The 72,089-nt window shown below is 45.2% G+C and overlaps 1 protein-coding gene across 1 annotated transcript; it reads left to right on the top strand.

The window, feature by feature from the left end:
* The first annotated feature begins 40,994 nt into the window (after nucleotides 1-40,994).
* Nucleotides 40,995-44,514, top strand: LOC125554378 (DEAD-box ATP-dependent RNA helicase 38-like). The gene is made up of 7 exons (XM_048717948.1): nucleotides 40,995-41,227; nucleotides 41,318-41,611; nucleotides 41,706-41,933; nucleotides 42,308-42,373; nucleotides 43,223-43,624; nucleotides 43,694-43,805; nucleotides 44,363-44,514. Exons 1-7 carry the CDS (start codon nucleotides 41,045-41,047, stop codon nucleotides 44,512-44,514), a joined length of 1,437 nt encoding a protein of 478 aa, XP_048573905.1. The 5' UTR covers nucleotides 40,995-41,044.
* Nucleotides 44,515-72,089: the final 27,575 nt, after the last annotated feature.

Genomic DNA, 72,089 nt, shown 5'->3' with positions numbered 1-72,089 from the left:
TTATCAAACACACAAGAAGAAAGAATAAAAGGGCAAATAAACTAGCATGGACGATACAATGAAAAAGAATGAGCACCGACAACTAGCAATGAGTGTGTGAACGTGAATGTAATGTCGGTGAGAGATACGTACTCCCCCAAGCTTAGGCTTTTGGCCTAAGTTGGTCTATGGCCACAGCTGGCCTAGCGGATATCCAAAGTTGTAGTTGGGGTCGTACCGAGATGCAACGGCTATTGCATCTTGGGCTGCAGCGTGGAGGCGAGCTGTCTCAGTCCTCCTCTCATACTCGTTCGCCTCTTCCCTGGTTATGACATATCTCCATTTTTCCTGAAAGTCAGAAAGTAGGAGCAGGGAGAGCGACGTGATAGGTGCGTCGTCTGTCAAATATTAGTCGGTACTGGAGGAACTGATCGTTCCTCTCAACAAACTGATGATGAACCATAGCCTCATAATCTAAATACACAGGAGGCAACTCAATATCATACCCATGTATGGGTATATCAACAAAATTAGCTAGACGGGTTGCATAAATTCTACCAAAGAAATCTCCATTAAATCTATTATTATGCAACCTACGTGCAACAATAGCTCCGAAATTATAATGTTTATCTCCTAATACAGCACTCCTGAGAACACTGAGGTCAGGGACACACATGTGACATGCTTCATCCTTACCATTTATGCACCTACCTATGAAGAGAGCAAAATAATGTATAGCAGGAAAATGAATGCTCCCTATGGTAGCTTGTGTTATATCTCTAGATTCCCCCACAGTTATACTAGCAAGAAAATCTCTAAACTCAGATTTGCGAGGCTCACTAGTGCTGCCCCATTGTGGAAGTTTGCAAGCAGTATTAAAATCCTCTAAGTCCATAGTATAAGAATTTTCATAAAGATCAAATAGGACAGTTTGAGAATTGTGTGATGATGAAAATTTAAACCTTCTCACAAAGGAATCGGTGAGATAGTGGTATTGGCGGCACTTATCTGCCTCGAAGCTCTCAAGATCGGCATTACGCACATACACGCTAAATTCTTCCTTGATTCCTGCTCGATCCATAAAGTCCTCTGACGGCCATTCACTAGCCCGCACCTGAGCTTCCCTAGGTGGTTCATCGTCAGCATCGCGTATTGCGAGCCTGGGTCCTTGCTTCCTTGAAGGACCACCTTGGTACATTTTCCTAAACATATTTCTTCCTCTGAAAAATTTCTGAAATTTTTAGTAACTTCAAAATAAAAGTGAACCAAACTCAACAAAATTGATAGTAACTACTCCTACAAGTGCCTAGGGACAATATCATGCATCAAAACTACTTTTGACCACATAAATTTGACATGCAAGCTCAAGAACAGGGTCACCTAATTAGCAAAAACATGCAATGAATAAAGCACAAGAACAAAAACTAATTGGACCATTGGAGGAGTCACATACCAAAGAACAATCCCCCAAAGCAGTTTTGTGAATGGAGCTTTGCGCAAGGAGATCGAAAATGGCAGCAAGATGAGCTTGGGCTAGGGTTTGAGCTGGCTAGTGATGTTTTTGGGAGGAAGAAGGAGTGTGTGGTAGCTGGAATAAGTGGAGGGGAGCCACCGTGGGCCAGTCTTGATAACCCACAAGTGTAGGGGAGCCACCATGGGCCCACGAGGCAGGGGGCACGCCCAGGGGGGTGGGCGCGCCCTAGACCCTCGTGGCCAGGTGCTTGCTCCCCTAATGTGTTCTCAGTGCCAGATATTCACAAATATTCCAGAAAAAATCATATTTAAATTTCAGGGCATTTGGAGAACTTTTATTTTCAGGCTATTTTTTATTGCATGGATAATTCAGGAAACAGACAAAGATTACTATTTTTGCTTTATTTAATATAAATAACAGAAAGTAAAAAGAGGGTATAGACAATTGTGTTTTCTAAATTCATCCATCTCATGCTCATCAAAAGGAATCCACTAACAAGGTTGATCAGGTCTTGTTAACAAACTCATTCCGAATAACATGGAACCGGAGAATTTTTGAACAACACTAGGTTACCTCAACGGGGATATGCATGTCCCCAACAATAAGAATATCATATTTCTTCTTGATAGTAGGAAGAGGAAATTCAAAACCTCCAATAGTAATAGTTGAAAATTTTCCAATAGAATTGATACTATGGACTTGAGGTTGTTTCCTCGGAAAGTGTACCGTATGCTCATTACCATTAACATGAAAAGTGACATTGCCTTTGGTGCAATCAATAACAGCCCCTGCAGTATTCAAAAAGGGTCTTCCAAGAATAATAGACATACTATCATCCTCGGGAATATCAAGAATAACAAAGTCCATTAAAATAGTAACATTTGCAACCACAACAGGCACATCCCCACAAATACCGACAGGTATAGCAGTTGATTTATCAGCCATTTGCAAAGATATTTCACTAGGTGTCAACTTATTCAAATCAAGTCTACAATATAAAGAGAGAGGCATAATGATACGTATCCATCGTATCTACTTTTCCAAACACTTTTGCCCTTGTTTTGGACTCTAACTTGCATGATTTGAATGGAACTAACCCGGACTGACGCTGTTTTCAGCAGAATTACCATGGTGTTATTTATGTGCAGAAACAAACATTCTCGGAATGACCTGAAACTTCACGGAGCAACTTTTTGGAAAATATAAAAAATACCTGCAAAAGATGAAGGCCGGGGAGCCCACCACCTGTCCACGAGGGTGGGGGCGCGCCTGCCACCCTAGGGCGTGCCACCCTACCTCGTGGGCCCCCTGGTGCCTCCCAGACTCCAACTCCAACTCTATATATTGTGTTTCGGGGAGAAAAAAAATCAGAGAGAAGAATTCATTGCGTTTTACGATACGGAGCCACCGCCAAGCCCTAAAACCTCTCGGGAGGGCTGATCTGGAGTCCGTTCGGGGCTCCGGAGAGGGGAATCTGTCGCCGTCGTCATCATCAACCATCCTCCATCACCAATTTCATGATGCTCATCGCCGTGCGTGAGTAATTCCATCATAGGCTTGCTGGATGATGATGGGTTGGATGGGATCTATCATGTAATCGAGTTAGTTTTTTTAGGGTTTGATCCCTAGTATCCACTATGTTTTGAGATTGATGTTGCTATGACTTTGCTATGCTTAATGCTTGTCACTAGGGCCCGAGTGCCATGATTTCAGATCTGAACCTATTATGTTTTCATCAATATATGAGTGTTCTTGATCCTATCTTGCAAGTCTATAGTCACCTATTATGTGTTATGATCCGTTAACCCCGAAGTGACAATAATCGGGATACTTACCGGTGATGACCGTAGTTTGATAAGTTCATGTATTCACTATGTGTTAATGCTTTGTCCGGTACTCTATTAAAAGGAGGCCTTAATATCCATTAGTTTTCGTAAGGACCCCGCTGCCACGGGAGGATAGGACAAAAGATGCCATGCGAGTTCTTTTCCATAAGCACGTATGACTATGTTCGGAATACATGCCTACATTATATCAATGAACTGGAGCTAGTTCTGTGTCACCCTAGGTTATGACTGTTACATGATGAACCGCATCCGGCATAATTCTCCATCACTGATCCATTGCCTACGAGCTTTCCATACATTGTTCTTCGCTTATTTACTTTCCCGTTGCTATTGCTATCATCACTACAAAATACCAAAAACATCACTTTTACTACTGTTACCTTTTGTTACCGTTACCACTACTATCATATTACTTTGCTACTAAATACTTTGATGCAGGTACTAAGTTTCCAGGTGTGGTTGAATTGACAACTCAGCTGCTAATACTTGAGAGTATTCTTTGGCTCCCCTTGTGTTGAATCAATAAATTTGGGTTGAATACTTTACACTCAAAAACTGTTGCGATCCCCTATACTTGTGGGTTATCAAGACTATTTTCTGGCGCCGTTGTCGGGGAGCATAGCTCTATTCTTTGAGTCACATGGGATTTATATCGTCTTATCATTATGAAGAACTTGAAAGATCCAAGAACCAAGATTTATCCATCAACTACGAGGGGAGGTAAGGAACTGCCATCTAGCTCTGCACTTGATTCACCTTCTGTTTTGAGTAAGCTTGCGACACCTACTGAAATATCTTTGCAAATGGCTGATAAATCAACTGCTATACCTGTCGGTATTTGTGGGGATGTGCCTGTTGTGGTTGCAAATGTTACTATTTTAACGGACTTTGTTATTCTTGATATTCCCGAGGATGATAGTATGTCTATTATTCTTGGAAGACCCCTTTTGAATACTGTAGGGGCTGTTATTGATTGCACCAAAGGCAATGTCACTTTTCATGTTAATGGTAATGAGCATACAGTACACTTTCCGAGGAAACAACCTCAAGTCCATAGTATCAATTCTATTGGAAAATTTTCAACTATTACTATTGGAGGTTTTGAATTTCCTCTTCCTACTGTCAAGAAGAAATATGATATTCTTATTGTTGGGGACATGCATATCCCCGTTGAGGTAACATAGTGTTATTCAAAATTTCGCCAGTTCCATGTTATTCGAAATGAGTTCTTTAACAAGACTTGATCAACCTTGTTAGTGGATTCCTTTTGATGAGCATGAGACGGATGAAACTAGAAAGCACAACCTTCTGTACCCCACTTTTACTTTCTGTTATTTATATTAAATAAAATAAAAATAAATATTTTTCTGTCTGTTATCTGATTATCCGTGCAATATAAAAATACCCCGATAATAAAAGTTCTCCAAATGACCTGAAATTTAAATATGATTTTTTTAGAATATTTGAGAATATTTGTGTGACACCCCGAGACCGTTGTGCCAGGTGTCTTCCAGTTATTCGCTGCGTTGCCATGTCATTTCGCTTGCATGTTGTATCTTGTCATGTCATCATGTGCATTGCATCATCATGTTTTCAAAACTTGCATCCGTTCCGGCCTCCTTGTTCTCTCCGTTGTCCGTTCTGAGCCCAGACACACTTGCACGCGCCCGCAGCATGTCCGAAATATTATTTTATAAGTGGCCGGAAAATGTTCTCGGAATGGGATGAAAGTTGGTATGCGGTGTTTTCATGTTGTAGGTAGGCCGCCTGCCAAGTTTCATCGCATTCGGAGTTCGTTTGACGTCCCAACGGATAAATATAGCGGCAATAGTAGCCGGTCTAACGCCGGACGTTTTCGGTCTCCGGAAACCGTGCTGGGCTGCATCTCTCCCCTCTTCTCTCAGACCAACCCGCTCTTCACAATCCGCCAGACCTAGCCTAACCCTCTCTGCACAGTGCATCGAACCCCTCACGTGCGCGTCCGAAAACTGTCCCGGACCGGTCCCGGGCAGTCGTCACCGTTGTATCCGGATCATCTCCAAACATCTACAAAACGTCTCCGTTTTGTTTATTGAGCTTCCTAACCTAGTTTTTCTTGAACCGCCCGATTTTGATCGGAGGGTCCAAATCTACCCTAAGCTCCCCTCTTTTCCTTATATATATATACTCCCTAGTCTAAATCTAGACCAAACCCTAGAAACTAGGTCTTTTGTCCCTGTCGCCGCCGCCACCCGGTCTCAATCCCCCTCGGGATCCACCCATCCCCTACCATCGCTCGCCACCTATCGCCTCCAGATCCCCTCGCCCTCCGCTTTGCTCGATCCGTGCGCCTCTACTCTGCCATCACCGGCCTCCCCCGCGCCGGAGTCGCGCCACCGTCGACCACCTGCTGCATCGCTAGGCCATCCTCCTATCTCCTCCTTCCCCTTCCGTTCCCTCCTTCATCCTTATATGCCGTAACTCCCTCCACCTCTCTGTTTTCTCTCACAGGGAGAACATGATGCGCCGGCCTCCATGGATTTCGCACCGGAGTCCCCGACCGCGCCTCGTTCCTGGATGCAGGAGCACGAGCTCCCTCCTCCTCGTTGCACGCATCGCCCGCCGAGACGCCGAGCCGCCCGAGTACCTCCTACAGTTCGTCGCCCCGGTCGCCGCCTCGCCAAGCTCCGTCGCCACGAACGAGTCGTCGCCCCGCCATGTCCCTTGCCGGAGTGAACTCATCACCAAGTCCCGCAGCCGCTGATGCCATCGCGTCTTCTTCCCCTGTGTTGCTCGTGCGAGAGCCATGCCCAGCGCTCAAGCCCGTACTGCACCTCTGCTCGGGAACGAGCTCGGCGCCGCCCACTACTTCGCCCGCACGATCCCGCTGCTGCCTGCGCCCTCTGCTTCTTCCAGGACCCTGCCTCGTCTCCGCCCGATCTACTGCGATCTACCTCCGAATGGAGCTCCATCTTCTCCCTAGCCCGGATCCGGCGATCGCCTCCCGTTCAAGCCGCTCCGCCGTGCGCCAAGACCCTGGAGCCGCCGCCCTGCTTCATGCCTTGGCCCGCCATGGAGGGACGGCTCTGCCAAGCTCCGCCGCCGTCGTCTGGAACAACCTCCTGCCTGGATTCGTCCAGCGCCATCTCGCATCGCCTCCTGCAAGCTACAGCTGCTCTGCTTCCTCCATGCCGTGGCCTCTGCTTCCTCTACAACGAGCAGGCCGCTCGTCCCGCGCCCTGCGCATTGACTAGCCGCTGCTGCGCCCCGATCGAGTGCCTGGGCCGGCCTCGCCTTGTGCTTCATCGCGGCCCAGCAAGGCGTTGAGGCCCAGTCTCTCCACCAGTATGTCTCCTCTCCGAACAGGCCGAGGCCCAATGTGAGGAGCTTCCCCAGCCCAGCTCGGTTCCGTTTCAGCCCATGTCTTTTTTTCCCTCTCTGCGAATTTAGTATTTATCCAGGATTTTCCAGTTTTGCAGAAAACCCCTCAAACTCCATGCATTTTAAAACTCAACAACCGTGCATCGGATTAAAACAAACTTAATATGGAAGTTGCTTAGAATTTTGTCTAGTTTAATAATATGCAACTTTCATCCATGTTTAAGTGTTTAAAATGCTGTTTGTTTAAATAACTTGCTAAAATGTTTTAATTCATAACTAAATAACCGTAACTCGGAATTTAATAATCTTTATATGTAAATGGGGTAGAAAAATGTCTAGTTTAACATGGTGGCATCACTTTGCATGTTTAACAACGCTAAAATTGTGTTTAGGGCAGAACAGTACCAAACCTTAAAATATGCATATGGGGTTTTACCGGAATTGTTGTTGTTGTTTCCGGCCTCATTTAACCTTGACTAGATAGGTCGTTTTCATTTGCTTCACCCTCTTGCCATGTTTAACAACATTTAGTATTGGTGGGTACATAAACGAGATCGAACTAAATAACTTGAACGTGGTGTTTCGTCAATATGCAACTCGTTGCATATTGAGCTCCACTTAATTTGTAGGATTGCTTGTGCACTTTGCCATGCCATGCCCTCTTTAAACCGGACATGCATCATACTTGTTTGCGCATCATGCCATGTCTATGTGGTGGTTGTTTACTAGGTTGTTTGCTCTTTTCCGGTGTTGCTTCTTCGGGTTGGTTCCGATAACGTCGCGTATGTGAGGAACTGTTCGACTACGTCCGTTTGTCTTCTTCGTGGACTCGTTCTTCTTCCTTGCAGGATTTCAGGCAAGATGACCATACCCTCGAAATCACTTCTATCTTTGCTTGCTAGATGCTCGCTCTTTTGCTATGCCTATGCTGCGATACCTACCACTTGTTTATCATGCCTCCCATATTGTTGAACCAAGCCTCTAACCCACCTTGTCCTAGCAAACCGTTGTTTGGCTATGTTACCACTTTGCTCAGCCCCTCTTATAGCGTTGTTAATTGCAGGTGAAGATTGAAGTTTGTTCCTTGTTGGAACATGGAGATGTTGTTCCTTGTTGGAACATGTTTACTTGTTGGGATATCACAATATATCTTATTTAATTAATGCATCTATATACTTGGTAAAGGGTGGAAGGCTCGGCCTTATGCCTGGTGCTTTGTTCCACTCTTGCCGCCCTAGTTTCCATCATATCGGTGTTATGTTCCCGGATTTTGCGTTCCTTACGCGGTTGGGTAATAATGGGAACCCCTTGACAGTTCGCCTTGAATAAAACTCCTCCAGCAAGGCCCAACATTGGTTTTACCATTTGCACTAACAACCTATAACCTTCCCTTGGGTTTTCACGAGGCCGAGGGTCATCTTTATTTTAAACCCCCCCGGGCCAGTGCTCCTCTGAGTGTTGGTCCGAAACGGGCAGCCTGCGGGGCCACCTCGGGGCAACTCGAGGGTTGGTTTTACTCGTAGCTTGACCTATCCGGTGTGCCCTGAGAACGAGATATGTGCAGCTCCTATCGGGATTTGTCGGCGCATCGGGCGGCTTTGCTGGTCTTGTAACCGGGATTCCGAGTCTGATCGGGTCTTCCCGCTAGAAGGAATATCCTTCATTGACCGTGAGAGTTTGTGATGGGCTAAGTTGGGACACCCTGCAGGGTTATGAACTTTCGAAAGCCGTGCCTGCGGTTATGGGAAGATGGGAATTTGTTAATGTCCGGTTGTAGAAAACATGAAGTTGGCCTTAATTAAAATACATCAACCACGTGTGTAACCGTGATGGTCTCTTCTCGGCAGAGTCCGGGAAGTGAACACGGTGTTGGAGTTATGCTTGACGTAGGTTGTTATAGAATCACTTCTTGATCATACTTTTATCGACCGTGCTTTGCCTTCTCTTCTCGCTCTCATTTGCGTATGTTTAGCCACCATATATGCTAGTCGCTTGCTGCAGCTCCACCTCATACCTTTACCTTACCCATAAGCTTAAATAGTCTTGATCGCGAGGGTGCGAGATTGCTGAGTCCCCGTGGCTCACAGATACTTCCAAAACCAGCTTGTAGGTGCCGATGAGTCCATGCAGATGACGCAACCAAGATCAAGGAGGAGCTCGTTGAAAACCTTGTCCTTTGTGTTGTTCCGTTTCCAGTTGATCAGTAGTGGAGCCCAGTCAGGACGATCGGGGATCTGTGTCGCATTTGGGGTTCTTCTTTTATTTTGGTTCCGTAGTCGGACCTTGATTGTATCGGGTTGATGTAATGCTTTATTCATGTATTTGTGTGAAGTGACGATTGTAAGCCAACTATGTATCTTTTCCCTTATGTATTACATGGGTTGTGTGAAGATTACCTCACTTGCGACATTGCTTTCAATGCGGTTATGCCTCTAAGTCGTGCTTCGACACGTGGGAGATATAGCCGCATCGAGGGCGTAACAATTTGGCACTGAGAACACAATAGGGGGGGGGGTCAACCATCTGCCCACGAGGGTGGAGGGCCCGCCCCCCTGCCTCGTGGGCCCACGCTGGCCCTCCTCCAATTATCCTTTCACCCACACACACCTTCTTCCTCCCCCAAACACGAATATCCAGTTCATACCCGAGTCCAAGCTTGTTTTGCTGGCATTTTTGATCTCCTTGCTCAAAGCACCTCTCACAAAACTGCTTGGGGAGATTGTTCCTTGGTATGTGACTCCTCCATTGGTACAATTAGTTTTTGTTCTAGTGCTTTATTCATTGCAAAATTTTGCTGCTTAGGTGACCCTGTTCTTGAGCTTGCATGCCAAATTTATATGGTCAAAAGTAGTTTTGATGCATGATATAGGCCCTAGGCACTTGTAGGAGTAGTTGCTATCAATATTATTGAGTTTGGTTTACTTTTAGTTTGAAGTTACTAAAAATTTTAGAATTTTTCAGAAAATGGTGTAGAGATTTTTGAGGGGCTCATCGAGACGAATCTCGAAGGAAAAGGCACCGAAGCCTAAGTATAATCTGCCTCGCACCATGGAGGTTCGGGCGTGTGAATGGCCTTCCGATGATTTCTTGAGAGCAGCCCGGATTTATGAAGATTTTCATGAATTGGCTAGGAATGCAGGCCTCACCGCTTTCCTCCACGACCAATGCGATCAGTATCTCTTACTCACAAATATCTTTGTGCAAAACTTTCATTTCCATTCTAGAAGCTCACCACCTACGGTGGAGTTTCATTTATATGATGAGCATAAGGAGATGTCACTTTATGATTTTTGTCTGGGTTGTTTAGTCCATTTCGTGGGAAAGACAGAGGAACCACATCGCGAGGATGTGGATGGGTTTATTGATACTATCACTGTAGGGGAAACAAGGAAGGTTTCCGATGCACGAATCACTAGCATACATTTTCCTGTTTTACGCTATTTTTCATTATTTGTTAGTCGTTGTTTAATTGGTCACAGAAACTATGGAAACCTTAGTATCCCTGATAATATTATTTTGCTCCACGGTTTATATGGTGATAACTCTGTTAGTATGGGCGGCATTATTGCTAAACGGTTAAGTCTGAACCGTACTAAGGGCCCCATCTTTGGAGGCATCTATGCTTCATGCCTAGCTGCACATTTTAACATACCTATTAGGCATTATGAAAAGGAAGAAAAGGTGCTGCCTCGTGTTTATCTAGATAATAAAAGTATGGTGGCACATGATTTTGTTGTTAAGAATAGGGAAGGAGAGCTTAAATACAAATTGTTATTTGATAAACATCATCCTGAGACTATTACCCTGCCTGCTCCTTCTTTGTTTGATTTATCTACAGGCCAGTACCTTGTTCCGTTGAAGGCTATTCATGCCTACTGGAACCCTGCACCAGCCATGGAGCCAGAGCTGGAACCACAATTTGATCCTTCACGACAGTCTAATTACCAGTGGGATCCGGAGATGATCGCCATCCAGTGGCAATCGGAGTCCTCTTCTTCTTCTTCTTCTCAGTACGACCCCAACTATTATTATGGATACCCGCCTGGCCAGCCGTGGCCATAGACCAACTTAGGCCAAAATCCTAAGCTTGGGGGAGTACGCATTTCTCACCGACATTACATTTATGTTCACACACTCATTGCTAGATGTCGGTGCTCATACTTTTCCATTGTATCATCCATAGTAGTTTATTTTCCTTTTTATGCTTTCTTCTTGTGTGTTTAATAAACCTTAAGAAAAACAAAAAAATAGTTGTATCTTTTAGCTAGTTTTATTTTCCATGCTTGTAGTAGTAATTAAAAAGGAAACCCAAAAATATTTCTTGTTCTTCTTTTACTTGTTGGGAGCTCTCCCGCGTAAATAGTTTTATTTCTTTTCTTTTCTTTAGGGGTCGATAGGAGAAGACCATGATTAATTTGTTGAAGTGGCTCTTATATACATTATTGTTGATCTGACAAAAGAGCCCATATTGCCTTGTCTTCTCCTGTTTATTGATTGCTTGCAGATTCCAGCTTAGTCCAATGCACACGCACTATTATTATTATTCACATCGTTCGGTCATGCAAGTGAAAGGCAATTATGACGATATATGATGGACTCACAGAGACGAGAAAGGCTGGTATGAACTTGACCGCTTTTGTTTTTGTAAATATGATTAGTTCATCGTTCTTGATTTGGCTTATTATGAATAAACATGTTTGCAATGACAACTAGAGATCATAGTTCTTGTGCCATGCTTGATTAGCTATGAGTTATAATGGTTTACGTTGAGTGCCAACATGCTATTGAAATGGTTATGATGTGGTATGATAGGGTGGTATCCTCCTCTGAATTATTTAAGTGACTTGACTTGGCGCATGTTCACGCATGTAGTTGAAACAAAATCAACATAGCCTTCATGATATTTATGTTCATGGTGGATTATATCCTACTCATGCTTGCATTCGGTGTTGATTAATTTTAATGCATGTTCATGACTGTAGTCGCTCTCTAGCTGGTCGCTTCCCAGTCTTTTGCTAGCCTTCACCTGTACTAAGCGGGAATACTGCTTGTGCATCCAATCCCTTAAACCCCAAAGTTATTCCACAAGAGTCCACTATACCTACCTATATATGGTATCTACCTGCCGTTCCAAGTAAATTTGTATGTGCCAAACTCTAAACCTTCAAATAAATATCCTATTTTGTATGCTCGAATAGCTCATGTATCAACTAGGGTTGTCTGTTTCTTCCATGTTAGGCATGTTATTCTCAAGAGGAGTGGACTCCGCTCCTCACTCACGAGATAAATGGCTGGGCACCGGGATGCCCAGTCCCATGCTTTATGCAAACTAAATCAAAATAATTGCAAACAAAACTCCCCCTGGGACTCTTGTTAGTTGGAGGCACTCGTTGTTTCGAGCAAGCCATGGATTGATGCTTGTTGGTGGAAGGGGGAGTATAAACTTTACCATTCTGTTTGGGAACCGCCTATAATGTGTGTAGCATGGAAGATATTGCCATCTCTTGGTTGTTATGTTGACAATGAAAGTATACCGCTCAAAATATTATTCACCTCTATTTCAAAACCGAGCTCTGGCACCTCTACAAATCCCTGCTTCCCTCTGCGAAGGGGCTATCTATTTACTTTTATGTTGAGTCGCCATCCTCTTATTAAAAAGCACCAGTTGGAGAGCACCACTGTCATTTGCATTCATTACTGTTAGTTTACATTGAGTATGACTTGACTGGATCTCTTTTACCATGAATTACAATGTCTAGTCAGTCCTTGGTCTTGAAAGGTGCTCTGCATTTATGTTTTGCAGTCTCAGAAAGGGCTAGCGAGATACCACCTTGTTATATCATATTATGATTGTTTTGAGAAAGTGTTGTCATCTGAGATTTATTATTATGGCTCGCTAGTTGATTATGCCATTGATATGAATAAAATTGAGACCTAAGCGTTATTGCAAATGTGGTTAGTTATAATCTTTGCTGAAAACTTGAATGCTGGCTTTACATATTTACAACAACAAGAGCAAACCGAGTTTGTAAAAGTTTTTCTTTATCACTTTCAGTTTGTCAACTGAATTGCTTGAGGACAAGCAAAGTTTTAAGCTTGGGGGAGTTGATACGTCTCCGTCGTATTTACTTTTCCAAACACTTTTTCCCTTGTTTTGGACTCTAACTTGCATGAGTTGAATGGAACTAACCCGGACTGAAGCTGTTTTCAGCAGAATTACCATGGTGTTATTTATGTGCAGAAACAAACGTTCTCGGAATGACCTGAAACTTCACGGAGCAAATTTTTGGAAAATATAAAAAATACCTGCAGAAGATGAAGGCCAGGGGGCCCACCACCCGTCCACGAGGGTGGGGGGCGCGCCCCTACCTTGTGGGCCCACTGGTGCCTCTCCGACTCCAACTCCAACTCTATATATTGTGTTTCGGGGAGAAAAAAATGAGCGAGAAGAATTCATCGCGTTTTACGATACGGAGCCGCCGCCAGGACCTAAAACCTCTCGGGAGGGCTGATCTGGAGTCCGTTCGGGGCTCCGGAGAGGGGAATCCGTCGCCATCGTCATCATCAACCATCCTCCATCACCAATTTCATGATGCTCACTACCATGCACGAGTAATTCCATCGTAGGCTTGCTGGACGGTGATGGGTTGGATGGGATCTATCATGTAATCTAGTTAGTTTTGTTAGGGTTTGATCCCTAGTATCCACTATGTTCTGAGATTGATGTTGCTATGACTTTGCTATGCTTAATGCTTGTTACTAGGGCCCGAGTGCCATGATTTCAGATCTGAACCTATTATGTTTTCATCAATATATGAATGTTCTTGATCCTATCTTGCAAGTCTATAGTAACCTATTATGTGTTATGATCCGTTAACCCCGAAGTGACAATAATCGGGATACTTACCAGTGATGACCGTAGTTTGAGGTGTTCATGTATTCACTATGTGTTAATGCTTTGTTCCGATACTCTATTAAAAGGAGGCCTTAATATCCCTTAGTTTCCGTAAGGACCCCGCTACCACGGGAGGGTAGGAAAAAAGATGTCATGCAAGTTCTTTTCCATAAGCACGTATGACTATGTTAGGAATACATGCCTACATTATATCAATGAACTGGAGCTAGTTCCGTGTCACCCTAGGTTATGACTGTTACATGATGAACCGCATCCGGCATAATTCTCCATCAATGATCCATTGCCTACGAGCTTTCCATTCATTGTTCTTCGCTTATTTACTTTCCCGTTGATATTTCTATCATCACTACAAAATACCAAAAACATCACTTTTACTACTGTTACCTTTTGTTACCGTTACCACAACTATCATATTACTTTGCTACTAAATACTTTGCTGCAGATACTAAGTTTCCAAGTGTGGTTGAATTGACAACTCAGCTGCTAATACTTGAGAGTATTCTTTGGCTCCCCTTGTGTCGAATCAATAAATTTGGGTTGCATACTTTACCCTCGAAAACTGTTGTGATCCCCTATACTTGTGGGTTATCACATAACACTAACACTGGCTCCAAGACCACATAAAGTAGTTTTAACATAGTTTCTTTTAATGGAGCATGGTATAGTTGGTACTCTGAGATCTCCTAGTTTCTTAGGTATTCCACCCTTAAAAGTATAATTAGCAAGCATGGTGGAAATTTCAGCTTCCGGCATCTTTCTCTTATTAGGAACAATATCTTTCATGTACTTAGCATAATGATTCATTTTAAGCATATCAGTCAAACGCATACGCAAAAAGATAGGTCTAATCATTTCAGTAAAGCGCTCAAAATCCTCATCATCCTTTTTCTTGGATGGTTTAGGAGGAAAAGGCATGGGTTTCTGAACCCATGGTTCTCTTTCTTTACCGTGCTTCCTAGCAACAAAGTCTCTCTTATCATAACGTTGATTCTTTGATTGTGGGTTATCAAGATCAACAACAGGTTCAATATCTACATCATTATCATTGCTAGGTTGAGCATCAACATGAACATCATTATTAACATTATCACTAGGTTCATGTTCATTACCAGATTGTGTTTCAGCATCAGAAATAGAAATATCATTGGGATTCTCAGGTGTGTCTACAATAGGTTCACTAGAAGCATGCAAAGTCCTATCATTTTTCTTTTTCTTCCTCTTAGAAGGACTAGGTGCATCAATATTATTTCTCTGAGAATCTTGCTCAATTCTCTTAGGATGGCCCTCATGATACAAAGGTTCCTGAGTCATTTTACCACCTCTAGTCATAACTCTAACGGCATTATCATTTTCCTTACTATTTAATTCATTGAGCAAATCATTCTGAGCTTGAAGTACTTGTTCTACTTGAGTGGTAACCATAGAAGCATGTTTACTAATAAGTTTTAGTTCACCTTTAACATTACCCATATAATCACTCAAGTGTTCAATCATATAAGCCTTATGTTTCAATTGTCTACCAACATAAGCATTAAAATCTTCTTGCTTAACCATAAAGTTATCAAATTCATTAAAACATTGGCTAGCAAACTGAGCAGGAGGAATTTCAGCTTTATCATATATATAGAGAGAATTTACCTTTACTACCTGTGTCGGGTTATCAAGACCATGTATTTCTTCAACATGTGGTAAATTAAGACCATGTATTTCTTCAATAGGAGGTAAATTCTTAACATCTTCAACTTTAATACCTGTTTCTTTCATAGATTTCTTTGCCTCTTGCATATCTTCAGGACTGAGAAATAGAATACCCCTTTTCTTAGGAGTTGGCTCAGGAGTTGGTTCATGAATTGGATCAGGGATTGGATCAAGAAGTGTCCAATTATTTTCATTAGTCAACATATTATTCAGTAGAACTTTAGCTTCATCAACGGTTCTTCCCCGGAAAACACAACCAGCACAACTATCCAGGTGGTCTCTAGAAGCATCGGTTAGTCCATTATAAAAGATATCAAGTATCTCATTTTTCTTAAGAGGATGATCAGGCAAAGCATTAAGTAATTGGAGAAGCTTCCCCCAAGCTTGTGGGAGACTCTCTTCTTCAATTTGCACAAAATTATATATTTCCCTTAAAGCAACTTGTTTCTTATGAGCGGGGAAATATTTAGCAGAGAAGTAATAAATCATATCCTGTGGACTACGCACACAACCAGGATCAAGAGAATTAAACCATATCTTAGCATCACCCTTTAATGAGAACGCAAATAATTTAAGGATATAATAATAGCGAGTTTTATCATCATTAGGGAAGAGGGTGGCTATATCATTTAATTTAGTAAGATGTGCCACAACAGTTTCAGATTCATAGCCATAGAAAGGATCAGATTCAACTAATGTAATTATCTCAGGATCAACAGATAAATCATAATCCTTATCAGTAACAAAGATAGGTGAAAGCTTCTTATGGTCACTCCTATCATTGCAAGCAAGAAAGTCTCTAGCAGTTTCTTCATCCATAACATAACCCTCAGGAACAACAGGCAATTCATATCTAGGGGGAGAATCTTCATCATCACTTTCATCAATATTATCAGTTTCAATAATTTCATTCTCTCTAGCCCTAGGAAGTTGTTCATCAAGAAATTCACCAAGTGGCACAGTAGTATCAAGCATAGAAGTAGTTTCATCATAAGTATCATGCATAGCAGAAGTGGCATCATCAATAACATGCGGCATATCAGAATTAATAGCAGAAGCAGGTGTAGGTGTCACAAGTTTAGTCAAAACAGAAGGTGAATCAAGTGCAGAGCTACATGGCAGTTCCTTACCTCCCCTCGTAGTTGAGGGATAAATCTTGGTTCTTGGATCTTTCAAGTTCTTCATAATGATAAGCAGATATAAATCCCAAGTGACTCAAATAATAGAGCTATGCTCCTCGGCAACGGCGCCAGAAAATAGTCTTGATAACCCACAAGTGTAGGGGATCGCAACAGTTTTCAAGGTTAGAGTATTCAACCCAAATTTATTGATTCGACACAAGGGGAGCCAAAGAATATTCTCAAGTATTAGCAGCTGAGTTGTCAATTAAACCACACCTGGTAACTTAATATCTGCAGCAAGGTATTTAGTAGCAAAGTAATATGATAGTAGTGGTAACGGTGGTAAAAGGTAACGGTAGCAAAAGTAATATTTTTGGTGTTTTATAGTGGTGATAACACTAGCAACGGAAAAGTAAATAAGCGAAGAACAATATATGGAAACCTCGTAGGCAATGGATCGGTGATGGAGAATTATGCCGGATGTGATCGATCATGTAACAGTCATAACCTAGGGTGACACAGAACTAGCTCCAGTTCATCAATGTAATGTAGGCATGTATTCCGAATATAGTCATATGTGCTTATGGAAAAGAACTTGCATGACATCTTTTGTCCTACCCTCCCGTGGCAGCGGGGTCCTATTGGAAACTAAGGGATATTAAGGCCTCCTTTTAATAGAGTACCGGACCAAAGCATTAACACATAGTGAATACATGAACTCCTCAAACTACGGTCATCACCGGGAGTGGTCCCGACTATTGTCACTTCGGGGTTGCCGGATCATAACACATAGTAGGTGACTATAGACTTGCAAGATAGGATCAAGAACTCTCATATATTGATGAAAACATAATAGGTTCAGATCTGAAATCATGGCACTCGAGCCCTAGTGACAAGCATTAAGCATAGCAAAGTCATAGCAACATCAATCTCAGAACATAATGGATACTAGGGATCAAACCCTAACAAAACTAACTCGATTACATGATAAATCTCATCCAACCCATCACCGTCCGGCAAGCCTACGATGGAATTACTCACGCACGGTGATACGTCTCCAACGTATCTATAATTTTTGATTGCTCCATGCTATATTATCTAGTGTTTTGGACATTATTGAGCTTTATTATCCACTTTTATATAATTTTTGGGACTAACCTATTAACCGGAGGCCCAGCCCAGAATTGCTGTTTTTTTTGCCTATTTTAGGGTTTTGAGAAAAGGAATATCAAACAGAGTCCAAACGGAATGAAACCTTCGGGAACGTGATTTTCTCAACGAACAAGACCCGGGAGACTTGGACCCTACGTCAAGAAAGAAAAGAGGAGGCCACGAGGTAGGAGGCGCGCCTACCACCCCAGACGCGCCCTCCACCCTCGTGGGCCCCCTGTTGCTCCACCAACGTACTCCTTCCTCCTATATATACCTATGTACCCCCAAATGATCAGATACGGAGCAAAAATCCTAATTCCACTGCCGCAACTTTCTGTATCCACGAGATCTCATCTTGGGCCTGTTCCGGAGCTCCGCCGGAGGGGGCATCGATCACGGAGGGCTTCTACATCAACACCATAGCCCCTCCGATGAAGTGTGAGTAGTTTACCTCAGACCTACGGGTCCATAGTTAGTAGCTAGATGGCTTCTTCTATCTTTTTGGATCTCAATACAATGTTCTCCCCCTCTCTTGTGGAGATCTATTCGATGTAATCTTCTTTTTGCGGTGTGTTTGTTGAGACCGATGAATTGTGGGTTTATGATCAAGTCTATCTATGAATAATATTTGAATCTTCTCTGAATTCTTTTATGTATGATTGGTTATCTTTGCAAGTCTCTTCGAATTATCAGTTTGGTTTGGCCTACTAGATTGATCTTTCTTGCAATGGGAGAAGTGCTTAGCTTTGGGTTCAATCTTGCGGTGTCCTTTCCCAGTGATAGTAGGGGCAGCAAGGCACGTATTGTATTGTTGCCATCGAGGATAACAAGATGGGGTTTTCTTCATATTGCATGAGTCTATCCCTCTACATCATGTCATCTTGCTTAAGGCGTTACTCTGTTTTTAACTTAATACTCTAGATGCATGCTGGATAGCGGTCGATGAGTGGAGTAATAGTAGTAGATGCAGGCAGGAGTCGGTCTACTTGTTTCGGACGTGATGCCTATATACATGATTATTCCCATAACTATGCTCAATTCTGTCAATTGCTCAATAGTAATTTGTTCACCCACGTAGAATACTTATGCTCTCGAGAGAAGCCACTAGTGAAACCTATGGCCCCGGGTTTATCTTTATCATATTAATCTCCTACTACTTAGTTATTTCCTTTTGCTTTTACTTTTCCTTTATTTTACTTTGCATCTTTATCACAGAAATACCGAAAATATTATCTTATCATATCTATCAGATCTCACTCTCGTAAGTGGCCTTATTGGGATTGACAACCCCTATTTGCGTTGGTTGCGAGGATTTATTTGTTTTGTGCAGGTATGAGGGACTCGCGCATAGCCTCCTACTGGATTGATACCTTGGTTCTCAAAAACTGAGGGAAATACTTACGCTACTTTGCTGCATCATCCCTTCCTCTTCGGGGAAAACCAACGTAGTGCTCAAGAGGTAGCAAGAAGGATTTCTGGCGCCGTTGCCGGGGAGGTCTATGCAAAAGTCAACATACCAAGTACCCATCACATACCCTTATCTCCCACATTACATTATTTTCCATTTGCCTCTCGTTTTCCTCTCCCCCACTTCACCCTTGCCATTTTATTTGCCCTCTTTCTCTCTATCCTCCATCTCTTTCACAATTTGCCTCTTTTTGCCTGCTTGCTTTTTGTTTGCTTGTGTGTTAGTATGCTTGCTTGTCACGATGGCTCAAGATAATACTAAATTGTGTGACTTCACCAATACCAACAACAATGATTTTATTAGCACTCCGATTGCTCCTCTTACCGATGCTGAATCTTGTGAAATTAATGCTGCTTTGCTAAATCTTGTCATGAAAGATCCATTTTCCGGCCTTCCTAGTGAAGATGCCGCTACCCATCGAAATAGCTTCGTTGATTTGTGTTACATGCAAAAGAAGAAAGATGTGGATAATGATATTATTAAATTGAAGCTATTTCCTTTTTCGCTTAGAGATCGTGCTAAAGCTTGGTTTTCGTCTTTGCCTAAAAATAATATTGATTCATGGAATAAGTGCAAAGATGCTTTTATCTCTAAGTATTTTCCTCCCGCTAAGATCATCTCTGTTAGAAACGATATTATGAATTTTAAGCAACTTGATCATGAACATGTTGCACAAGCTTGGGAGAGAATGAAATTAATGATACATAATTGCCCTACTCATGGTTTAAATTTGTGGATGATTGTTCAGAAATTTTATGCCGGATTGAATTTTGCTTCTAGAATCTTTTAGATTCGGTCGCGGGAGGCACTTTTATGGAAATACTTTAGGAGAAGCTGCTAAACTCCTAGATAATATTATGGTTAATTATTCTCAATGGCATACTGAAAGATCTACTAATAAAAAGGTGCATGCGATAGAAGAAATTAATGTTTTGAGTGGAAAGATGGATGAACTTATGAAATTATTTGCTAATAAGAGTGTTTCTTCTGATCCTAATGATATGCCCTTGTCTACTTTGATTGAGAATAATAATGAATCTATGGATGTGAATTTTGTTGGTAGGAACAATTTTGGTAACAACGCGTATAGAGGAAATTTTAATCCTATGCCCTGTCCTAGTAATCCCTCTAATAGTTATGGTAATTCCTACAACAATTCTTATGGAAATTATAATAAGATGCCCTCTGATTTTGAACCTAATATTAAATAATTTATTACTTTGCAAAAGAATTTTAATGCTATGATTGAAGAAAAATTGCGTAAGATTGATGATTAGGCTAGGAACGTTGATAGAATTTCTCTTGATGTTGATTCTTTGAAACTTAGATCTATTTCACCTAAGCATGATATCAATGAGTCTCTCAAAGCCATGATAATTTCCATTGATGAGTGCAAAGAAAGAACCGCTAGGATGCGTGCTAAGAAAGATGCCTTTATAAGAGCGCGTTCTTCTAGTTCCTATGAAAATAAAGATGAAGGTCTAAAAGTTATTGATGTGTCCCCTATTAAATCTTTGTTTTGCAATATGAATCTTGATAATGATGGGACTGAATATGATCCACCTTTACCTAGAAGGCGTTCCAAGAATTCAGAATTTGTTGATCTTGATGCTAAATTTGATAAAAGTGGGATTGAAGAAATTAAAACTTTAGATGTTGCTAAACCCACTATTATGGATTTCAAGGAATTTAACTATGAAAATTGCTCTTTGATTGATTGTATTTCCTTGTTGCAATTCGTGCTAAATTCTCCTCACGCGTATAGTCAAAATAAAGCGTTTACTAAATATTAACGTGCCTTGCACGTGCGCATTTCTAGTATCATAAAAATACCAAATATATTTATCTTATTATTTCTATCATATCTCACTTTCGTAAGTGACCGTGAAGGTATTGACAACCCCTTTATCGCGTTGGTTGCGAGGTTCTTGTTTGTTTGTGCAGGTACTAGGCGACTTGTGTGTTACCTCCTACTGGATTGATACCTTGGTTCTCAAAAACTGAGGGAAATACTTACGCTACTGTGCTGCATCACCCTTTTCTCTTCAAGGGAAAACCAACGCATGCTCAAGATGTAGCAGCGAGTGCGAATCTAACCAACATGATGAAAGTGACTAGATGAAATTCCTGTGTGCCCTGAAGAACACTTCACTTACTATAAGAGATCATTTTGGCCCGTCCTTTGCTACAAAGAGGATTGGGCTACCTTGCTGCACTTTATTTACCGTTACCGTTACTTGCTCGTTACAAATTATCTTACTATCAAACTACTTATTACCGACAATTTCAGTGCTTGCAGAAATTACCTTGCTGAAAACCGCTTGTCATTTTCCTTCTGCTCCTTGTTGGGTTCGAAACTCGTACTTATCGAAAGGACTACGATTGATCCCCTGTACTTGTGGGTCATCACCAGATGATGGTGGATGCCGTCACACCGAGAGGGCCCTAAGAATATCTCTCCATCGTCGGAGGAGAAAATCCCACTATCGAGCTATTCTGTCACTTGTCAAACATTCCGGTGAGCCTGAAAGTTGTCGTTATGATCACCTTGTTACATATGACGTTTGAGCAACCTCAAAGTCCACCTTATGGTACGAACTGACCGATACACTCTCATGGTCTGAGGAACTAAAACACATGCTACCATTGCATGTTATAACAAATGATTTCAGACAATAAAATCACAAAGTATAACAGACAAGTTTGGGTCAATCTAATATGATCATTCTTCTAATGTCATAACTTCAATGTTGTTTTAGGACTATCATTACACTTAATGATATCCTAAGATCCGGAAAACATGATCATCAACAACACTTGAGCCAGTCTTAAAGGCGAGAACGGAGCCTATTGTTTACCATTTATCATTTCACATGTGCATATGAGTTTTCCACTGAATCGCATATTCCAGGATCATAGAAGTTATAGCATGAATATAAACTCTTAATTATGAATAATGAAAATATAATAATACAATATTATTGACTCTAGGGCATATTTCCAACAACAATGAACACTCAAGTCATGTGAATAGTAACGGTGAAAGTTGCATGCCAATATATCCCAGAACGACTATGGAAATGCCATAATAGGTAGGTATGGTGGTTGTTTTGAGGAAGGATATATAAGGCTTATGTGTGAAAAGCAAGTCATTTCACGGGATATGGATGCACCAGCGAAGTTTGCACCAAGTCTCGATGTATGAACGGGAAATGCACGACACCGAAGAGGCTAGCAAAATATGGATAGGTGGAAGTTCTTATAGTTCAAAAGCTCACATTAGTTATAAAGAACTCATATACTTATTGTGAATGTTTGTTAGCCCTCGATGCAAAGTACTACTCGCATGCCCCTAGGGGGAGGTTGGGAGGAGTTAACCATCGCGCACCCCCGATCTGAACAACACAAAGGATTTCAATCAATGATAAATTATGGTCCAACTTCATCACAAAACTAACTAGAGGCTATACGTGCATACTTCAGGAATAAAAAACTTCAACATCAATATTTTTGCTAAACCATGATAATAAACTATTTTTAGAGCCTTCCATCATTAATTGAACATGTTCGGAAACATTTTGCACCTATATATTATTTGCCGTTATTACCAGTAAACCCCGAAACCCTTCGGTGACCCCAAAATGCTTTCGGTACCTCTCGAAAGTATTTCGAATATTAATGAAACTATTTAATATATATTTTCTCATAACTCTTGCTCCACTAACACTCAGCAGATCATGATTACCTTAAGTTTATTACCCTATAGGTTCGGTAAACATAGACATGAACAAAACCCCTTTTGTTACGTATTTTGTTCTTCTTTCTCGTTGACATGTTCCAACATTCTAGTGACATAGTCTCATGTGTCTGGCCAGATGAATATGGATGTCGTCACACCAAGAGGGCCGTAAGAATATCTCCCCATCATCGGAGGAGCAAATCCCACTCTTGAGTTATCTAGTCCCTTGTCAAACTTTCCGATGAACATGTAAGTTGCCGTTATAATCACGGTGTTACAAATGACGTTTGAGCAACCACAAAGTTCATTGTACGGTAAGAAATGACTATGATACTCCCATGGTCTCAGGAACTAAATCATACGTTAACTCTCCGTGTTATAACAATGGACTTCTGATGATTGTATCTCAAAGTATAAGAAACAAGTTTAGGTTGATTCAATATGATTGTTCTTCTAACGTCATATTCTCCAAGTTGTTTTAGGACTATCGTTACACCTAACGATATCCTAAGATCCGGAAAATATGATCACCAACAACACTTCAGCTTGTCTTAGAGGAGAGACTAGGAATCATATTTTACTATTTATCATTCCACTTGTACATATGAGTTTTCCACCGAATGGCATATTCTAAGGATCATATATAGTTATAGTATATAATATAAACTCTTAATTATAAATATGGAAATATAATAATACAATATTGTTGCTTCTAGGGCATATTTCCAACACAATGGCACCACGAGTATCCATGAGTGATACATGCATATATTCAATCCAACATAAAGAAACCTCAAAGAGCAATACTCAATTCACCAAGAAAATAAGAGAGGGAGGTGAACATCATGTGATCCAACTATATTAATAAGGCTCATGGTACATGAAGATCGTGTCAAATCAAGAGCACGCGAGAAAGAAAGCGATTAGACACACAACTACTGGTACAAACCCTTAGCCCCAAGGATGAACCACTCACGCATCACCATGGAGGTAGCAAGGATGATGAAGATGGCCTCCGTGATGATTTCCCCTCCGGCAGGGTGCCGGAAAAGGCCACCAGATGAGATCGCTTCGGAATAGAGGTTTGTGGCTGCTGAGTAAAAGTTTTAGGTTTCTTTTCAGGTGTTTTAGAATATATATGATTTTACAGCATTGGAATCATGTCAAAGGAGTGCTAGAGTGGCTCACAAGCTTGCATGACGCGTCCTAGGGGGAAGAGGCACCCCTTGAGCTTGTGGCCCCCAGGCACCTTACGGCTGCATCCCGAAGCTTCATGGGTCTCTCCTTTTACATAAAAAAAACATCGTAAATTTTTATCGTGTTTGGACTTCGTATGGTATGGTTTTTTTTACGAAAGAAAAACATACAAAAAAACAAGAATTGCACCGGGCACTAGATTAATATGTTAGTCCATAAAAATAATATAAAAGTGCATCAAAACCATGTTGATCTTGTATAAATATAGCATGAATACCTCAAAAACTATAGATATGTTGGAGAAGTATCAAAGCACAATGGCAGTACGAACTGATGAACAACGGCATGAACTTGCAAAGCACGAAGGCAGTACAAATTAAGAAGTTGAGCGTACCTGCGTGGTATAAATCATATCTCGTGAGTCCAGAGCACGAGAAGAGTAGAGAAAGAACAACATGGAACGGTAAGGGAACTGCGAAGGAACGTAAGAAGAAGAAGGTGAACAGTAGAGCGAAGGCGTCGAGCAAGGTATGTAATAGAACAGGGTATGTGGCGTATAAACAGATAAAACAATGTATATCAGGTCCCGACGAAAATATCTATACAGAATAAACACATAAACTGTCTCGTATTCACAGTGATAACAAAATCCATAAGTTGTGAACCAACCAAGGTGTGAACTTGTGTTCAGATCAGGGCATAGATCGATGGCCGGAGGCGTTCCTGCAGGTGCGTGCCTCCCACACCTGCGTGCCCCTACGCATTTGCGCTAAAGGAAGCATCGTTGAAGCTTTGGGGAGTTATATGAGGAATGCAAACTAGAGAATGACAATATTTCATTCATACTATTGAATGTTGAGAATGATCTCAAGGAGAGTAGAAGAACAACTGTCACAGGCGATGGTAATCATTGTTGTGGAGTACTGCAATTTTGTGACTTAACTTTTTGACGGCACGATGATAGCGCCTGCTGCAGGTTGACGTAATGCTTGCTCTCTATCTTTTTCTTGTCTGTATGATTTGTGAATCCATGATTGGTCTCTATCTTTTTTCTCTTCTGTTTGAGAATCCATGCTGTCTATCAGTTAACTTTAGTTGAAATAATTTCGCAAAAAAATAAACTTCAGTTGAAATAAGGCCGAAACGTTAATGTATATACAAAATCTGGGCCGAAAAAATTGAAGTAGCGCAGAAGGTTCATGTCGGCGGCCCAACCAAGGTTACGTGATCGCCACTAATTCTTTTCTCCATTGCAGGAATAAACCCTGAGCGTGCCGCCGCCGTTTCACGGTCTCTCGCCGCAACAACCAATGGAGGCTTCATGCCCAGTCCTTTTTGACCGTATGCATCTTTCTGATGTAGAGGCCTGGGAATTACCCCTTTTCCAAAAAAAAAATGCCCAGTCCTCCCCGACGACGTCATCGAGGACATCTTCACACGGCTGGCGGCCAGCTTAGTCCTCGGTTGCCGCGGCCTCTCACGGGGCTGGGCGGCCGCGCTCTCCTCCAACGACTTCGTTGACCGCCACCGCCGCGCTGCCAACCGGCACGGTGGCCCCAGGTTCTTTCTTTTTCAGAGCTCGTGGAAGGCCAACACAACGACAACCACGGCGCACGCGTGGTCGCCTGCCTGGCCCGTCGACGGTGTCGTGCCGCTACCGCGGATCGCCATGCCGCTTTGCTACCCCACCATCATCACGCAGCACTGCGGCGGGCTCGTCCTCGTAGACGACGGTCACGTCGAGGGGTCGCGCTGCGTGTACAACCCCTCCACCGGCCACATCGCGCGGCTCCCGCCGTGCCACTGGCGGGCGGGCCGTACTCTTCCGGCACAGGGGCGCTACGAGAGCTTTGGCCTCGGCTACGACGCGCGCAGCGGTAAGCACAAGGTGGTGCGCATATACTACCGTGGAGTCAAGGCCCGGGTCCTCGTACAGGTCTATGTTCTGGACGACGAGGGGTTCTGGCGTGCACCAGCGGCGACCGGCCAGCCCGAGGCGACAAAGCCGCAGGGCTGGTTGAGCGAGTACGAGCCGAGCGTGTTCGCGCAGGGCCACGTGCACTGGATGGCGCAGAAGCAGAAGCCGAACATGGACTCGCACTGGAGGGTGACCCGCCGAGGGCTCATCATCACCTTCTCCCTCGCCGACGAGGCGTTCGGGGTCGTCCCGCTGCCTCCCCGCGTGGACTACCTCGGAGAGTACCGACTGACGGAGCTCGAGGGGCGCCTGTGCCTCTTCAACCCCATAGTCGGCAGCATCCACCGCGGTCACCGGCCATACGACTTGTGGTTGCTGCGTGACCACGAGGCCGGTGCATGGGAGTTGCGCTGCCGCATAGACCCAAACACGGCGTCGCTGGAGGTCGCTCGATACAAACTCTCTCACAAAGCCAGTCCGGTCGCCTTCATGGACGACGGCCGCCGCATACTATTTATGAAAAAGAGCATCAAGTGGTGGGCAGCCGGCCCCATCGCCTACACGCCATCAACCGGCAACGCGGAGCGCCTGCCCTACGGCCGCCACACGTGTTCAGCCACGCTGTACGAGGAAAACGTTGTGTCCCCCGGCAGGCCGTATGAGGACATCCTCTTCTCGCCGGCGGCGACACATGCCCTTTGCGTGGCTCTAGCGTGCTGTCCGCCGCCCCCACGCGACCTCATGCATCTCAAGTTTGTATGCCGGAGCTGGCGCGCCGTGATCGAGAGCACGCGTTTCGTCAAGCTGTTGAAGGCAAGGGCGGAGACAGGGGCCGAGCAAGTTCTGGCCGAGCTGCTAAACCCCCCAAGGAGCCGCACCCCATATGGGGTAAAATCTGGCATGTGACTAACTGATGACCTTAGCTAATCCAGATGTCCACATTAAAACCTTCCAGATGTTTTTTAGGGTAAAATCTTCTAGCCTGATTGATAAGTAACAACTTGAGATGTTCTATTTTCAAACAGTATAATTTTTGCGTTATATAGTTTATATTAGGGTGATAAAATTAACAACCTAGATATACACGCAGGACTTGTAAACTGAAACGGAGGGAGTGTAGCATTTTTCGATTGTCATAGATGTGCGGTGAAAATCAACGTTGATTACATGATGATGCTCTGCGAGTTGCGTTGTAGCATGTCGTGACGTCGGCCGGCTCATATCGTAATAAAGTTTTTGTCTCTTCTCCGATGATTATATTCTTCTTCCCACTCATGGGAAAATCCTGACTCAATGCCGTGTGAGCTACCATTATCGTGCACTCAAGCTAAGAGGCTTAGTATAACGGAGCAACCGGCGCGCACAACGACGGACATCCACGTTGATCAAGACTGGTCTGATCCTCGTTTGCTTAATCTGCTTGATTGTCTTCTTGGCAGTGTGGTGACTTGTAAAAAGTTTGACTATTTTCTTGCATGAGAGGCTTGGTCGCAAAGCTAAGGCGATGAGGTAGGCGAAGTGAGCGCCCTTGTTGCCGCCGGCCAGATCCTGTGACGCCCTCGATTCAATCGTACACTAATCATACACGCAAATGTGTACGACCAAGATCAAGGACTCACGGGAAGATATCACAACATAATTCTAGACACAAATTAAAATAATACAAGCTTTATATTACAAGCCAGGGGCCTCGAGGGCTCGCATACACAAGCTCGAATACACAATAATCAGCGGAAGCAACAATATCTGAGTACAGACATAAGTTAGACAAGTTTGCCTTAAAAAGGCTAGCACAAAAGTAGCAACGATCGAAAAGGCAAGGCCTCCTGCCTGGGAGCCTCCTAACTACTCCAAGTCGTCAGCGGCCGTCACGTAGTAGTAGGCACCCTCCGGATAGCAGTAGTCTTCAGTGGTGTCGTCTGGCTCCTGGGATCCGTCATCTGGTCGCAACAATCGGGTATGGGGGTAAAAGAAGTAGCAAAGCAACCGTGAGTACTCATCCAAAGTACTCGCAAAACTTACATCAGATCTAAACTAAGTATGCATCTGTATCAAAGGAATGGGTTGTATCTGTGGACTAAACTGCAGAATGCCAGAAGGGAAGGGGAAACCCTAGCCTATCGAAGACTAGCATCTTCTGGAAACCACCATCTTGCAGCAACAGGAGGGAGTAGAGTAACATAAAGTAAAGTAGTAGAAGTGTTATCAACCTCGGCCAGAGATACTTTCTCGACTCCCTGCGAGAAAGCAATCCCAGAGCCATACTATCCAGTTATCATCACAATCCAATTCTCATCACAACCAATTTTTCATCACAAGTATCCAGTTTTAGTTGTATCGATCGGGATACAACTCCAAGTGTCCGTTACCGTAGGACAGGCTATCGATAGATGTTTTCTTCCCTGCAGGGGTGCACCAACTTACCCACCACGCTCGATTAACTCCGGCCGGACACACTTTCCTGGGTCATGCCCGGCCTCGGCCAAACAATACGCCGCAACCCGACCTAGGCTTAATAGAGAGGCCAGCACGCTGGACTAAACCTATGCCCCCAGGGGTCATGGGCCATCTCCCCGGGAACTCCTGCACGTTGTGTACGCGGCCGGTGAGCAGACCTAGCTACCTCCTTCAACAAGGTAGGTGCTTTCCAGTCCAACCCGGCGCGCGCCGCTCAGTCGCTGACGTCTATTAAGCTTCGGCTTATGTATACGACGCAGAACGCCCATACTATGCCCACGTGATGGTTAGTGCTATCAGGCCAGAGGCCCCTCGGATCAAATATCCAAATCGTAGTGGATTATGAACGCGCGGTAACGAGCAGAGACTCACGGTCGATGTGACCCCGTCGCCCCGTCTCGAGTACTTGCGGCAAGGGCTAAGAATGCCCGGCCACGCCTCGTAAGTATCTTGCGGGCACCTCCCAGGTCAACCCGTCTCCACATCACTCGCAATTAAGCTCGCGCGGGTACCCCTCAGGGTCGACCCGTCTTTCCAAGTAACAGGGGTAAAGTCCAAGTATCCGTGTGTCCAAACATCAAGGGGAAAACCCGAGGAATCACCCCCGATGAATTCCACTCGATGTAATCATCAAGGTGAACGTAAGAGGATCCACCCTCGAGGTTCACACTTGAGGGGTTGCACGACAGAGCCGTATCGAAAGTCGTTAAGGAGGAAATCACCCTCGATGACCACGACCGAATAGCTACACTACAGGTTAACAACAGAAGTGCTGAAGAGGCCTCACCCTCGGCACTCGATAGTAACCCAGTAGTGTCGAGCAACTAAGAGGAAAGTGATGTGCGGTGTCGGGGCCTGGTCTTCGATGATGAAGCAGGGGCAACAGGGACAAGGTGGGGGTCACTGATGTATCACTAACCAACCTATACTAAGCAGTTTAGGATAAGCAGATAAGGTATGAAAGCAGGTAACAACAACAGGCTATGCATCAGAGTAGGATCATACAGAAAGCAGTAGCAGTTATAATGCAAGCATGAGAGGGAAAGAAATGGGCGATATCAGAATGCTCAAGGAGGGTTTGCTTTCCTGGTTGCTCTGGCAAGGAGGGGGGTCTTCGTCGACGTAGTCGATCACAAGGGCAGCATCGGTCTTGGAGTCTACCGGAGAGAAGAGGGGAAGAAACAGTAAATATAAAGCAAATATAGCACCACAAAGCATAACATGGCAATAAGATGTGCCGGGTGTGACCTAACGCAGTAAGAGGTGATACCGGCGAAGGGGGGACACATCCGGGAAAGTATCCCCGGTGTTTCGCGTTTTCGGACAGTTGAACCAGAGGGGGAAAGTTGCGTGGCTATGCTAGGGACGTGTGGCAGACGAACGGGTTGCGTATTCAGATTCATCTCGTCATTCTGAGCAACTTTCATGTACAAAGTTTTTCCATCCGAGCTACGGTTTATTTTATTTAATTTTTAAAAGATTTAAATCATTTTTAGGATTTATTTAATTTATTTAATTCAACAATATTCAGAATAGTGCCAGCTGACGTCATCATGACGTCAGCATGACGTCATCGTTTAATCGTGACCGTTGACCGGGTCAAACTGACATGTGGGTCCCACTAGTCATAGACTGTACATTTAATTAACCGCTAACAGTTGATTAGCGGGTTAATTAAGTTTAATTAACCTAGATTAACTAAGTTAATTAATTAAGTTAATTAATTAAGTTAATTATTTATTTATTTGTTTTTTTAACCTTTTTTTGTTTTGGGGCTGGGCCCGTTCGGTCAGTGGCCCAAGGCCATTGTGGCCGTGTGGGCGCCAGCGTTGCGGGGCCGAACCCGATAGGGAGGCGAGGCGAGGCCACCGGGGTGGGGTGGTGCTTGGCCGGCGTGGGCGACGAGCGCCAGCCCGCCTGGCAGTGCGCTACGGGGCAGCGGCGAATGGGGGGCGCTGCCTGGAGCGGGGCGAGGTCGACGCTGGCGGTGGGGCGCCGGGGAGTAGGCGGGAGAGGGGCCGCGCTAGGCGAGGCAGGCCGGAGCGAAGGGCAGCGCGTGGGGGCCTGCGGGCGGCGACGGGAGCGGCAGTGCGGGGAGCAGGGGGGCGCGTGCTACCTGGAGTGCGAGCTCCGGCACGCAGCCGCGGCGATGCGGGCAGGGGAGCTCGGGGGTGCGGCGACGCGGGGCAGGACGCGCCCAGGGCGGCGAGGCGCACGTCGCGGGTGGCGCGGCGCGCAAGTGCGGCGCGACGGCGGCTACAGGATGCAGCGGGCGAGCACGGTGACGGCGGCGCGTGCGCATAGAGGAGGAGAGGGAGGAAGAGGGAGGCAGTGGCTCACATAGGTGCGGGAGGGGCATGGCAACGGGCTCGGGGAGGTGGCGGCAGGGTCGCTGGCGATGGGCGGCGGCAGAGGGCGGCGCCGTTCAGGGAAGCAGCCGGCGTCGGGGAGGTGGGCCGACGCGGTGGTGGTGGTGGCCGAGGCGGACGGGGACGACCGGCGATGGAGAGGCAGGGGCGGGGAGTCCGGCGGGGGGGAGTTGGGGAAGCAGCGAGCGACGGCGTCGGGGGCGGCTCCGGGACGGCGTGGCGGCGGACGAGGGCGAGGTGGAGGTGTCGAGCACGGTCCCGATTGGATCGGGGGAGAGGGGGAGTGGGGGCGCGAGTGGGGGTGTGGGTGGTGGCTAGGGCTGCGGGAGTGAGGGGATAAGGAGAGGAGTGGGGTTTGGGCCAGCCTGTTGTTGGGCTGGCCGGCTGTGTGGCTAGTTGGACCACCTGGCCCAGGGAAGAGGGGGTTCTCCCTTTTCTGTTTCTTTTGTTTTATTTTTCCTGTTAAACAGTTTTTTTATTTTATTTACTCTTTTTTGTTTATTTTACTTTCTGTTATAATAGTTTCTTTTAAAATATGAAGTTAGCACCTAAATTAGCATCAACAAATTAGGCCACTGCCAAACCTAGTTTGGACACAAAATAAATTAGTTTAATATTTTTATATTTTCAAAAGCAATTAAGTTATTATTTTAGCCACTGTTTTAATTAGTTTAGGGCATTTAAACACTTTGTAAAAGATTGGTTCGACCACCAAAACTAGTTAGGGACTAATGCCACATGATGAACATTTTAGTTTTAATGTTTGAAAACTTTTATTGTTTTCTTGATTTTGAATTTGAATTCGAACCGGTTTCGAACTAACGTGGGTTTATCAACAGTAACCGAGGTGACGTGGCATCATTAGCAGGGAATTACTGTAGTCTAATTATCCGGGCATCACAATTCTCCTCCACTACAAGAAATCTCGTCCCGAGATTTAAGAGGGGAAGTGCGGGGAAGGGATTAGGTTACGAATTTCTAACGGGTCTTGTTGGTCTTGGTTACTCTTCTCGAGGAGGTCGATCCATTAATTTGATCTTCTCCAGGTCATCATGATGAAGTTGGCATCCTTTCTTCGGGAAAATCCATCGTACTTACGAATAGGTAAGGGGCAGGTCGATAATGATAGGATGCTATAAGGGGTAATCATCTGGGGTTATCCCATGAATGAACACATGACTATCTCTCGAGTTGAACAAATGAAACACATCGAGAGCTAAGCAAGATGGTACAATAAGAAGTTTCAAGCGGATAGACAATCGTTTGATGCCTGTAACAGGCCGTGAAAGCGGTTCAAAGCAATAGAAATATTATTCTATCTGATGCCAAAATTGATGATCTCTCGGAAGGTGTCTCGTGAATTACATACGAGTCCACGTGCGAGGAACAACCTTGGGAACAGGGGTACAAGAGAGTCAGGCTACGATCCTGTGGAACTGTGGGTTATGGGCCCACCATGTGGGTTAAAAGTAGGAGGAGCGGTGACATCTTGCATAGTCATGATAGCAAGGCATGTCAGAGGGTAGCCTGTCGATTATGTCGGCAACAACGTCAGTACCAAGGGCGAGGGACGAAGAGAACCATATTCCTGCTCATTGAACGAGGCAGACCAATAGGCAAAGTTCTTGTCCATCGGTGTTACCGAAATGTCATCAACAATGGTAACAGGGTCTTGCTGACAGAGTTGTACACCGAGGTGTTTACATAAGCAGGAGAATAATACTACTTAGATTATATAGACCTCAAGAAAGGTTAAACCAAACAATGGAAAGGAAAATATGATTATCAGATTAAACAGAACAATGGAAAGGAAAATTTGTTTAAACACATATTTCAAGGGTATATCCTTCCCAAGGACAAGCAGAGCATGATATCCATGTCAGGATATAATGTAGAAAACTCTTTAGGTAGGGGAGAGAATTTTCATGACATTACCCATACAGCGGTATTTCGTTAATTGAGCAGGAAACATTTAGCACCGGGCTTCAAATGTTCCTGTTGAAAATCGGAGCACCATAGACATGCTTCGAGATAGCATTGACATGGTCAACAGGTGAAGATCAGACTTTGGAAACAAACAGGATCCATCAGGAACAACTTATAGAATAAGTCTTAAAATTTCCTCATGGAAGAATGGATAATATTGCTAAAAGGAAGAACTATAACCATAGGGCCTCAGGCCGGGTGTGCTAAGCATGACATCCTGGATACAAAAGATGGTAATACTCCAAGGTAAAGAAGAACAAATGTTGGGTAGCAAGGAACTCAAGGTATAACACAGAACACGAATAAGTTTGTGTTGGAGGGAAGTCAATAAAGTGGTCGATGATAACACAGATCATCGATGGCAAGGATGGTATTTCTCATAATGAACTCAATTGACATCCTGGAAGAGACGGTTTAGAGAACGAAAAGACATATGCCGATGATGATCATGACACAATTGTTGAGAGATTTCATGAAGATGTAATTGGTCGGCAATGACATCAAGCCAAAGGAATGATGAAGCGAAAGGTTATTGAAACCAAGGGTATGACACAAACTCGAAACCAACTCGTTGTTTAAGGCAAAGTCGTATGATGAGGAAGATCGACGTAAGCTTAGCTCATCGTCGAAAGTTGTGCTCCGGGAGTAAGGACCAGGTAGCACAGTTAAAATCATCACAGTAATGATATAGCCAAATAGGGTAGGAAGGATGTGATCGGGTACAAACTCGTAAGCAAAGAGATTTATAATAGTTGTTGAACCATAGTGTGGACTCGGTTCAATTATCGGTTTTTGAGTGTTTAATAACTGAGAGCCCGTGAAAAATTGGAATCAGTGAGAATGTAGTACTTGATATTATCGAGGTACCATGGTGTAATACTCGACGGAAGATCAAAGTAAAGGTTGGACTGGTGTATTGATCCACAGAAGACAAGTGCTTAAACTTGCCCATGAAATGGGGTCAAAGAAGAACATATGGTCGAAACCACGATTGCAAAAGGCCGGATCCTAGATATAAGAACTTATACTAAGGGAAAAAATTAATTTAAGAGAAACTTTAATGATAAGATCTACATCGTGTCCATGGGCATGAACAAAAAGTTCAAGGTCGACTCCCACTTCTTCAATGCATAACCTTTCATTCACCTCTCGTATTTTGAAAATGACATTAGTTGTTGAAAGTTTTACCTGGTGCAATACCAGATAAGTATGACCTGTGAAATCTTCCGGGTTTCCACAGATTAGGGAAGGCATTAGTTCAAACCATCGGGTATCTTAGGAACATATATCACAAACTTCAGGAGTAAATAACACAAGCTCGAAAGTAGAGCATGATTGACAAGGCAGAGGATACAATTTACCAAAGGTATTATATAACGGTGGAAAGGCTCACAAGGTTATTGAATACGATGTCGGATGAAATCCAATAATGGATCTGACGATCCACAACAGAGCTATTGTGAGTATCGGTACAAATTTTATGATCAACTAACTAACTCAAAGCTCAATGTAAGGAAATTTTATGATTTCCAAATCAAGGGATCAGAAGCAATTGTTCTGATCGAAAATGAATAAGTTCAATAGACTTTAAAGCACAAACGATCAAGGCATTGATTGGTCAAGAACTAGCTCATATCCAAACGACGTTTGAGCCGGCAGGATGAATCCTAGGATTCGACTGAGGAATGCGGGCATCCTCAACATATTGAATCAACGGACTTAAAATGATAAAGACAAGGGAGGCCAATAAGATTAAGAAACTTATGGGATTAACCATAATTCAAGCAAGCGAGAATTTCAAGAGCAATAGGCTGCTCGGGATTTTCGGAAGATCAAATGATATTTTGAAGTCTTTGGCGAAACACATGAACAACTCGGAATGAGCGGATACTCGATAAGTGCGAGAATTATCCGTAGGGGTATTCAGGTGACAGAGAACAGCAAGGCAGTAAGCTCAAAGGACTCTCGGAACAACAGAGAGCATTTCGAGGTATCTCGTAATAACAAGATCAGCTGGGAAGCATCGTATGAAAGGCGAGTATACGTGGTTATCCACAGGGGTTTATCGATGGAAGGGAATTGCAAAAGCGACGCCATAAAGTCTCAAGAGAACATCGGAGAGTATCTTCGGATTCTTCTGGTGCAGCAGACGACCATCTGTAATAAGGGGCTCTCCGGGAGAAAGTATTATCGAGAACCTAGAGTCAGAGTTAGTAAAATCGTTTAACCCGAATAGAAGAGATGTCAGAGTCCCAGAGTATAGGTTGAGGAATAAAAGATCCTACTACCACCCAATGGCGACGTGTGCCCGTAAGACACACAGCCATGTTACTAAAAAGTTTTGCAACGTCTAGACTCGACTTCGGCCAAGGAGTGTGGAAGGGGGATTCCTACATGCAGTCGGCTCTGATACCAACTTGTGACGCCCTCGATTCAATCGTACACTAATCATACACGCAAATGTGTACGACCAAGATCAAGGACTCATGAGAAGATATCACAACACAACTCTAGACACAAATTAAAATAATACAAGCTTTATATTACCGTGACAACCCGTGAATCAGAGATTTTGAGAACAAGACACGACTAGCATATTGCATGCATGACGGGGAGTTACTAAATTACAATAGACCAACAACATTGTCATGTAGTATGGTTAAAAAATCAAATTTATTTGGGATGGTTTCTGCGTGACACACATTTGTGTGGTTCTAGAGTCTGATATTAGATCTAGGCTTATCATACAACGTCCTGAGAAATTTGTCTGAGATTTTCCATAGGGGGTTAGTGTGTTAGGTTTGGACGGCGTGGCGGCGACACTATCCAGGCTAATCATGCGCTTGAAGAACGAATGGGCGAGAATCATCACAAGGAGACAAGGGAAAAGACAAAAAACGGTTCGAGGGTCCACCCTAGGACGCGTGCGTGGGAGTGACGGGCCCAAAACTCATCCGGTTGCTTGACACGATCATTTACCTACTTAAATTAATGGTGAAACTTTAACACAAGATACGAGGGAATCGGGTAACCCGGAGGAAGCGAGTAAAAAATAAAGAGCCAAGCAATTCATCATCATAATAGAAGAGATGCAGTTTGAAATCATAGCTACTAGTAATTGTTCAAACTATCATTGGACCATGAACATAGGGTATAACAGTGTTAATCCTTGATTTTCTCATGCATGGCTTGTGAGCAACTGTCGGGGAAAAAAATTCTCTCTACGAATGAATCTGTGGGTGGATGGTTAGCTGGACAGTGGTATCATCTGCCTAATAGGGGTTCAAGTCCTATACTTGACATTGATGCTCTGATTTTTCTATATTTTTTAAGACATTTCGGCCATGTTCGTTAGTGAGAGGAGATATTCAACGCGTTAGTGGTCGACTCCTTCTCGTCTACGGCGCTGAACATATTCAACGCGTTTAACACAAACACAAACCCTCGAACGGCGAATCCGTTGCTTTTGACTCGAGGTCGCTATCGGCACCGAACACGCTATCGATTCTTCTTGGTCTCTTTCCGATGGCCGACGGCGCCGCCAACCCGGAGATGGAGAACAAGTCCCCGGCCGACGTAGAGGCTCCTAAGGCCACCAAGACGGCAGTGGACGCATACCAGAAGAAGATGGGGGCGCTCTCGCTATCGGCGCCGGAGGACGACGTCGGCGTCCTGCCACTCGACCTGCTCCACGACATCCTACTGCGCCTCCCTGCCAAGTCGGTCTGCCGCTTCCGCGCCGTTTGCACCGCATGGCACTCCCTGCTCTGCCACCTGGATTTCATCGCGGCTGCTCAACCTGGCCCGCGCATCGCAGTTGGCCTGTGCCATGACGGCCCTGGCGATGCCGTCGTCAGCGTCCTGGACATGGATTCTGGCCACGTCCTCAAGCAGGTAAGCATTGACGTCGTCACAAGCCGCCACAGCACGCCGCCGCCGCACGAGACGCCCGACGTGAGTCCCGAACGAGCAGTCTGTGTCGTGGGCAACGACGGGCGGCTCCACCTGATCGACCCTGCCACCGGCGCAGTCAAACTCTTGCCTGACCCGCCGGCATCAAACCACATGTCTACTTTGTGCACGCTTGGGTGCGCCGCCTTGACGGGAGAGTACAAGGTGCTCGCCATCGCGAACGCAGCTAAGCATACGTGGCAGCAGATATGCAAGATCCTCACCCTCAACGATAATGGCGGGGAGCAGCGCTGGAGGGAGACGGGGAGCCCAGGGTACAGTTTGCTAGCGCCACTACCGCCCTGGACTTACAGCAGGGAGGTCGCTGTGGTCGAGGGGGTGGCCTACTTCCTGGTCAAGCCCGACGACACACCCGACGTGCAGCATGCCTGGATCATGGCGTTTGACCTTGGAGACGAGGTGTGGCAGCCGGATGCGCTCCAAGGCCCGGAGTGCAAGCACAATGTCGCCTTAGCCACACTTGAAGGCAAACTCGTCGTGTGCCATGACAACCGCCAAACCTCCATGGAGCTATGGTTTCTCGTGGACGACCCTGACCAGGCACACTGGTGTATGCGGCACAGGATTGTCATGCCCTCTCTTAAGCTCTCGTCACCGGTGCCGACTTCTGGCATGTATTTCGGGAAGCCATTAGCGGTGCTAGACGACGGAACGATTGTCATGTGGATGCGGGTGACCCCAACAGGCTGCAGCATCCCGCTGGACACGGTGCTGCGGTATTACGACCCAAGAACCAGGGCTTTCACAGACGGAATGCAGGTAGCAAAGTGCAGCCATGTTACTTTGCACACGTGGAGCATATTGTATTCAGGAAGAGGAGGGATCAGGCGACCTGCATTAGAGAGCTAGTAGTGTACTTAATCATTAGACAAACATCACTGATCTAGGGCACCATCCTTTGTGACTGTATTATTCAAGATCTAATACGTGCATCCAGCAATAAGAAACTTGTGTAATTTGAACGGTGTCTGGGTTAGCGTCCGCACGGCAAGAGACACGGTGGTTTTTTTTCTAGTATGTTTTCTTTGTGGGTTGTTGTTTTCTATGATCTTTTCATGTAATATAAGTGTGTGAATTCCTAATTCTCTATTTTTGGAAGATATTGTTCTTTATTTAGCAGATGAAGACAAAACCACTTGAAATTGATAACTAATTTGGTTCCAATTTTCAGTTCCAGGGAATACAATTGGGTGCATAAAATTTGCCACTCTTGCATCTTCACTACATGCACTCTTTTTAAGATTGATTCATTAATGATGCCAATATTCCTACTGGAAATTTACCAAATTTTAGTCTCGTAAAATTTTCTTGTGAGTGGCAGTTACCTTAAGATCTTCTACTGATTTAGGATTAGTTTTTGTTATCTTTTTTTTTAAAATGAAGTTGAAACCCCCGGTCTCTGCATCCAACGATGCACATAGCCATTTTTATTATACTAGCAAAAATGCCCGCTCATTGCAACGGGAGAATAAAAATGCTTACGTCCGTAGCACAATAATACACAAAGAAAATGAAGTACATGGTTAGTTCTCTTCAGACATGAAGGTTGTATAGAAAAAGTAACAAAAGAGTGAGAAGAAAAACACAACAAATTAAATATGATGTGGAGACTTAATCATTTAGATCAGTCACTTTGTTCATGCATCTCTTCCTCGTACTGCTCTTCTGCTGAAGAAGGGATACAAATAACGCATTATTTCTTTAGCATCATTTTTTCAGTTCCAATTTGGCGACCTTGATCCGGTTTGGGGGCTTCTAGACAATGGTGGATCATGTTTTGAATTGTCAATTTCTAAACATCTAGAAAGAGGCACTTTTGTTTAGCCTCGAAAACGTGGTGGCTGACCGGACACCAAACCATTGATGGTTGACGAGGAAACCAAGGCCAACCATGGATGATCATGAGCCCACGAACATGGTCTCCTCCATCTGCAATCAAAGAACACGAACTTAAGTAGGTCTGCTTACCTTGCTCTGTTCATGTAAATCAGATCCAGAAGAAAGACATGTAATTTAAAGAATGTCGACAGTGAAAAAAGGCTAGATTAAGAGATCAAATTGATGGCTAAATGGTGCTCCATCAAATTCAGAAAAAGATCGTCCATGTTGTTGATTGAAGAAGCATCATTTAACATAAAGTATGCCACAGTGAGTTACGAACAAACAACCGGGCTCACCATATGAGGTCCCAGTATAAGCTTGAATGTTAGGAGGTGTTGCTTACGCTGAATAAATACCTGTTTTTCATGGTTGCAAATCCGTATTACTTCTAACATATTGTAACCACAAATATAACAATGGGTACTTCGATCTCCATCATGTAAAGTAATGGCTTAAGATACATGATCCAGTTCTCGCCACAACCATCTAATTGGTAAACTCTGCAGACTCCGTCGCTGCCCAATGTCGGCCTGGCCAGTGTGTCGCTGTGGATGCAGTCTACAACGGGTCCATCTCGGTGCCGTGCAGACGCTAGACTCCCGGTTGCAACCCCGTCTGTCCCACATACCCGGCTGATACATTGATGGATATTCTGAATCCTGATTACTAACTGACCTGAAATAGAACTGCAATACAATAGCTAGCTTGATGTCCTGGTATGTTGAAAACCATCAGGATGCAATTCAGAAAGCATCTTCCTTGGCTATTATCACTGTATGGCACTTACCTGATTTTTGAGGTATGGATGCACAGAAATAAAACTACTCAGTTCATTCATTGTTATGATCGTGTCATTTGAATTATAGAATCCCACTGCACCGTACTTGTATTTTCCTTCCCTTGCATAAGATTTGTTAAATGTGTGACATGTAACAGAAGCATATCAAACTAAGATTTTGCTACCAATGTGTATTTGCTATACCCAAAAGAGCTATGTAACTTAGCTTTGTTTGAGAATTAAGCAACTTTATCCTAGACAAAGCTACACATAGTAGACATACGCTAACCCATCATATCTACCTGGTTCTACATGATCAATAATTATTATGGGAAGTCTGTTGAAGATTCACTAATATAACTTGATTGATAATCCTCTTTGCCTGTATTAGATTATAGAGAGAAAGGGAAGACCATATGTGTTAGAAGCCAAAACAATTTGCACACCACAAATCGCCAGTGGGAAAAATTGCGGATGTCTGCTCACCAAAAAATAAAGACCACAATCTGTCTTGTGCATAAAGAAAGACATCTTATGATGTGAATAAGGTAAGTTCTCTATATACGAAGAAAATAAAGTCGTGAGCTTTTCGATGTTATCCTTGCATGAACAGTAGCATAGAAACATCAAATTGGCTTGTCGCATCAGATGGTAGAATAACAGGTACCAACTTTAATCACAAATTACACTAACTTTTCATCGACATTCGTTGATCTACAATCCAACATCGATAGTTCTGGTGAAGTGAAGGACAGATAAATATCATATATAATATTTCAACATACAAAAATAATATCATATTTAGAAATGATTAACATACAAAATAATAACATATTTAGAATCTTCACATTTTTCTGAGCAATTTTCATATATAATATATTAAATTTGAAGTTACCCTCTAAAAGATATGAATATTTTATAAAAAATACTTGAACCTGACCGAAAAAAGTAGCTGCACAGCCCATTTGTTAAGCTACTTAGGCGATACAACTCTATCTTACACCTATAGAAATTAAGAAAAAAAAGACACAAAAAGTTGAGATGTTGGGATTCAAACCCAGGACTACCTGCTGGAAAACTCTGGATCTAACTAGTGGGATTGCCTGTGCAGATGTGATATATGGGCGACCCATAAGCAGGCCCGAAGCAGACACCAAATGGACGCGCGGCGCTTCCATCTCGTGTCCGTATGGACAGAAATCACGCACAAATTTGGGCCTGAAATATGTGTCCACATGGACACGAGTCAAACGCGATTTGGGTTTGCGTCGGCCTGTTGGGCCAGCGTTTCCGTCCGCTCCGATCACGCGTGGACCAAATACGTCGGCGTGTTGGAGTTTCCCTAACACAGTGTTAATCCTCGATGTTCCCATGCATGACTTGTGAGCAATTGTCAGAAAAAAAAATATCTCTCGTACTAGGACGTGAATCAACACTTGCTTGATAAACTTTCCTAAGTGAGTGCAGATCTAGACGAAGACGGTGTCGGATATATCTTGGTTGGATTCCAATCCGAAAGTGAAAAGGCTATAGCTTGTTTGGACGACTCCTTGTCGTACACGTGCACGCCGCCAAACATATTCAAAACGTTTCACACAAACTCTCGGCATATATATATATACACACTATTACATTGGCAACGAACACCATCAAACAAAGATCGCTGAGTTTTCGCTCGAGGTCGCAATCGCAAGCGGAAACAACGCTATCGATTTTTCTTGGTCTATTTACAATGGCCGAGTTGGAGAAGAAGTCCCCGGCCGACGTCGACGATCCTAAGGCCATCGAGACGGCGGTGAACGAGAACCAGAAGAAGTTGGAGGCGCTCTCGCTATTGGCGCCGGAGGACGGCGGCGTCGGCGGCGGCGGACCGCCTCTGCTGGATGACTACGACGACGACTCCCAAATCCAAGCCGTAGGCGCTTCTGCTCTGCAATTCTGCATTGCCCTAGCTATCCATGCCAGTCTCGATGTCGGTTGCCTGATTTGGTGATTTGCTCCCCAGGTGGCGTCCGGCGGCACGGTGTACGAATCCGCGACGACCTTCGAGGACCTGAAGCTCACGCCGGAGCTGCTCAAGGGTCTGCACGACGAGATGGGGTTCAGCCGCCCCAGCAAGATCCAGGCCGTCACGCTTCCCATGATCCTCACGCCGCCCTATCAGAACCTCGTCGCGCAGGCGCACAACGGCTCCGGCAAGACCACCTGCTTCGTGCTCGGCATGCTCAGCCGCGTCGACCCCAGCCGCAGGATTCCCCAGGCCATCTGCATCTGCCCTACCAGGGAGCTTGCGCAGCAGGTCCCTCTCTCATGTCTCATCTAGTTACTGAATACTCGTCTGACTGCTATTTCTCACCTTTAATTTGATGAATCTGATCCGTTGGTCTGTGCAGAATAAATCCGTGCTCATGAGGATGAGCAAGTTTACCGGCATTGCCTGTGCCTCTGCCATCTCGCCGGCTCTCAAGGATTACATGCCCATCTCCAAGATGGCACCGGTCACTGATCAGGTGGTGATTGGCACTTCTGGGACTCTCATTAAGTGGATTACCAATAAGAAGCTTGCCACAAGGGACATCAAGATTCTTGTGTTCGACGAGGCAGACCATATGCTTGCTGAGGTACGTATACAGTTCGAGACGTTTATTAATGTACCCAAATGTTATTTGGACCTCCTGTCTAGTACAGTACAAGTCCGTGAACCTGTGAAGTTTCTACTTCTAGTTTCCTAGTGAGCATTAAGGGGTGTCATCGTGGTGCAGTTGTGTGATGTTAGATGTTAGCTCCTGGTTCATGTGTTGTCTGAGTGGACGAAAAGAATAAGCAAAAAACAGTATCCGTTTTCCAACGGCATAGATTACTGTGCAGTTTCCAAGAGTAGAAATATACATATAGGTGGAACCAAAATTCCATATCATATCTGCTCATGTAAAGTATCTTCTATCTATTAGATCTAATGAGTATGCTTTCTTGTGCTGGTGAATGCTTCTTGCAGGAGAACTTTATGAGTGATTCTAAAAGGATCATGAGGGATATACAGAGCAGTGCCGGTGACTGCCAGGTAACTCTTTTTAGTCAATCGACTGCTTTTGACTTTGACAGTAGATCACATACAACAGCTTGCACATTGGAATAGTTCAAAATCGAGTGACAGTTGTTATGGCAATCATGTGTTCCAAAGAACTATTTGAATCTTTATATTTGGGGGTTCTTAAAGGAAACAACCTGTTTATGTACTACTTTGTATGTGCTCATGTGCTGCTTGTTGAACTTCTACCAGTTGCTAATGATAGGTAGAGGGATTATCGTGTAAATAGGTCATTTGGTGATGCAAAGGGTTGTATTCAATTTTACCAGTTTTTTCAACTGTGATATTCATTTTTTTTCTTTATGTTTGGAGCAACACATATTATTCTTAGTTTTTGGAACAATGCATATTCATCCATGGGCATCATTGTTGTTGCTAGTTTAATTAGGACTTACAAAAAGAAATCATGTACTATGGCATTATCTATGTAACCGGCTAATTGCATATTGGGAACTCCTATCCTATATATACTTAGTAGTTGAGCCACGCTAGTTCTCAAGGGTTATCATCTAGTCATATAGTAATCTTAACAGCCGTCCACTGGGTGTTATTGCCCTCAACTTTACATTCATCCATATATGGTGTTGATTTGCTTCGGTGTTCCACTAGCCTAGTCCACGTGGCGGATAATCCTTTGTGATGCTTGTAACTGTTGGCGTAATTCCATGGATGTGCTATTCAAACTAGCCTTTTATTATATGGTGCCTTCTGTGAAAACATTATGAATATTCTTAGTGCTCATCAAAATTCTTGGTTCGATGTGTTTGTTTCTCTTTTTATATGGTGCCTTCTTTTTTACTTATTTGAATTCTTTTATGCCAGCTGCTTCTGTTTTCTGCAACCTTCAACGAGAAAGTGAAGGATTTTATTACAAAGGTCATTAAGGAGGGAAACCAGATATTTGTGAAGAAGGAAGATCTTACTTTGGACAAAGTAAAGCAATATAAAGTCCGAGTCCCCGATGAGATAGCCAAAATAGAGGTCATAAGGGACAAGATCTTTGAGTTTGGTCAAAAGGTTGGACAGGTTATCATATTTGTGAGAACAAAGATAAGTACTATGCATCTTCATAATGCTTTGACAAAAGAGGACTATGTGTGTTCCTCAATTCAAGGATCCCTCGACCACTCAGAGAGGGAAAAGGTAATACAGGAATTCAAAGATGGGTACACCAAGGTTCTTATATCAACTGATCTTCTTGCCCGGGGTTTTGACCAATCACAGGTACTATGTGTGTCATACCGATTTTACTCACATGTTGAACTTCTAATTCTAACATTATCCCATTGAAAGGTCAATCTGGTCATCAACTACGACATGCCAATCAAATATAATTCTAGAGATGAGCCTGATTATGAGGTGTACCTGCACAGAATTGGCAGAGCTGGGCGCTTTGGCCGAAAAGGTAAATTTATTTATGTATGGCATACTTTCCAAAACAAATAGAGGGAGATGATTACTGTATTCTATTCTAGAATTACATCAAGTGTAAATTGTAAAGAATATCACATGCAGCCGTTATAAGCATAATGATTGTCCACATCGTGACAAATGCAAATGGCTTGGAGATAAAGGCAGACTGAACCTGAGTAATAAGAAAACATGCTACCTTTAGTAAACCTAATGATGTTCTAGCCTGAGATTGAACTTCTCACCAAAATTAGATTGGTAATGTTGTGAATAAGATTTGGCAAAATTTCTGAGCTTCTTTATGAGGATATGATAGAACTTATGTGACCATTGCTTGTCGATTATGGATGTTATAAGTTTGTTTGGATTGTAAACTGATTTTCTAGGATTGTTCACACAATTTACTTGAATACTTATAGGTTTTGTACACTAAAAACATAGAATATGTCTACTCACGAGTATTATTCATGCCATATTATCAGCTACCATGTTGTCCAATTACAATGCTTATTTTGTGGGCTATATTCCTAATTGAATCGATGCTCGTGACAGGAGCTGTGTTCAACCTGCTATGCGGTGAAACTGATGACATTTTGATGACAAAGATCGAGAACTACTTCCAACACAAAGTACAGGAGGTCCCCAGCTGGGAGAGCGAGGAGAATTTTGAGACTGTTCTTAAGGATGCTGGTTTACTTGAGTAAAGATTGTCAGAAACGGGAGGCAGCAGATGTGCACTTGTCTTCCAACAGTTCAACTTATATGATTATGTTGCCGCCAACACACACGTGGTGCTTTTGTACCAAACTGGATGGGTCATTGTTTGGATTAAGTTGTAACTAGTAGTAGGCCCACACTTTGTGTCATATACCTTGATATCGTGAACTAAGAATAGCTTAGATGTTTAGGTACCTTGTGATGGAACCAAACCATCGGATTCAAGTCCTAGACCAGTACTGGTGCTTGCAGGCCAATCCCATCATTCTTGGACTCCCACCTGCCACATTTTTGCGCAACAATTTGATGACGGCATCGATGTCACACCATATGATGAAGCAGTCTTCCACAAGGAACTATCACTTTCTGTGCTTTTCTTCGCCAATAAATCAATATGTATTTGACTGTTGGTAGTGTGTTGAAAATATTATTGTAGCACTCAAGATAAGTAAAATTGAGTTTCAACAATCTAATTACTTTTTTTTCTTCTTTCGGTATTTTGAGACTAAATTTGTTAAATTCATTAAATATCATTGAAGAAATTTGTCTTTAGGGTATTCAAATCAAAATACTCGCTCGGAAGTGCTAGCGTCTGCTGCTGCAGGCTGTGTTATGGACGCCCCCAAATCGACTACATATTTGCTTTGGATATGAAATTCGGACACCCACATGCATCCGTGGACGTTTGAGGAACCGTGTTGGATGGCAAAAATGGTCCGGACTTGTCAGTCCTGACTTTTTGTGTGCGGTTCGCTTCTCATCGTTGGAGATGCCCTTAGGGTATTCAAACCACTACCAAATTTTGAGTTTGCAAATGTTATCATGAAATAAAATTTGAGTTTGATCATAAATGTTCATACGCTTTTTGAATGGATCCTGATGCAATATTTGAAATCCAGTAATAATTATAAATAACAAAACTTATTCTCTCCTTTTTAAATCAACAAAATATATTCTTACACCAATACTAACTAGGACAAGAATCCCCACAGTTTTTGCATAACAAAATTTCCCCACAGTTAGGTAATTTATTTTTAAAAAAGTTGTGCTCATGCATGGCACGTATTGCTAGAATTATTGCATCACTAGGATGTCATTACATGAACAGATTGCATCTAGATCACAAAAATAACATGATTAGAGGGGTTTAGGGATTCACTACTAGTCACGGAAGTTGACATGATCGCATGCTCGTTGCAGGCGAGATGAATTGATGATGAAGTCGAAGCAGATGTTCTCCTGGGTATTTCGAGCTGAATGGGAGTGGATGAGCTTTTAACTTCTGGCCGTGTACATACGTACACCTGTACCGCTAGTCTGCTACTATGATTTTTACCTTTTTTCTAGCTGCTGGCTGGTCTGTAAAGTATATATATACTTTCTCTTTCCATCGACAACCCAACATGAATATTCTCAAAAAAAATATAACACAACATGAACGATACAGAACGGGCCCATTGATTCACTTGGCACATGCCATAAAGGAAGGACATGCTAGCATTGCAAGAGAACAATTTCGATTCAACGAAGCATTTCATTCCATGATAACATGTATGAATCATGCATAGAGCTAATGATTAGCCCTGTTGTTACCTCAATGATACTGAGGCTATTACCATAAATCTACTATTCTCGCTATTGTGGAGATGTTTTAACATGATTGGTAATTAATAATATGTAAGATAAGTAAGTGATAATTATTCACATCAAGTCAGCCGGTGGTAATAAACCATGTATAAATTAAAAATAAAATACTTAACTCATGATTGAAGGATGGCTAGGCAAGGCTTGCCTCATGCTCTAGTTTGGAATTATAGATGCATTAATTGTGGCGCGCGCTTGCACATCATTGTTATCTGGGCCATCTTGTGGAGGCTTTCCGACTGAACAATCACCATCTTGACGTGAAAGCCTCACGACCCCCTCGTGACGCCTCCCCAGGGTGCCGCCAGGGGGAAAACCCTAGCGCCACCATGCGACGCCCCCGATTCAATCGTACACTAATCATACACGCAAACGTGTACGATCAAGATCAGGGACTCACGGGAAGATATCACAACACAACTCTACAAATAAAAATAAGTCATACAAGCATCATATTACAAGCCAGGGGCCTCGAAGGCTCGAATACAAGAGCTTGATCATAGACGAGTCAGCGGAAGCAACAATATCTGAGTACAGACATAAGTTAAACAAGTTTTCCTTAAGAAGGCTAGCACAAACTGGGATACAGATTGAAAGAGGCACAGGTCTCCTGCCTGGGATCCTCCTAAACTACTCCTAGTCGTCGTCAGCAGGCTTTACGTAGTAGTAGGCACCTCCCGAGTAGTAGTAGTCGTCATTGACAGTGGCGTCTGGCTCCTGGGCTCCATCGTCTGGTCGCAGCAATCGGGTATAGAAAGGGGGAAAAGAGGGAGAAAAGCAACTGTGAGTACTCATCCAAAGTACTCGCAAGCAAGGAGCTACACTACAAATGCATGTATTGGTATCAAATGGAAAAAGGGTAACATATGTGGACTGAACTGCAGAATGCCGGAATAAGAGGGGGATAGCTAGTCCTATCGAAGACTACGCTTCTAGTAACCTTCCTCTTGCAGCAGGAGAAGAGAGTAGATGGTAAGTTCACCAAGTAACATCACATAGCATAATCCTAACCGATGATCCTCCCCTCGTCGCCCTGTGAGAGAGCGATCACCGGTTGTATCTGGCACCTGGAAGGGTGTGTTTCATTAAGTATCCGGTGCTAGTTGTCATAAGGTCAAGGTACAACTCCAAGTCGTCCTGTTACCGAAGATCACAGCTATTATAATAGATTAACTTCCCTGCAGGGGTGCACCACATTTCCTAACACGCTCGATCCCCTTTGTCCGGACACACTTTTCTGGGTTATGCCCGGCCTCGGAAGATCAACACGTCGCAGCCCTACCTAGGCACAACAGAGAGGTCAGCACGCCGGTCTAAATCCTATGGCGCAGGGGTCTGGGCCCATCGCCCATTGCATACCTGCACGTTGCGTACGCGGCCGGTGAGCAGACCTAGCCTCCCTTATACAAGAGCAGGCGTTCCAGTCCAACCCGGCGCGCGCCGCTCAGTCGCTGACGTCATGAAGGCTTCGGCTGATACCACGACGTCGAGTGCCCATAACTGTCCCCGCGTAGATGGTTAGTGCGTATAGGCCAATGGCCAGACTCAGATCAAATACCAAGATGTTGTTAAGCGTGTTAAGTATCCGCGAACGCCGACCAGGGCCAGACCCACCTCTCTCCTAGGTGGTCTCAACCTGTCCTGTCGCTCCGCCTCAAAGTAACAGTCGGGGGCCGTCGGGAACTCAGGCCCACCACTACCTGGATGGAGCCACCTGCCCCTTCAGCCCCCATCTCCGAACAGTATCATAAGTAATGTAACAGTATAAGTATATATCATATGCCCGTGATCACCTCCCGAAGTGATCACGGCCCAGTAGTATAGCATGGCAGACGGACAAGAATGTAGGGCCACTAATGGTAAACTAGTATCCTATAATAAGCATTTAGGATTGCAGATAAGGTATCAACAGTTGTAGCAACAATGACAGGCTATGCAACAGAATAGGATTAACGGAAAGTAGTAACATGCTACACTACTCTAATGCAAGAAGTAGAGAGAAGAGTAGGCGATACCTGGTGATCAAAGGGGGGGCTTGCCTGGTTGCTCTGGCAAGAGAGAGGGGTCGTCAACACCGTAGTCGTATTGGGTTGCAGCGGTGTCGGTCTCAGTGTCTAGCGAGAGAAGAGGGGGAAGAAACAATAAATATTAAGCAAACAGATGCATGACAAGATAAGTAGCGGTGCTAGGGGTGCCCTAACGCGGTAAGAGGTGGTACCGGTGAAGGGGGGAAACATCCGGGAAAATATCCCCGGTGTTTCGCGTTTTCGGACCGACGAACCGGAGGGGGAAAGTTGCGTGTTCACTATGCTAGGGATGCGTGGCGGACGAACGGGCTGCGTATCCGAATTCGTCTCGTCATTCTAAGCAACTTTCATGTACAAAGTTTTTCCGTCGGAGTTACAGATTATTTTATATTAATTTGATTTAAACATTTCTGAAATTACTATTAATTAAATTAATCCGAAAATTACTAATTGTTAAATGCTAGGTGTACACAGAAAGTGTACACAACATTGTGCCACACAGCCTGTTAGTGGGGCCAGGGGGCCAGTTGGCTCAGTCAAGGGTCCAGTCAGCAGTCAACTAGTTGACCAGGTCAAGCTGACAGGTGAGACCCAGGTGTCATACTCTGTTTATCTAATCAGATCATTAAGGTTAATTAACAAGGTTAATTAGATTAGTTAACATGATTAATTAAGTTAATTAATTATCTTAATTAATTAAATTTCATTATTATTATTAATCTTAATTTTTTTGTTCTCTGGGCGTGGGGCCCATACGTCATAGGGCGAGAGGGCTACCATGCGGTGGATGTGGGCGCCTAGGCGTGGGCGTCCGCCCGAACACGCACGGGCGTGATGGAGGGCGCCGGCGGAGGCCATGGCCTCGACGAGAAGCTGGCAAGGGCGGTCCCTGGCGGGGGCTCTGGCGGTGGCTGGGCTAGCAGCATGAGGCGGGACATGGGCGCCCGGCGGGAGGCGGTGACAAATGCACGACAGCGCGGGGCGGGCGTGTAGGCGCGAGCAAGGGGCCATTGGGAGTGGCCGGCCGGGGGTGGGGGAGGTGTCGGGCGTCAGAATTAGAGAGAGAAAGGAATAGAAAAGGTCGAGCAGGGGCGTGCACGCATCGGGCGCGGTCGGGGCGCGGCGAAGCAAGGGCGGGGTGGCGCGTGGTGCGCGGCGAGCGCACAGCTATGCACGCCGAAGCGCGGCGCGGGGAAAGGAGGAGGTTGGGGGTTCCCTCACCCTCCGCTCATAGTTGTTCGGGCGGCGAGGCTCGGGGGCGACCCTTGGGGAGGAGGACGGTGACGACACGCGGTGGGGACGAGGAGGCGACGACGTAGAGGACGGCAGGGAGGCAGTCCGGGCGGCGACGGCGTCGAGCTGGCTCCAGGGACAGCGAGAAGCGTCGGCGGGGTCGTCCTCGGGTGTGGTCGCGCTTGACGTTGAGAGGAGACGGGGATGGCACGATGATGAGGACGAGGCAGCGCGGTCCTCGGGCGGCGAGGCGCGGGTGACCGCGAGCAGAGACGTCGGGGGCGGCGCAGCGCCCAGGTCAGGCTGGGATGAGGAGAGGGGAGGAGGGGCTCGATCGGGGTTGCTCCCCCGATCCACCGATCCAGATCGGGTGGGGGTGAGGGGAGACGTGGATCGGGAAGTGGGGAGAGTGGGGGTTACAAGTTAGGGTTTCCGGGGTGTGGGGGTGGCCGGCTGGGCCATGGCCCAGTTGGGCCAAGGGGTGTTCTCTTTCTCCTTTTCTTTTTTTTGCTAGTTTTGTTTTTCTGGTTTTGTATTTTCTTTTTCTTTTGTTTGTTTTATTTCCTTTCTATTTTAGCTTAGTTTCCTTTTATTTTTGATTTAGCAAAATACCAAAATGGCACCTAATTTGATGTTACCAAATATGCCACTGCCACATTAACTAGCTACCTAATCTAAAATAGTTATGTAATTATTTATTATTTAAAAGCATTTAATTAAAAAAATTTGCTACTATTTTAGTTATCTTATAGCACTTAAACGTTGTATAGAAGTATGGGTGCTTCACCATAATCACCTATGCATTATTTGGCACAACTCGAACAATTTGGTTTTAATATTTGAAAACTTTTATTATTTTCCTTTAATTGAATTTGAATTTGAATCGGTTTCGAACTAACACGAGATTAGCGATAGTAATCGAAGTGACGTGGCATCATTAGCAGAGAATTACTGTAGCTTAATTATTCGGGCGTCACACACCAGCAGTCGATCCTCACGGTGGTCCTCTCTTCTGTTGCTGCCGTCTGCGTGGGCCGTGATGGCGAGGGGCCCAACGCCAATGGGCCGGGGCGATGGATGTAGCGGCGATCTCCATCGAGCGGCTGGGGCGGTGCCAGTTGGGAGCATGCGTTTAGTAGCTAGGGCGGTGTCCCTGGTCGCGCGGCGGCGGTGCTAGCCCCTATGCCCACGGGGAACCTGCGGGTTCTCTGGCGATGGTGGGCATGGTAGCGACCGTGGATTTGGATCCCACCCAGATCCATCGTCGGTTCATCACGTGGATGGCCGGCGGCGCGATGAGGGGTCCAGTGAGGAGATGGAGTATCTATGTCGGAGTATCGGCAGTGGCAGACATCTTCATGTCGATGCTCCGCGCGGTTCCAGCCAATCGCAACATCACAACGATGCGGCTTCCGGTGAAAATCGCGCCTGCTTGCGGTCTTGGCAGACGATAGCGGCGTCTCTGACATCGTTTCCTTCTCGAGGCATCGTCATTGCAGGTCATGTCACCTCAGTCGGGATCTTCCGGGGGAAACCCTAGCTCTTGGTCTAATAGATCCTACAATGACAGTGACTTCAGTGTCATTCTCCCTCATGAGGCATCGTTTTGGAGCAAGTGCTGACTGGAGGCCACAAGAGGAGGAGCGATGTTACATCTACCACAAGGCCGAAGGCGGATCTTGGCGTCATGGCGCAACAGAGTTTCAAGGACAGTCATGTGTGGATCGATACGTGCAGGATGGTGGTGTTGTCTAGCGTCAGGGTGACGTCGACGACAGTATGGCCTGACGAGGTGGATATATCGATCACTCTTGAAGGTGGGATGACGGAATATGGCAGGAGCTGATCCTAGAGCGTGCGCATGTGGTGCATGCAGAGGGTCTAACTAAACCTATTGGTTCTCTCCGCGTGCCAACGGGCGGATTGTTGAGGCCACCGCAATAGATGTGGTGTCTTGATATGCGGTTAGGGCACGTCATCAAGATTGTAGGTGTAGCGACAGTAGTTGGCAAGAAGATGTCTTCAGATTGATCCATGTAATAAAATGATTGTATGCATCGCTTTGATGCAAAGGCCGGCGTATTCCTCCTTTTCCAAAAAAACATTATCGTTCTTTGCTAATCTTCTCATACTCTACCGCATGGCGTATGGCATCACACCATACGATGAGGAAGTACATGTAACGCCCCGGATGCAACTTTCCATATTTGTAACTCCGACTCTTGCCATGTTCGGCTCTAAGTTATGAGATTTCCTCGTGGTTGGGCTTTGTCTTTGTTTTGCATTTTGTTCATGTCATGCATTTCATATCATGTCATCATGTGCATCGCATTTGCATACGTGTTCGTCTCATGCATCCGAGCATTTTCCCCGTTGTGCGTTTCGCAATCCGACTCTCCCTCATGCACCTGGCGCCCCCTTTTGTCTCTTTTTGTGTGCGGGTGTTAAACATTCTCGGAATGGACTGACATTTTCCAATCGGCCTTGGTACACCACTAGTAGACCGCCTGTCAAATTTCGTGTCATTTAGAGTCCGTTTGATACTCCAACGGTTAACCGGGGAACCGTAAAGGCCTCTTGTGTGTTGCAGCCCAACACCCCTCCAAAATGGCTCAATAACCCATCCAAACCTCTTCCATGTCCTCCAATGTCGGATCACTATCGCGTGGTAAAAACTACACCTCATTTGGACACTCCAACCTCCTCCTACCTATAAAAAGGCCTCCCCCGTCCAAAATCGCAGTCTAAACCCTAGATCCACTCCTCCTCCGCGCCACCGGACATGTCCGTCCGCCGTCGGACGTGTCCAATGCCACCGCCACCGCCACGTCGCCCGGACCTATCATGAGGCGCCACGTCAGCCAACCGCGCCCCTCGCCCAATGCCACCTGTCCAGCGCCTGTCCTGCGCGCCGCCGCGGCCCGCCGGACCAGGATCGGACCCGCGCGAGCCCCGCCGGCCGCGCCGCTCGCCCGCCGCGACCCTGAGCGCCCGTGCCGCCATAGCCTCGCCCCGCTCGCCGTGCGTCTCGCCCCGCCGCCGCATGCCGTCGCCCGCCACCACCGGAGTTCGCCGGCGCCCGCTGCTCCGCCGCCGCCTTTCGCGCTGCCCCCCGCTCCGTTCCTCCGTCGTGTCGTCTCACTGGCGCCTCCCCGGTCTCCATCCGCTGCCGCCGTGCCCGGATCCGGCACTGGCCGGCCGGACCTGGCCGGACCTGCCGCCGTCTCGCAACCCGAGTCGCCGGAGACCGCCGCCGTCTGCTCCCGTCACCGCCGCCGCCTGACGGGATCGGGAGGAGCCCGATCCGCCTCTCCGTTCGCGAACCCTGCGTGGGCCAGCGCCTCGCCGCGACCCATCTCCTCTGGCCCGCCTACTTCTGCTTCCTGGGCCAAGCCCACGTGGTGAGCCTCTGTCTAAATCATGCCCGTGCGTTTTTTACTATCCGACGCACAGTGCTGAAACGACTAAGTCCCAGAAATTCTTGTGTCATATGCCCTTGTTAATCATGTTATATCTCCATGTTCATGACTCTATATCATGCATATGTTATATCAAAATGTTCATTGGGAGATGCTTTTAATTTTATTTCATTGTGACATGCTTGTTTGAGTCCATCTTGATGCCCAAATCACTGATGCAAGAGTGCTATAAATTGTTAGGTGCTGATTCTTATCAGAGTATGAGGTTTTGTCATTCTTTGCTACATTTGTTGTGTGCTGCATATGGGCATGAGATCTACATGTGTTTTGATCTATGCCATGCCATCTTTACAGGGGTGCTTGCCATGTATTTTTGTGATCAATGTGGTGACTAGCATAAGCATGCAAAGTAGCCTTCGTGATATTGTTGATTTCAGGATCTCAGGATTTTTGCTAAGTCTTTGTCTGCTGTTATTTTGATGCCATGTATTCATGTTGCTTCAGTGAGATACATGATTTATTTGAGTTGTTTCGGTAAGGATGATTTGGACATATGGTTGTGATATATCCATCCATGCCCCTGTTTGCAATTATGGAGTACCCTAGCATGTCTTAATCTTGCTATACTTTTGCTATAAAATGTTCCTGGCAGATTGTTTACATGTTAATCAATTTTGCCATGGTTGTTGTAGTTGATCCATGCATGCTATGAACTTGCTCTTGCCTTGGTTAGCTTCACAAACATGTCTTCTTGCTGATGTTATGCTTATCTTGTCATGCAATGCCTTGTCTTGAGTGAATCGAGCTCGCAAAGATGCCTTCATAATTCTGTTTATGCCATGCTCAGTTTTCTGCTAAGTCTGAAACTGTTAATAAAACTTGCTATGTTTACATGGGTGCCATCATATCTTCTGATCCTTTTTGGTTCATGGTCAGTAAGGGACTTTTGTTCTATGCTTTGAGTAGATTCATGCCATGCATTGTTTTGCTATGATATGGTCTTGTAGCATGTGGTTTGCTTACTTTAAACATTGCTTCCTGATGTTAATTCCTGGCATGTTAGTATTTTCAGTAAGTCTGTGAAGCTGATATCTTTTGCACTTTTGCCATGCTTGTTTGAACCTGCTCTTGTGTGGTTTAGCCGTAGCTCAGTGTTCATGTTTATTCAAGCATCTTGAGTAGATAACTTCCATGTACTTTGTTGCTATGTTGCAGTGCAGTAGCCTAGTTCCTTATTGCATCCTAGATGGCATTGTGCTGTTAATCGCAGAATTGTGCCATTCTTATTTTGCTTGTCATTTGCAAACCGTGCATCCGATTCCGGTGATCTTTATATCGATTTCGACCGAAATCACCTCATCTTTCAAGCGGCACTCATGGTTTGCCAATTTGATGCCTTGATCAATATTTTCCTTACGGAGCATGCTTATGCATTGCATATCACATCCCGCATGTCATGCCATGTTTTGCATCATGTTGGTTGTGCATTGCACCGTGATTGATTGTTGGTCCTTTGATTGTGTTCTTGCTTTGGGTAGAACCGGGAGATGAGTACGTGATCGAGGAACCCGTTGAGTACGCTTACGAGGATCAAGCTTTCGTCAACTCTGAGAACTTTGCAGGCAAGATGGTCATACCCTCGAAATCACTTCTATCTTTGCTTGCTAGTTGTTCGCTCTATTGCTATGACGTGATACCTACTACTTGCTATATCATGCCTCCCATATTTCCATGTCAAGCCTCTATCCCACCTTTCTTAGCAAACCGTTGTTTGGCTATGTTACCGCTTTGCTCAGCCCATCTTATAGCGTTGCTAGTTGCAGGTGAAGATGAAGTCTGTTCCATGTTGGAACATGGATATTGTTGGGATATCATTATTATATCTTGTTTACTTTAATGCACCTATATACTTGGTAAAGGGTGGAAGGCTCGGCCTTATGCCTGGTGTTTTGTTCCACTCTTGCCGCCCTAGTTTTCGTCATACCGGTGTTATGTTCTTTGGTTTTGCATCCCTTACGCGGTTGGGTGTTATGGGAACCCCTTGACAGTTCACTTTCAATAAAACTCCTTCAGCAAGGCCCAACTTTGGTTTTACATTTTCCTAACAACCTATCACCTTCCCTTGAGTTTTGCAGCCTCAAGGGTCATCTTTATTTTAACCCCCCCCCCCCCGGGCCAGTGCTTGTCTAAGTGTTGGTCCGAACCTGTCAGCCGCCGGTGGCCACCAGGTGCAACTCTGGGCTGGCCTACCGGAAGTTTGGACAATCCGGTGTTGCCCTGAGAACGAGATATGTGCAGCTCCTATCAGAATGTCGGCACATCGGGTGGCTTTGCTGGTCTTGTTTTACCATTGTCGAAATGTCTTGTAACCGGGATTCCGAGTCTAATCGGGTCTTCCTGGGAGAAGTAATATCCTTCGTTGACCGTGAGAGCTTGTGATGGGCTAAGTTCGGACACCCCTGCAGGGTTTTGAACTTTCGAAAGCCGTGTCTGCGGTTATGGGCAGATGGGAATTTGTTAATGTCCGGTTGTAGAGAACTTGACACTTAACTTAATTAAAATGAATCAACCGCGTGTGTAGCCATGATGGTCTCTTCTCGGTGGGGTCCGGGAAGTGAACACGGTTCTCGTGTTATGCTTGAACGTAAGTAGATTCAGGATCACTTCTTGATCACTTATAGGCTCTCGATCGTGCTTTGCTTCTCTTCTCGCTCTCATTTGCGTAAGTTAGCCACCATATATGCTAGTGCTTGCTGCAGCTCCACCTCACTACCCCTTCCCTTCCTTAAGATTAAATAGTCTTGATTGCGAGAGTGTGAGATTGTTGAGTCCTCGTGGCTCACAGATACTTCCAAACAGTTGCAGGTGCTGATGATACTAGTGCAGATGACGCTACCGAACTCAAGTGGGAGTTCGACGAGGATTCGGGCCGTTACTATGTGTCTTTTCCAGATGATCAGTAGAGGAGCCCAGTTGGGTCGATCGGGGATCTAGCATTTGGGGTTGTCTTTCTTTTATTTGGTTCCGTAGTCGGACCTTGATTGTATTCTGGTTGATGTATGATGTATTTATGTAATGTTTGAAGTGGCAATTGTAAGCCAACTCTTTATCCCTTTTCTTATTCAGTACATGGGATGTGTAAAGATTACCCCTCTTGTGACATGCCTACCATGCGGTTATGCCTCTAAGTCGTGCTCCGACACGTGGGAGATATAGCCGCATTGTGGGTGTGACAGTACAACATCCTGAACTTCACTCTCTGAGCATATGCATTTTCTCTTAATGAATAACTACAATTTTGATAGATTTTAAAATCAACAACATTATTAACCTGATGCTTAATTAATCTAAGTTAGTGTCATATCAAAAAATTCATGATAAACAATAAGTATTGAGGACTTTAAATTTGAAAGGTTGCATGGTTGGTGACTTTGAATCAAATATTATGAAATTACATGAGTACTCTTGAAAATACTTATCTTTATTTGAATTGTAAAACACTAAAAAAGTGATCTTAGAAAGTCTAAGCCATATATAAATTTAATTACATATTTGCATTTTACAACTATAAATTATGGCACATTAAGTTTCAATCTCCATGCAACGGCCGCCTCCTCTCCCCGAAAAAGTTTAGGGTTCCTCTCCTCCCGTCAGCGCTGCTGCTGGTACGCCTCGTCTTCGGTGGCCTTAGGGCCATGGGGGCACTTTGGATCCCGGCTCTTGCGGGCGGGAAGGCTTAGATGTTTCTTTGAGTTTTGTTAAGATTTGTGTTCTACTTAGGAAGGCGAGATGATGGCGGCTCCCTGAAAATGAAATAAAGTTCTTCCCACCTAGCCTCAGTCACGGTGATGCGTCTAGCATTCTTACATTTGTAGCAGGCTACACGCATCATACTTGTTCTCCAACATGCCACCGTTTTCTGCCACACATTTTATGATGGCATTGATGTCACACCATATGATGAAGCAGTCTTTCACAAGGAACTGTCACTTCCTGAACTCGTTTTCACCAATAAACCGAAATGGTTTTTCACTGCCGGTAGTGATTTGAAAACATTGTTCCAGCTTTCATGATAAGTAAAATTAAATTTCAATGATCCATTTTTTGTTTTTTTTTGTTTTGGTATTTTGAGCTTAAAATTGTGAAATTCACTCAATATTGTAAAAATTGGCATTATGGTATTCAAATCAAAATAATAGAAAATGGAAAAGTGATGTTACCGCATTAAAAGAAGTCGAAACTATAATTTTACTAGTTTCAACAACTTATAATTGAAATGCACACCTATTTATGAATTTTACATATGTAGATTGGGAACTTCACTTCTCTTGGGGAACTTCACTTCTCTTTGAAGTTATTGGGCTCTTTCTTTGCAAGTCTTTCAGTATGGAAACCACTAGAACATTTTGAGTTTGTAAATGTCAAAAAATAAGATGGGTGTGTATGGGGCACATCTAGATGTGGTCTAGTTATTGCTTGTCTAAGTGACTCAAATCAAAGATAAAGAAAAAGAAAAAAAAAACCGCAGAAATCTCCACATAAGATTTGACTTCGTAATTTTTTGAATGGGTCCTGATGCAATATTTAAAATCCTGTAATAAATAGCAAAACATATTCTTTCACCAATACTAAACTGGGGCAAGAATCCCTGGAGTTAGATAAATTGCCAAAAAGAGAAGGTCGTGTTCATGCAATGCCGTGCGACGTGTCCATGGACGGCACGGACGAGGCAACTAATCCAATGAAAACAAATCTAACGTAACAGTTCATTTCAAAAAAAAATCTAACGTGACAGCTACAAACACAAATATAGTCACACGTGCATCGAGTTTGATTATTACGTCGTCAAGGACTCAGGACTTCGTGGTAGGATACAAACAGAACTCCGACTGTATCAGAGTGAGACCAGAGAAACCCATTAGCCCGTTCGATCGGAGGCTAAGCTATCGACCAAGTTTGCGTCGTAGCAATCTATGTCCACGGCGACGACGATGGCGTCCACGCTCCACCCACCAAACCGGCGATCCAGCTCCGTTTCGATCGACGCCACCGCTAACGACGGCGTCCTGCCGCTAGACCTGCTCTACGACATCCTAGTGCGCCTCCCCGTCAAGCCGATCTGCCGCTTCCGCGCCGTATGCACCTCCTGGCACTCCCTGCTCTGTCATCCGGACTTTATCGCCACCGCCCATGGCCCAAACATCGCCATTGGTGTGTGTTACGATCGCCCTGGCTATGTCCTGGACATGGACTCCGGCGATGTCATCAAGCGGGTCAGCATTGATGCCTCAAGCCAACATGGCCGGACGCTTCCGCACGAGACAGCTAGCATTAATCTTTCCCGAGCAGTCCTTGTCGACGACAAGGACGGACGGCTCTGCCTGTTCGACCCTATCACCGGCGCCGTCAAACTCTTGCTCGACCCTCTGTCATCGGCTCACATGTCTATTTCGTATACGCTTGGTTGCGTGGCCTTCACGGGAGAATACAAGGTGCTCACCGTCGCGAACTCAGTTAACCATGGGCAGCAGATCTGCAAGATCCTCACCCTGGATGACAACGGCGGGGAGCGCTGGAGAGAGGCGGAGAGCCCACTGCTTAGTGTGAAATTGCCATTAGCGTCACCGACTTACAGCAGTGAGGTTGCTGTCGTCGAGGGGGTCTCCTACTTCTTGGTGACCTACGGAGCATGCGCACGGCTGGAGCACAAAAAGCACCATGGCTGGATCTTGGCATTTGACCTTGGAAACGAGATGTGGAAACCGAGTGCCATCCGAGGTCCTGCGTGGCGGCATGATTTCATCCTAGCCACACTAGAAGGCCAACTAGTGGCGTGCCACGACGACTGCCGTGGCTATGTCGAGTTGTGGTTTCTTGTGGATCCTGACCTGCCTCTATGGTGTATGCGACAAAGGATAGTCATGTCAGACCACGAACTCCATTTATCAGCAGCGTGTGGATGGGGGCGGCCCCATGAGGACTTTGGGAAGCCACTAGCGGTGTTGGATGACCGGAGGATCGTCGTGTGGATGCGGGTGGCCCCACGAGGCCCCTCCGCGCTTGATAAGGTGCTGCGGTATTATGACACGACAACCGGAACTTTCACAGATGGAATGCATGTAGCGAGATGCGACCACATCACTTTGCCACCATGGAACTTGTTATATTCAGGGAGAGGAGCTGGAGAACACAAGTTACTGCACGGTGCAAGTTAAACACGTAGACATTTGGGAAATAAATACTACCACCCCACCGTTGCATTCGAGGTGGAGTGGTGCATTTGACAGGTACAAAAGCTAGCACTTACCGGTAGACATCATCGTTTGATCCGAAGAACCATCCTCAATTAGCTCAAGGCCCTGTACAATGCAAGGTGCTTAAGAAAGGTGATTGGAGAAATAAACCAGGCTTTTCTTAAGCACCGGTGCTTATTTGTATAGGGTAGGCACCGGTGCTTCAGAAAAAAAACCGGATTTATTTTTCTAAGCACCTTCCTAAGCACCTAGCATTGTACAAGGCCTTAGGGGGGAAAAGTGCTCACGATCCACTCGGTGCATCTATGTTGAGAAAAAACTTGATTGTGAAACTCAGCTCCGTTTATAGGTACCCGAATGCGAGAGACAAGTGATTTTGTTTCCATAGCCTTTTGCGTTAAATGTATTTTATGGTTATAAAAGTAAATGTTCGTATGTGATCAAAGCAATATTTTTTAGACCAAACTCTTTAATTATACATGCATTAATCATGGCATATGCTTGCACATCATTGTCCTTATGTCCAATATTGTCGTTCTCTGCCACATGTCAAAATGTGGATTCGCCTCCCCTCTGCCCATCGTTCCGGCGGCGGCGGATGTCATTCAGTGATTCATGGACCTTGATGTAATTTTTCTTGTATTTGTGGTGTTTTGTACTTCTGATGAATCTTTATAGTAGATTTGATCATTCTCTCATTTTTTTTAAATGGCACACCGCACAACGACCAATATCACATATCGAGCTCCTCTCTGCCAATGAGCATCATTGAATATCTACAACCTTGCTCGATTTTAGAATCAAACAACTCGGAAAGTAGAAGAACTATCTCGTCCCATGTTTTTGATTTTTGAAAATCTAATTAGAAATTGTAAATATCTATAAGATTTTTGAATATGTGGACATTTTTGTTAGTAATTTTAGATGGTTGATTAGTGTAAAATGGTGATTAGATTTATTCATTATTAGACCCCTGTAACTGATAGTTCCTATATTTTACTGCCACTTTTTTCTGAGGGAAATAAAAAAATTCAGTGAATGCAGCCTTTATTACTCAATGCTAGTCAAGTACTTTACAAGCTTGCTTTGCAAAAGGGGACGTGCTACGTGTCGGCTAGCGGATATGTGGAAAAAAAATTGGCTTCACTTTTGGCAAACAATGTTGCAGAAAAGAATTGGAGAATGGTTTTTACATCTTCACTTTTTTGCAACACGTGTAGCGGAAGAAAATTTTGCAACACCGATGATGTTGCGGAAAAAAATTGCAGAAGTCTTTTTTTCATCTTCAATTTTTTGCAAGATAGTTGTTGTTCCAAAAGGAAAGTTTGCAACACATATGATGTTGCAGAAAAAATACAGAAATAGCCTTGCTAATATACGCGTAGCCCAGAGGAGGCAGCGGACACTCGCGTGTGATCCACCGGCTAAAACGTAGCTATTGCGATAGACAAAGCAAAAAAATTCCTAACATTCTCTTGAAAACAGCTTTTAGGTTTGCTAACTCTACGCGTCGGTCAGCGGATCTTTTTATAAGATGCGCCATCTCGCGAGCCACTGGATTCAACGTGAGCTGGCCGTCAGATTCAGCTGTCAGCTTTGCAATAAGGATGATGTTACACTCGGATGATTGTAACAAGGTTCATGTTGCAGAACTTTTGCTATAGAGGTATTGTTGTGGATTATTCTTTGCACCAGAGCTAATCTTGCAACTTTTTTTGTATTCACCTATGTATAGTGTTACAGAAGAAAGTTTTGCAACACTAGTGATGTCGCAAAAATCTTTCTTGCAATAGGGGGATGTTGCAAGAAAAAATGTCGGCCGTTCGCTGCACGCTCTTCTCAAACGGTGGTGAGGGGAGGAGAGGCGCTGACAGTCCCCGTTGTCGCACTACTGCCGGTCCTCCGACCAGGTCACCTCGCCACCATCCTCTTCTACGGCGAGGTAGGCATACCCCGCGCGGCCAATGGTCGTTGTGGAGGCGGGTGGTAACGAGGGCCATCGGGCCCGATCCCAGCTGCAACCTCGCTGCCATCTTCCTCTCCAGTGAGGTGGGCGGTTGCCGCCTCCTGTGCCGAAGCTCGGGTGACGCGCGTCTCTTGTTAAGTGCTGCGTGTATTTGGATGTTGCTGCATCGTCTTCGTCCTCGTCGGTCTGCCACAGATCAGTTCTTGCGATGTTAAAATTGCAACAACGCGCCAATTGCAAATCCGGTGATGACGGCCCATGAGGTACGTGGCGTGCAGGGAAGCCGGCGGACGAGGGAGCTATCATCCGTCGGTGATTTGAAGCATTTGCCTTACTTATTTGGTTAGGAAAGCTTTTAAAAAAAGGTTAGGAAAGCTAATTTAATTTCCTAATAGCGTCGTGGTGGCATCCTCTACTTGGATTTGGACACACAAATCCAATGGGAATACGCGAGATTTACTCGCGTAGGAGAACAAACCTAACGAACTGCAGAATCTATGGTTCGATTCTATTGATCTGTTATTGGGTATTAAAGCAGGAGAGAAGTATTTGCACCCTCACATGTCGAACCAATCTATGGCGGCGGCGGCGTTCCATGCTCCACTCCATCTTCCTATCGTCGGCACCACCAACGATGGCATCCTGCCCCTGGACCTGCTCTACGACCTCCTGCTCCGCCTCCCCGCCAAGCCGCTCTGCCGCTTCCGTGCAGTCTGCAGGGCGTGGCAGTCATTGCTCTGCCACTCGGACTTTATCGCCGCTCACGACCACCGTCACCCTTGCCAACGCCGCGCCGTCGGCGTGTACCACTATGGCCGGCCCTGCCCTGAAATCCTCGTCCTGGATATGGACACCGGCTGCCTCATCAAAAATCTAGGAGCCAACAGCACCACCCACAACCACCGTCCCTTGAGTCCTGACCGAGCGGTCTGCGTGCAGGGCTTGGGCATGCGGCTCCACCTCCACGACCACGTTACGGGTGCCGTCTCCCTCTTGCCAAGACCTGCGTCGCCACGGGACTGTGTTGTGGTCTCGTACTCACTAGGCCGCGTGCCCTCCACCGGAGAGTACAAGGTGCTGGTCGTGGTCACCCTCGTGCAACATCATGGGCAGGTCTGCAAGATCCTAACCCTCACCGACGGCCAGCAGCACTGGAGGGCAACAGGCAAACCTCTTTTCGGGGTGGCATCGCCGCTGACGAAGTCGTATACCACCTGCCGGGAGACGACCGTAGTCGAGGGGGTCGCCTACTTCCTAGTTGTCGACGAACGGATGAACAAGAACGCCGCCCCCGACTGGATCATGGGGTACCACCTGGACAGTGAGGCGTGGCGATCGGCCGCCATCCAAGGCCCGGCGGGCACCCTCGATGTCGGTCTTGCCGGATTGAACGGGCGTCTCGTTGTGTGCCACGACGACCGCCGCACCCGCGTGCAGTTGTGGTCTCTCGTGGAACCCGATCAGTCTCTCTGGTCCATGCTGCATAGGATCGTCATGCCTGGCCATACGCTCGCCCGGACGCCACTATCGTCACGCTTTCGCGAGTATGTCGAGAAGCCACTGGCGGTGCTCGAAGATGGGAAGATTGTGATGAGGATGCGGGTGAAGTCGATGTCGGGGTCTCCCTTCCCGAACACGGTCTTGCGTTTCTACGACCCACGAACCGGAACTTCCACGGACGCGGCGAGGATGATGGACTGCCACGACGTGAGCATTTACACATGTAGCATGTTGCACTCAGGCCGCGGAGATAGAGCGTACCAGTGGTAGTTGGATAGCCAATAGCGTGCATGACTGGCTTGGCAGCCACCGACTGACCCACGGTCCATCTCCAGCAGCATCAACTCCCACCGGTTATCCTGCGCATTGCTTCCACCAGCTTTTTGTTTCCAATTTTTATTGTTAAGGAGAGTTAAATGTGTTAATTTATAATGTTACAAGTTGTTTACCTTTCTGTAATTTTTCTGTAAGACCAAAAGTTAAAAAGTAGTGACAGAGAGTAGAAAGCTGATCGATTATTTGTTCTGTGGATAGCCAGTTTTCTCAAGTTGAGAGTTGGCAACAAATTTGGTTGAAATACAGTTTTTTTTTGAATTGTAACATGCCAAAAAAAGTGGAATTGGAAGTACCAACTCTCTAAGTTGCAGTTGAACCGTTCACGTACAACCCCAACACGGTCTCCCTAGCCAGCCGCCGCCTCCAAAAAGCTAGCTAGGGTTCTCTGCCTCCTGCCGCGCCGGTCCGTCCCGTCTCCGGTGGCCTTAGGGCCATGGAGACGGAGTGGATCTCGGCCCTTGCTGGTGGGAGGGCTCCGTTTTTAGATTTTTTTTTGAGTTTTGTTAGGATTTGTGTCCTACTTAAAAAAGAAAGACGGCGGCGGCTTTTTAAAGATGAAATAAAAGTCTCCCCGTATAGCCCTGTTCCGGTGATGCGTCTAGCATCATCGGTGGGCGTGTGGAGTTGTGTCTCCGGCGGATCTGTCTTATGTGGATTTGCTCGGATCTGTTCGTCTTCGTTCATGCGTCTTCAGGTAGGATCTTTTTGATCTACAATGTTCATCTGCGGCGGTTGCTATTATGGCGCAAGCGGACATATTCATGACGTTTGACCTCGACAGTGAGGCGTGGCGGCCGGGGGAGGCTTCCTACCGAGGCCCTGCAAATCGCTTTTTCGTCAAGTTGACCGAGCTGGACGGACACCTTGTTGCTGTTGAAATATGAGATGGGCCTAGAGCCCATATGACAATTTCAGATTTGATCTCTAAGGGCCCATGTAGGTGGCATGACAAGGTGGTGGGAAGTTTAGTCCCACCCCGGACGTGGAAGGAGAGTTGGAGTGGTTTATAAGGGATTCTCTCCCTCATACTATTGGAGCTTGAGTAGAGATGAGGCCCTCGCGCACTCCTCCTCCTCCGCTTGCCTTGTCATGCCGCGCCGCGCCGCGGGTTGCGGGATTGAGCCGAGCCGAGCTCACTCCTATGCGCTTCTTTTTGCCGGTCAGGAACGGAGAGTCTTTAACAGGTAGGGCCACGATCTGAGACGTCGGATCGTGGGCTACTGACTTGGACGTGGGTTCAGCCCACGTCTCTCCACGCGGGCCGCACATATATATGTGGGACGCTGCCAACCCTAGCCGCCACGAAACAGAACGCATCTCCGCCTCCACGCCCATGTCGTTCCTCTGTTGCTGCTGCCGCCGGCGACTCCGTCCCGTTCACCGCGTACATGGTTGACAGGAGAGCAGGCCTCCGAAACCCCGCTTCTCCGGATCCTGTACGGGAGAGGGCGATTAGGTTTTTGGGTAGCGATTACGTGATTGCTCGCTTCTGTTCATCTACGTCCGCATCACCTTCGTCATCACCATGTCGACCGACGCCGACCGTGCCGCCGCTGAGAAGGCCGAGGCCGACAAGAAGGCCGCCAAGGATGCCGCGGCTGCTGCTGCCACCGCCACCGCCGCGTGGCCGATTGGAGGGTATACATCGTTTATCCTTCTCGTGTTTCTTTCTGTTGTAGCAGTACTAGCGATATGCGTAGATGTTTCTACTATATGCGTAGTACATGCTTTGTTAGATTGTAATCAGTGTGTTATCAATGCTGTCCATGTCATGCTCATGATTTATTCATAGATTAATTTAATCGAAAAACTGCCTATTTTCTTATCAATCCAAAAACCTAATTTGTGTAGGAGTTTTCCAAATTCTGGTTTTGCTGCTGCACTGAAACCATCCCCGTTTACGGGGACGTACTTTAAGCATTGGCAGACTAAAACCACCTTATGGCTCACGGCCATGAACGTGTTCTGGGTCGCCGGTGTGACTCCCACAGGAACGATCGCTCCTGAACAAGAGAAGGCGTTCAAGGAGGCCACTGTCGTGTTCCTCGGGGCAGTTCTGAGCGTGATTGGAGATAAGCTGGTTGACGCATATTTGCATGTGCGGTCTGCCAAGGACTTGTGGGAGGTGCTCAAATCTAAGTTCGGGGCTGCCGATGCAGGGAGCGAGATGTATATTATAGAGCAGTTCCACAATTACAAGATGGTTGAAAACCGTCCTGTATTGGAGCAGGCTCATGAGATAATATGCATTGTTAAGGAGCTTGAGCTTCTTAAGTGCGAGTTACCGGGCAAGTTTGTCGCGGGCTGCATAATCGCTAAGCTTCCCAATTCCTGGAGGAACTTTGCCACCACTCTGAAACATCAGAGGCATGAATTCTCTGTGGAGGATGTCATAGGCCATCTGAGTGTTGACCAGAATTCAAGGGCAAATGACTCGCACGGAAAATGGGTAGAAGGAACTTCTGTGGCCAATATGGTGCATCAGAAGAACTCCAATTCCCACAAGCCCAAGGGAAAGAACGGTGTCCAACAGAGTGCCGTCTTTAAGAAAAAGGGTAAGAAGACCTTCAAGAAGAATAAGAAGGATGAGGGTTGCTTTACTTGTGGTTCGCTTGAACATTGGGCCAACAAGTGCCCAAACAAGTATAAGAAGCAAGGGCAGGACTCCAAGTCTGTCAATATGATTGTGAGCAACAATGAGAGTGGTGCGTATGGGTACGGTGATTTATTTTCTGTATTTTCAGTTTGGCCGTCCACCGATTGGTGGGTCGACACAGGTGCAGGTGTTCATGTGTGTGCTGACATTTCATTGTTTTCTTCTTACCAGGCCACAGGTCACGGGTCCGTACTGACGGGGAATGGCGCGGGTGCTTCTGTTCTTGGTGTTGGCACGGTCGATCTGAAGTTTACTTCGGGAAGGATCATGCAGCTGAAGAACGTGCAGCATGTCCCCGCCATCAAGAAGAACCTCGTTAGTGGCTCCCTTCTATGTAGAGAAGGATTTAAGTTGGTATTCGAGTCTAATAAATTAGTTGTTACGAAATATGGACTATTTGTTGGAAAAGGTTATGAATGCGGAGGCATGTTCTGCCTTTCTCTTGCAGATCTATGTAATAAAGTCGTGAACAATATTCATTTGAGTGTTAATGAATCTGAAGTCTGGCATTCACGTCTTTGTCACATTAGTTTCGGTGTTATGACGCGGCTAGCAAAATCAAATTTAATCCCGAGTTTCACTTTAGCCAAAGGTTCTAAGTTCCATTCGTGTGTGCAATCTAAGCAACCTAGCAAGCCTCACAAGGCAGCAGAGGAGAGACACTTGGCGCCACTGGAACTCATACATTCTGATCTTTGTGAGATGAATGGTGTGTTGACTAAAGGTGGAAAGAAATATTTCATGACTTTGATAAATGATTCCACTAGATATTGCTATGTGTATCTGTTAAATACTAAAGATGAGGCTCTACACTACTTCAAAATCTATAAGGGAGAAGTTGAGAATCAACTTGAAAAGAAAATTAAACGAGTCCGGTCAGATCGTGGTATAGAGTACTTCTCGAAAGAGTTTGATGCCTTTTGTGCGGAACACGACATTATTCATGAGAGGACGCCTCCCTACTCACCCCAGTCAAATGGGGTTGCCGAGCGGAAAAACCGTACTCTAACTGATTTGGGTAACGCCATGTTAGATATGTCGGGTTTATCCAAGGCATGGTGGGGGAAGGATATAATGACATCCTGTCATGTCCTGAATAAAGTTCCGACAAAGGATAACGAGATCACTCCTTACGAGAAGTGGACCAAGAGAAGGACAACACTCTCGTAATTACGTACCTGGAGATGCTTGGCAAAAGTTAATGTGCCGATCCCCAAAAAGCGTAAGCTTGGACCAAAGACTGTGGACTATGTTAATTTGGGCTACGCTATGAATAGTGTTGGCTATAGATTTCTAGTAGTGAAATCTGAGGTACCTGACATGAAGGTCGGTATAATTATGGAGTCTAAAGATGCTACATTCTTTGAGGACATTTTCTCCATGAGAGATGTACAAAGCACTTCTAGACAGAAATCTGAGGAGACTCATGAACCTGCCATTCCGATGAAATATTATAATCAAACACATGATGAAAATCCTGAGGAGGATAATGAGGAATCCCTTGGTAGGGGTAAGAGACAAAGGACTGTAAAGACCTTTGGTGAGGATTTCTTCATATACCTCATGGAGGATAATCCCACTTCTATTTCAGAAGCGTATGCATCTCCAGAAGCTGACTACTGGAAGGATGCGGTCCGTAGCGAGATGGATTCCATCATGGCTAACGGGACTTGGGAGCTTACTGAACGTCCTTATGGTTGCAAACCATTGGGATGCAAGTGGGTGTTCAAGAAGAAGCTTAGGCCCGACGGTACGATAGAAAAGTACAAGGCTAGGCTTGTGGCCAAGGGCTACGCCCAGAAAGAAGAAGAAGATTTCTTCGACACCTATTCACCTATGGCCAGACTGACCACCATTCGAGTATTACTCTCGTTGGGGGCCTCACATGGTCTTCTCATTCATCAGATGGATGTTAAGACGGTTTTCCTGAACGAAGAGCTAAAGGAGGAAATCTATATGCAACAGCCTGATGGCTTTGTGATGGATGGTCAGGAAGGAAAGGTGTGTAAGTTGGTGAAATCTTTGTATGGCCTGAGACAAGCGCCTAAGCAGTGGCATGACAAGTTTAATGAAACATTGACATCTGTTGGCTTTGTTGTTAATGAGGCCGACAAATGTGTATACTATCGCTATGGTGGGGGCGAAGGAGTTATACTGTGTTTGTATGTTGATGACACACTGATATTTGGGACTAATCTCAAGTTGATCGAGGAAGTTAAGTCTTCCCTATCTCAGAACTTTGAGATGAAGAACCTTGGAGTGGCTGATGTTATCTTGAACATCAAGCTATTGAGAGATGATGAAGGTGGGATTACACGTCTGCAATCCCATTATGTTGAGAAGGTGTTGAGTCGTTTTGGATATTCGGACTACAAACCATCTCAAACACCATATGATCCTAGTGTGCTGATTCGAAAGTCTAAAGGCACAGCTATAGATCAATTGAGATACTCTCAGATTGTTGGTTCACTCCAGTATCTAGCGAGCGCAACGAGGCCTGAAATCGCATTTGCTATTAGCAAACTGAGCCGGTTTGTTTCCAAACCAGGTGATGTACATTGGCGTGCTCTTGAGAGAGTTATGCGCTATCTGAAAGGTACTATGAACTATGGACTTCACTATACCGGATACCCGTCGGTACTTGAAGGGTATAGTGATGCAAATTGGATCTTTGATGCTGATGAGATGAAGGCCACAACTGGGTATATGTTTACTCTTGGAGGTGGTGTTGTTTCCTGGAAGTCTTGCAAGCAAACGATCTTAACAAGATCGACAATGGAAGCAGAATTAACAGCATTAGACACATCGGGTGGCGAAGCAGAATGGCTTCGAGATCTGTTGATGGACTTGCCAGTGGTTGAGAAGCCGGTTCCGGCCGTCCTTATGAATTGTGATAATCAAACAGTTATTGTCAAGGTGAAGAGTTCAAAGGACAACATGAAGTCCAACAAACACATAAGAATGAGATTGAAAGCTGTTAGAAAATTGAGGAACTCCGGAGTGATAGCATTGGATTATATTCAAACGGCTAAGAATCTGGCAGATCCCTTTACTAAAGGGCTATCACGTGTTGTGATAGATAGCGCATCAAGGGAGATGGGTATGAGACCCACATGAGTTGCCTTGGTAGTAACCCAACCTATGTGATCGGAGATCCCGTGAAGTAGGACCTGGGAAAACAAGCCAGTGGTGAACTAAGGAGAGTAACTTTAATTACCCACTCCGTTGGAGATGCAATACTCTCGGAAACTGTATGGAAGGATGACTACTGTCTTAATGTGTTTCAAGGCTTATATGCATAAGCAAGATGCTATCCTACAGAGCGATCTTTGGAGGAACACACCTATATGAGCCCGACTGCTAGTCACAGTCTATGAGATTGGGGTGATCTCTAGCAAGCTCATGAACAGGCCAGGAGTGCGACTAATATGCTCCACCCGAGGGGTCGGCCTTCGGCAGCCTCGTATCAGTGAGACTTGTGGTGAAACTTCTTGACGCCAAACTGACAATTCAAGCCATAGTCCATTGTTCAGTTGTGAAGGAGTGCAACTACTTGGTCTAGGTGGAGCTCAACCTTAATCGGTCTTCACTAAGATGCTGGTATATCAAAACAGCGTTGGGAACAAAGGACAAAGTGAGCCCTGAGATCTGGTGGGGGGTTGTTGAAATATGAGATGGGCCTAGAGCCCATATGACAATTTCAGATTTGATCTTTAAGGGCCCATGTAGGTGGCATGACAAGGTGGTGGGAAGTTTAGTCCCACCCCGAAAGTGGAAAGAGAGTTGGAGTGGTTTATAAGGGATCCTCTCCCTCATGCTATTGGAGCTTGAGAAGAGATGAGGCCCTCGCGCACTCCTCCTGCTCCACTCGCCACGCCGCGCCGCGGGTTGCGGGATTGAGCCGAGCCGAGCTCACTCCTATGCGCTTCTTTTTGCCGGTCAGGAACGGAGAGTCTTTGACAGGTAGGGCCACGATCTGAGACGTCGGATCGTGGGCTACCGGAAGAGCAGGCCCCCGAAACCCCGCTTCTTCGGATCCTGTACGGGAGAGGGGCGATTAGGTTTTTGTGTAGCGATTACGCGACTGCTCGCTTCTGTTCATCTACGTCCGCATCACCTTCGTCATCACCATGTCGACCGACGCCGACCGTGCCGCCGCTGAGAAGGCCGAGGCCGACAAAAAGGCCGCCGAGGATGCCGCGGCTGCTGCCACCGCCACCACCGCCGCGTGGCCGATTGGAGGGTATACATCGTTTATCCTTCTCGTGTTTTTTCTGTTGTAGTAGTACTAGCGATATGCGTAGATGTTTCTACTATATGCGTAGTACATGCTCTGTTAGATCGTAATCAGTGTGTTATCAATGATGTCCATGTCATGCTCATGATTTATTCATGGATTAATTTAATTGAAAAACTGCCTATTTTCTTATCAGTTGCAAGCTACATCAACTCTAAGTCCGTTGAGCTGTGGTTCCTCGTTGATTTGGACCGGTCTCTATGGTCCAAGCGGTACACCCTCGCCATGTCTTTCCATCAAAACCATGAGTATTTGTAACAGCCATTGGCGGTGCTCGCCGATGGGAGGATTGTCCTGCGGATGCCGTTACTCAATCCGGCGTCCGAGGTCGCCCAAGACACGGTGCTGCGAATCTACGACCCAAGAAGCAAGACATTTAGGGATGGGACAAGGATTTTCAACTGCAGCAGTGTAAGTGTTTTTACCTGGAGTACGTATGTTGCATTCAGGGCACACATATGAACTAGACATGGCAGCAAAATGTCTCCTAATAAATAGACGGCACCCTTGATTTGGAGCACCGTCCTCCGTTGAAGGCCTATCAAAAAACCAGGAACAAGGAACTGTAAATCGTTGTAGAGAAAAAAAAATCATTGAAGGCGTCAAGGTTAATTTGTCCATGCATGTGAGAGGCTATGAGTTTCCATTTTCAAATTCGTTTTCTTATAACAAATTTTATTGTGAGAGAAACATGTTTTCATGTGATCGAACGATTATCAATTTTCTCCTTTTTTTGTTGAAGAAAAACTTGCTTGACAAAAAATTGAAATCGGGCTATAGACATAATGCACCGTGTGATTTTGCAAAATGTTGATGATCACTATATTAGTGTTGATTTTGCAGAGTCTTTTTCAAAGTTTTCTTAGCACTTCCAATTTCTTTAGCCAAAGTTTGATTAAAAAAATGGGCTCAAATTGTAATTTCAGCATATTTTTAATTATGTTCTTCCACATTGTGTGAAAATTTCCCAGAATGATCACTATATTAGTGTTGATTTTAGATATTTTTTCTAGACTCTTTTTTTACAAGGTTTGACCAAAGATGGGTAAAATTGTAATTTCAGCGTATTTGGCCAAATTGTCTGAAACTTTCCCACAATTATCACAATATTAGTGTTGATTTTGCATGTTTTTCTAATTTAGTAATATATGGAATTTTCACTTTAGTTTACAGTCATGAAACCAAGCTTATTATGTTATGAACAGTTATTTCATATGATCGAGCCAGCCAAGGGCCCAAGGAATGATCACGACCAAGCTCATGAACATCTCTTTCGTGATGGCATTTCCTGGGCGCTTGCATGTGATAACCATTTCACTGATGCTTCTACACACGCATGAAAACCGCACTAATCAGAGAAAAATGACAGTGTCATAAGGTGCCACAACAAAGTGAAAGAAAAAATACAGACTGACCAAATCAAGTGTAGTAAGTAGACCGAAAGACCAAGGCGGCCTTGGAATTCATGACCTGCAGGTAAGAATGAGGCTTTACTTAGGAAATGATTGTTCAAACTTCATACTGAGGATGGTGTTTGACAAACTATGCTATGCAATAAGTACCTAGGCCAATAGGCGGTGTCTCATGCATATTCGGAAGCCTAGAGACTCGCACTTTTGGGCTGGCCTAATGGCGGCAAAGAAGCATATTTTCCGCTTTCGGTCTTTTGCGATAAAGGACGTGTCGGGGATATACCCTGCGGTATGATCCGGCCGAAGTTATAACCCGGCTGGGACTTGGTAAACCAGCAAGTGTTAAGGCAGGTGGTAAACCGGCAGGTGTTAAGACAGGTGGTAAACCGGTTGGTGTTAAGTCAGATGGTAAACCGGCAGGTTGTTAAACCTCTCTCAAGCTACCGCCCCTCCTTATATATGTTGAAGAGGCGGGTTACATGTAGAGTTCAACTCAGACTTAAGACTTAACTATTATAATTTCTCTTCTTGGGCTTCTTAACATCTTGGGCTTCATAACGTCTCGGGCTTCATAACTCCTGGCAATCCAGTTACACTGCCTGCCCGGGACTTAACTGGTGCCGGTTTAAGATGGTCTGCCGGGAGTTAACTGGTGCCGGTTTAAGATTGTCTGTCGGGAGTTAACTGGTGCCAGTTTAAGATTGTCTACCGGGAGTTAACTTCTGCCGGTTTAAGAATATCTGCTGAGTTATCATCTGACTTAACCCCTGTCTTAGCTGCCAGTCGGTTTAACAACCGGCCGGTTTACCGTCTGGGTT

Source organism: Triticum urartu, chromosome 4 (genome assembly GCF_003073215.2).
Source record: "Triticum urartu cultivar G1812 chromosome 4, Tu2.1, whole genome shotgun sequence".
In the NCBI taxonomy this organism is placed as follows: Eukaryota; Viridiplantae; Streptophyta; class Magnoliopsida; order Poales; family Poaceae; genus Triticum; species Triticum urartu.
Note: the sequence above shows the minus strand (reverse complement) of the source record. Positions and strands in the feature narration are given on the sequence as shown.

Excerpts from the sequence above, each read along its gene's own strand:
- LOC125554378 (XM_048717948.1), top strand. The coding sequence starts at position 41,045 with ATGGCCGAGTTGGAGAAGAAGTCCCCGGCCGACGTCGACGATCCTAAG. Across the intron at positions 41,612-41,705 it reads CCAGGGAGCTTGCGCAGCAG|AATAAATCCGTGCTCATGAG; the intron begins GTCCCTCTCTCA and ends TGGTCTGTGCAG. Across the intron at positions 43,625-43,693 it reads GGGGTTTTGACCAATCACAG|GTCAATCTGGTCATCAACTA; the intron begins GTACTATGTGTG and ends TCCCATTGAAAG.